Source organism: Pipistrellus kuhlii, unplaced genomic scaffold, assembly GCF_014108245.1.
Source record: "Pipistrellus kuhlii isolate mPipKuh1 unplaced genomic scaffold, mPipKuh1.p scaffold_m20_p_2, whole genome shotgun sequence".
NCBI classification, from domain to species: domain Eukaryota; kingdom Metazoa; phylum Chordata; class Mammalia; order Chiroptera; family Vespertilionidae; genus Pipistrellus; species Pipistrellus kuhlii.
In genome coordinates this window covers 176,960,741-177,030,007 of record NW_023425515.1, presented here as the reverse complement: position 1 = coordinate 177,030,007, position 69,267 = coordinate 176,960,741, and the positions used below count along the sequence as shown (strand labels likewise).

The 69,267-nt window shown below is 60.5% G+C and overlaps 1 protein-coding gene across 11 annotated transcripts; it reads right to left on the bottom strand.

The window, feature by feature from the left end:
- Positions 1-9,316: 9,316 nt before the first annotated feature.
- Positions 9,317-46,694, bottom strand: ADGRB2 (adhesion G protein-coupled receptor B2). 11 transcript variants are annotated; one of them, XM_045584928.1, is made up of 30 exons: positions 46,330-46,694; positions 38,926-39,754; positions 27,661-27,744; positions 27,298-27,462; positions 25,741-25,905; positions 24,910-25,074; positions 24,641-24,808; positions 24,464-24,565; positions 23,969-24,075; positions 22,904-23,098; positions 22,664-22,732; positions 22,479-22,587; positions 21,057-21,387; positions 20,586-20,691; positions 20,352-20,395; positions 20,031-20,157; positions 19,491-19,594; positions 19,291-19,393; positions 18,409-18,559; positions 18,166-18,235; positions 17,726-17,792; positions 17,496-17,581; positions 17,086-17,184; positions 14,944-15,115; positions 14,584-14,679; positions 14,197-14,236; positions 12,974-13,593; positions 10,677-10,712; positions 10,286-10,384; positions 9,317-9,810 (listed from the first exon to the last, which is right to left on the bottom strand). In XM_045584928.1, the coding sequence occupies exons 2-30, from the start codon at positions 39,737-39,739 to the stop codon at positions 9,625-9,627; spliced, it is 4,680 nt and encodes a 1,559-aa protein (XP_045440884.1). In that variant the 5' UTR covers positions 39,740-39,754; positions 46,330-46,694; the 3' UTR covers positions 9,317-9,624. The 11 variants fall into 11 exon arrangements, with proteins under 11 accessions (XP_045440884.1, XP_036302124.1, XP_045440887.1 ...); XM_036446231.2 differs by having other exon boundaries at positions 10,286-10,381; XM_045584931.1 differs by lacking the exon at positions 46,330-46,694 and adding an exon at positions 10,133-10,189.
- Between the last annotated feature and the right edge of the window lie 22,573 nt (positions 46,695-69,267).

Genomic DNA, 69,267 nt, shown 5'->3' with positions numbered 1-69,267 from the left:
AGCACAGTGCCAGGCACACATTTGGTTCTCCATACATGCTCACGGCCCATGAAGCATTAGCCCTGACCCTCTAAGGGCTCCTCCTCCCCCCGTTGGGTTTAGAAGTGACGGCATGGGAACCAGAAGTCACCTAGTGCGCTGCAGGCCAGTAAAAGGCCCAGCACACTCAGACATGCAGCTGCACGTGTAGCGTCCATGCACGGCCACCGAGGAGCAAGTCCTCCCTAAATGGCTGCGAATGATACGGACACAAACGTGTCTATGGCCTTCCTTCTGAACGTGGATGCTCTGTCCTCCCAACCCCCAGCCCCAAGCAACCACTTGCCCTGATACTGAAAAATTCAGCAGCGGTGGGAGCTGCCAGTCCAGCAGCAAGTTAATATGCAGGGAATGAGCCTCCTGCAATATGCATGCCCTGAGGCTGGAATCCTATGGGGTTCTCCCCTTCCCAGGCCGACCCAGGCAACACCATCCCCCCTACTTATGCCCCAGGACTGGAGACAGACACAGGCGGCCTGTGGCCGGGCACTGACGGCCAGAGCTCTGGCTCTGCTTCCAGGATGCCCACCCTCATGATGTCCTGGAACCTTAAGCACTACGTTCATTCATCATTCATTCAACAATGTCTTTTAAGTTCCAGTCATGTACCAGGCAATGATGTGTGTGTGTGTGTGTGTGTGTGTGTGTGTGTGTGTGTGTGTGTGAATCTCACTCTGTTCTGCCCTCAGGTTCACAGTCTAGTGAGGGAGACAGACAATAAATAGAAAACAGGTGCTATAATTTCAGATTGGGAGAAGCAGTACTATGGATGAGGGTGATGTGATCAGAAATGACTCAGAGGGACAAGGGGTATGCAAGGAAGGCCTTCCTGAGGAGGTGACACTAGAGCTTCAATCAAACGATGAAGCTCCAAAGGAGACTTTTAAGTGGCTGGTACAACACATGCAAAGGCCCTGGGGTGGGGGAAACCATGAGATGTGTCGGAGGAGCCAAAAGAAGGCCACAAGACTAAAGCTCCGTCAGTGAGGAGAGTGGTACGAGACTAGGCCAGTGCCGTGGGAGGGGCCAGACCAGGACACACCTCTTGGGCTATAGTGTGGAGCACATGTGTCAAACACATGGCCCGCGGGCCAAATCCGTCCCGCCAGGCCTTGCAATGTGGCCCGCACCGCGCTGTCATCACTGCACTCCGCTGCGTTTCCATCACAATGACAGTTTATGACTGTTCAGTAAACCATTCGGCCCGCGATTTAGGCTGGATTTTAGATTTTGGCCCCTTCTCTGATTGAGTTCGACACCCCTAGTGTGGAGCCTTCACTTTATTCTAAGAGCAGTGGGAGGTTTGGGGCAGAGAAAACAAAACCCATCCCTTCCCCCTGCTTCCCTCCTCCTTGGTATCCTTCCTAGAGACCATGCCTTCCTCATCTTTCCTTTGTCAGTACCCAGCTCAGAGCCTGGCAGGACGGCTTGGCCTCAGACAATGTTCACTGAGTAGACGAATGACTAAGTCAGGCTCTTCTGGTTCAAGGCTAGACAGAGTGGCTCAGAGAAGGTCAGCCGGGTAGTCCTAGGGCAGCTCAGGACAGGAGTCATCTGGGTCAGATTAAGGCATTCAGACGCCCTACCCATTGAAGAGTCTGGTGTCCCCCATACCTAATTCATAACAGAAATGGTATTAGTCCGTGAAGCACAATGCATACACGTGTGCTGAAATGAAAGCAACTTCTGTTTGGGTTTTCAATTGCACAATTCTGGATATGATCACCAAAGCAGAATCTCTTCCGCTCACACGTGTGTGTGCACATGTGTTGCTCCCACCTTGCTGGTGTCCACCCATTCGGTCAGTCACCACCCAGCGCTCGATGGCAGGCCTGGCCCAACTGTCCCCTCGGTGGCCTGGTCAGGGCTTTTGAGCCCCTGGAGCCCAAGGTTCCCTCCTCCCAGATCTGAGGTTTTGTGGAGCTCCCACCTCATCACCTCTCCCCCACCTTCAGGAACATGGCTGGCCTGCAGCCCCCAAAATTAGCAGAATCAAGGGTCCCCTGGTGGCTGGGACAGACCGTGGACAGCCCCGCAGGATTGTTGGCAGCTTCTCAAGGCCACACCGGATTTGGCAGCTACTCGGTGTCAGGACCCTGGGGAACATCCCTCTGGCCCATGAAGGCTTGTCCCTGCCCATCTCTGACCCTCTGGACTGTACAACATGGCAAAGGTCCTAAGACATCTCCGAAGAGGAATCAAAGGTTCGGGGAGGTTACTTAACTTGCCCAACGTCACTCAACATGGAGGGGATACAGTTGCTACTTGAGTATAAGCCTGGCCCCCAAAGCAGAGGCCATTCCCTTCCTGAGGGCGAATGGGCGGGGCTGGAGAAGAATGCCAGGGGTCCCAGCCCTCCTGTTCACATCCAGACCCACAGAACTGACAAGAACAAACAGTGGAGCTGGACGCAGCAGCCCAGCGTTGGCACGGGTCCTGCCCCTCCCCCAGCCTCTTTCACTGCCCAGGTAGGCTCGAGGTCTCTAAGCTCAATGCACACAAAGGTACTGCCTGGGACCCAGAGGGGGACCTATGACTCAGGGTCCCCATGTGGGTTCCACAGCATCCCACAGGCTCAGCACTGGGCACCCAGGAGAGGTTCCAGGAGCCTGAGCCAGCACAGCCCGTGGCCTCTCACCTGGCTTGCATGGTGGCGGCATACTCCACGGGTTCCATCCTTCCCTCCGTCATCCAACGCCCCACCACACCTGCTCTGGTTCCGGACCCTGCAGGGAATTAGTCTCGGCCTAGCTGGGAGGAAAGAAAGCCTCCCCCCCAACACTCCACCACACACCACTGCCACGCCTTCCCTGTCACCTCCCTCCCGGAGACCAGGCTCGGGAGACAAAGACAAAGCAGATCAGTGATTCTTACGGAGAAAGAAAGCTGGGTAGCAGAACCCTCACATGCAGGCCAGTCTCCCCAAGCCAAGCCCAGGCTGAGTTCTGCCTCTGCTGAGTCCAGGCACTGCCCCTATGCCCAGTGGGAAGTGACAGATGAGCCTGAGGAAGTGGAGGGGGGAGTCAGTAATCGATGGCATTAACATGGTGCCCAAATTAAATATTGACTTTCTTGGTGGACTGCAGGGACTCCTGGATTGATGGCTGGGGCTGAGCCATACCACTACAGGGGATGGTGACATACCCGCCCGGAGCAGGCCCGTGGCAGCTGAGGGTTGGGGGAGGGCTTCCCTCTGCCCCTGTCTGGTCAGGGGGAGCAGGGGCAAGGGCTGCAGAGAGCCAGGGCACCTTGTCTAGGTCTCCACTTGTGCCATGGGTGCACCCCATGGAGCCCAAGGTTCCCTCCTCCCAGATCTGAGATTTTGTGGCGTGCCCACCGCATCACCCCTCCCCCACCTTCAGGAATATGGCTGGCCTGCAGCCCAAAAAATGAGCAGAACCAATCTCTGTGATGATTTCTGTTATCAGGTCTCAGGACCATAGGGCTGGTTATTTTTGGTCTGTCCTTATGTAGGATCTTGGGGAGGGGTTAAGGGCCTCTCTGTTCCTGGAAACATTCCATCATCCTTTCCAGCTAATTCACCTTCAGAGCCTATAGAGGGCCCTGAGCTTTATCTCCCCCCTTTTTTTTTTTTTTATAATATATTTTATTGATTTTGTACAGAGAGGAAGGGAGAGAGACAGAGAGTTAGAAACATCGATGAGAGAGAGTCATCGATCAGCTGCCTTTTGCACACCCCCCACCAGGGATATGCCCGCAACCAAGGCACATGCCCTTGACCGGAATCAAACCCAGGACCCTTCAGTTCCCAAGCCGATGCTCTATCCATTGAGCCAAACCGGTTTCGGCCTATCTCCCTCTTTTCATAACTTCACTTCAAGAACTGTCCACACCATCTTCATTTCCTCCCACTCACTCTGTGGCCAGCTCCAATCCAGCTTCCTGCCATGCCAGTGATTCCAGCTCAGCCCTTCTGAGTTCCAGTCCTGTCCTAACACCCACTTCACACTCAAAACTCCCCCTTGACCATCTCTAAGGTATTTCAAGGTTAACATGCCCAAGGCCAAAGTCATGATTGTCTCCCCCAAATCTGGTCCTCTTCCTGTACCCCAAATCCAATGGCAAGGTCATCCATCCTGGTGTGTAAGACACAAGCCGACAGGTCATCCTTGGCTCCTCCCCTATCATCCACACCAGGGCTGACAATTCTACCTACTACATATATGTAGATCCCATGCCTCCTGTATGGCACCCCCACTAGTTAAGTTTCCTTCATAGGAATGGTGTCCTCACTGGTCTCTCCACATCCTCTCTCACTCTTCAGTAACCCCCCACCCAGTCCATTTCCCATCCACCCAGAGCAATCCAGTTAATATCTAAATCTGATCATGCCAGTCCCCTGCTCAACACTCTTTTTTACATCCCACTAGTCTGAAGTCCCTGATTAGAGTCTCCGTTGGACACTTAGCACACCTTAGGACCTGAGAGGGTAGGGGTCTTCCTGGGACTGGTAGCCTTGAAGGAAGACAGTGGAAATAATAGGGATACTGGGGGATGGCCCTAAAAAACCCCAACTGTGGACCCCATGAGCTGCTGCAGTGGGCAAAAGAAATCCTCAAGGGGAATGAGTCCAGAGAAGCAGGAGTTGGCAGCATGCCACAACCAAGCTTTTCCCCAGGCCACCTAGGCCATTTAAGTTCCTTTTATTTGGTGTCTAATGGAAGGAAATTAAATCTAACTGCATTTTAATGTGTCTGTTCAAGTGCCAGTCCCACCTGCCCCTGTTCCCCCAGGGTCTGGGGCAACAGGTGGAAAGAGGGAAGGCAGGCTCCAGGGATGCTTGTTGGGGGAGGATGTAGTATAGCCTCCCCCAGCTCTGCTAAGGTAGGCCTGATACCAGTCCACAGGTTTCAAGACCTCCTTCTGCTTCCCCTCCCTGCCCACCTGTAGATTCCAGGAATGCTGGCTGAGGGCCAGGAACCTTCCCTACCTCGCCTCACCATGATCCAGGGATGCAAGGTAGGACTCACAGTTCCTCTTCACAGAGGACACAGCATTGACTTGTCCAAGGTCATTGCCTTTTCTCTGTCTGGAGCTTGTGCTGTCCAATATGGTAGCCACTAGCCACATGTGGTTATGGAGCACTCAAAACATGTCCAGATTGAATTGAGATGTGCTGCACATGTAAGGCACACTAGATTTCCAAAATGTAGTAAAAGAGAGGAACCAAGATGGCAGCATAGGCAAATGCCTATACTCACAACCTCCCCTAAAATACAGAACAACCATCATCCAGAACCGCCGGAAAGCAGGCTGAATAGAAGTCCTACAACTAGAGAAGTAAAGAAGAAAGCACACTGAGACTGGTAGAAGGCACAGAGGCATGGAATGGGCTGGTCCTGCACCCACATGGGCCACTTTTTTAATAGGGAGGGAGATTGTCTCTTTGGAGGCAATCTGGGGAGCAAGAGGTCCCAGCCCCACACCAGACCCCCATCCTAGAGTCCCAGAGCTGGGAAGAGAAGTCCCTATAACTGTGGAATGTAAAAACCAGTGTAGATTAGAGCTCATTGACACTGAGTCTGCTGGAGGCCCAGCTTAAAAGGCCAGCAACATGAGCTGAACTTACAAGATCCTGCTTCCTCTGAGCTCCAGCACCAGGACGAGGCTCTGGGGGACACAATTGTCTGGCATTAGGGTAGGAACTTGGGGGTGGCTTTCTCCAATACAGAGGCACTCACAGGGATCATTGATCCTATGCTGGGTCCTCCCTGGTCACAGGACTGACTGGCAGCCATTTCTGTTTGCTCCACCCTGGTGATTCCCTAAGACCCCTGACTCATCCAATTTACCACCTCACTCCAGCTGCCTGCAGCAGCTTTTGCATATGAATGGCCTGTCCTTGAAAATAGCAAACAAGCTGCAGCTGGGTCAGGGAACCCCAAACCTATCAATAAAAGGCCCAAGACCTGGTGTAGCACCAGCCTGCCTTGCTTCACAGATGGACCTCATATGGGCATTTCAAGCCCAATAAAAGAGGAGGAATCTGCAGTTCTCTCTGTAGCTCCTGCTGGGTGACCCCAGGCAGTGGCTGACTTTGCACCTCCCTGGAGACCCAAGAGCCAGTGTACCCAGTGGTCAGTGTCAGGCCATACCAGAGTATAAATCTACACATCCATAAGCAACACACTTAAGGAGCAGACTCAGTGAGCACCTGCAAGACCTGCTCCATAGGGGTCTCCTGCACAGCAGCTCTCCCATTGTAGTAGCAGCTGGTCCCCACAGCCAACTGGCCTAGAGGTCCATTCCTCCCAGTGACACCAACAGCAATCAAGACTCAACTACAACAAGACTGTGCACACAGCCCACATAGGGGTGCACCTAGAGTGTCCACCTCAGGTGACTGGGGAGGCTGACCCATGGACCCTATGGGACACCTACTACACAAGGCCACTCTATCAACTCAAGGAGACCTAGCTAATCTACCCAATACATAGAAACAAACACAAGGAAGCAACCAAAATGTGGAGAGAAAGAAACATGACACAAATGAAAGGTATGGAAGAAAGCAAACTACTGGATATAGAGGTCAAGACCACAGTTCTAAGGTTACTCAAGAATCTTCTAGAAACATCTAAGGGACATAGTGATACTTTCAAGGATTTTAGTGAGGACAAACACATGGAAATGACCAGTCAGACATTAAGCATACACTGACTGAAATAAAGAATAATATACATGGATTCAATAGTAGACTAGAGGATTCTGATAATTAAAGCAATTATATGAAATATGAGGAAGTAAAAAACATCCAACCAGAAGAGCAAAAAGAAAGAAGAACCCAAAAATATGAAGATAGTGTAAGAAGCCTCAAGTGTACAAACATTCATATTATGGAGGTGACAGAAGAAGAGAGAGAGCAAGTATTGAAAACATATTTGAAGAAATAATGCCAAAAATCTTTCCCTATGTGGTGAAATAAATAGACTTACAAGTCCAGGAAGCACAGAGAATCCCAAACAAGAGAAACCCAAAGAGAACCACACCAAGACACATCTTAATTATAATGCCAAGGGCTAAAGACAAAGAATCTTAAAAGCAGCAAGAGAAAAGCAGTTTGTTACCTACAATTGAATGCCCATACGACTGTCAGCTAATTTATCAACAGAAACTATGTTGGCCAGAGGGAGTGGCAAAAAATATTCAAAGTGATATATAGCAAGGACCTACAACCAAGATTACTCTACCCAGCAAAGCTATCATTTAGAATTGAAGGTCAGATAAAGAGCTTCACAGACAAGAAAAAGCTAAAGGAGTTCATCACCACCAAACCAGTATTATAGAAAATGTTGAAGAATATTCTTTAAGAAGAGGAAGAAAAAAAAGATGAAGATAAAAAATATGAACAACAAAATGGCAACAAATACATACCTATCAACAATTGAACCTAAAAATCAAAAGAAACAAATAAGAAATCTAATGAACAGAATAAACTGGTGAACAAAATAGGATCAGAGGCATGGAAATGGAACAGATTGACAATTCTCAGAGAGAAGGGAGGTGGGGTGCAGGAAGAGATTAAACAAAGATCATATATGCATATATGCACTACTTATGGACACATACACTAGGGTAACAAAGGCCTGGGGCGGGGCTGGAACCAGGTGGAGGGAGGCAATGGGGGGCACATCTGTAATAATCTCAACAATAAAGATTTAAAATATATATAAAATAAAAGATGTAGTACAAAAAAAGAATGTTGAGCCCTAGCCAGTTTGCAGTTTGGCTCAGTGGATAGAGTGTTGGCCTGCGGAATGAAGGTTCCCAGATTCAATTCTGGTCAAGGGCATAAGCCCAGGTTGTGGGCTCAGTCCCCAATGTGGGGCGTGCACAAGGTAGCCAATCAATGATTCTCTTTCTCCCTCTTCCTTCCTCTCTGAAATATATATATATATATATATATATATGTGTGTGTATATATATGTATGTGTATATATATATATATATATTTAAAAGTATCTTGCTGATGATTTATTAGTTGAAATGTTTTTTAATATGTTGCATTAAATATTTTAAAATGAATTCCACCTTTTAAAAACTTTTAAAAAATAACTACTAGAAGATGTAAAGTTACAGATGTAGCTTGTATTTTTTTTTTTATTATTATTGAACATTCCCTGGGGTCTGGTCTTATGGAAGTCAGGCTGTCTGCTCACCCATGACCCTGCCACAGGCTGGAAGGCAAGGAGAGGCTGCAGCTGAGCTTGGGTGAGCCTCTCAGGCCGTCTCCTTATCTCTTGGGAGGGCAGCAGGTCGCTTTCAGAACCCTGGACAGCGCCCGGGACTGGCTTCCCACTTGGGGTCCTAGAGTAGCGTCCAGGCACAGGAAGGAATGGCCAGGGGAGGGGTAGATACCACTTGCAACCTGCTCCCCAGGAGTAAGTTCACATCGATTTCTGGGTGCGCAGTGAGGAAGGCTGGGCTCACTCAGGCACGTGGAGAACATGCCCCAGCAGGAGCCTCACGTCCTTGTCCTCTGACACCAAGCCAGCCTGTCCCTTCCACCCCACACCCACCCTGAGCCCTGGAACCGGAGGCTCCGCCACACCCAGCTCCCTGCAGCTGTGAAGATCAGGTGCCGAGAAGCTGAGCTCCAGCTCCCTGTATCACCAGGGGAGGTTAATAAAGGTGAGGTCCCAGCCCTGCCTCTGACTGCAGCCTTGAGCAAGTCACGCCCTCCCCTGGCCTTATTTTCCCACCCACAAAATGGGCAACCTAAAACCTCCCAGCGAGGTTGTGGTGAGGGGTCAGGGGTTGTGTGTGTGAAGATCCTGTCACAGAGCACAGCTCGAGACCAAGTGCCAAGGACTGACAGCTGACACTCACAGAGCTGGGTCTGTGCCAGGCACTCACTACGCTTTTTACGTAACGTGTTGTATCCTCATAGCAACCCGAAGAGGTAAGGATTAGCACCGTCGCCATTTCGCTGATGGGGAAACTGAGGTCACTAAAGTCTGGTCTTTGGGAAAGGCAGCCATGACCATCAGAGCCGCTGGGGGAGGCTACTGCAAGGGGCCCCACCCCACATTCCCAACCTGCTTACCCCAGGTCCCCACATGGAAAGGGGTGTGCCCAAGGTCAAGGGCAAAGACAAGGGTCAGAGCCCAGGCGCCCCTCACTCCAGGTCAGGGCTGGACTAACCCATCACACACTTGGATGAGACGAAGCGAAGGGAGCCAGGGAGATGAACAAAGCCGCTGGGATCCCGGGGCAGGGCCCTCCCCGGAGAGAAGCAAACAGCTCTGTCGCCGCAAAATCCACAGAGTGAAGTTTATTCCCAACAAAGTTCCCCTCCCCCTCCCCAGCCCAGGACAGGGACAGACAGGCTGGGGCAAAGATGGGGCTCCAGTGCCTGAGGGGCCTCTAAGAAACAGGGAAGGGCCCTGGCCCCCCCCAGCTGTGACACCGAGTCTGGCTCCCCCAGACCAGCTGAGTCCACCGCACCGTCCTGCCCAGCCCTCGGGAGAGGGGAGGGGGCGCTGGCTCCTGGGTTGTTCCAAAGTGGAGTGTGAAAATAGAGAGATATATATATTTGTGTCCGCAGAGGGCAGTCTGGCGTGGCACTCACACCTCCGTCTGGAAGTCGCCATCCGGTGGTTCCGTGGGCTCCCAGGCTGCCGCCCGGTGCAGGGCCAGCCGCTCTCTGGGCTTGGGGGGCAGGGAGCCCAGCGTCATGGACTTGAAGGTGCTCCAGCTCTGGTGTCGCCGCTGTTGGGACAAGCTGGGACGCTCCCCCGGGCTGGGCTTCTCCTGTGGAGGGAGCAGGAGGGGCCCGTGGAGATGTGACCACACTTTCTCACCCACCGCACAGAAGAGCAAACGGAAGCGGCCCAGAGAGAGCCCGTGATGCACAGTCACTGAGCAAGCAGGTGCCAAAGCGGGGTTCCAATCTGTGCTCTGCCCGCCGCCCTCCTAAGACCCCGGAGGAGCCCCCATCAAGGCTCTCTGTCCCCATGCCACCCCAGAACTGTTGCTTCTGGCATGGGTAGGCCCTTGGCGAGGCAGGCTGCGTCTGTCCAGGCAGGGGAGGTGGACAGAGCCCACGCACCCCCAGCCGGCCCGGGGGACTTACGCTGGACAGAATCTGTGCGGCCGCCCCACCCGAGGACACGCCCCAGCGCTTCTCCCTCTGTGACGGGGCCACGGGTCAGGGTCCGACCCCCGGGGCCCCGCACCAGCTCGGGCCCTGAGCTTCGGGCAGGGCAGCCACAGGAAGGAGCTTCACCTTGGCCGTGGACTGGCTGCGGTAGCGGTCGAAGGTGTGGAACTTCTGGTTCAGCTCGTGGTAGAGCTCCGAGTGCCGCTTCCGGGTGTGCATCACCTTCTGGGAGCCACAGGGCGTCAGAGGCAGGCGGGGCCCCCTCGGGCAGCACCAGGGCCCTCAGCTCCCTGGGTCCCCGCCTCCCCGCCTCCTGCTGGCCCCTCTGGGACAAGGCCTGGCTCTCTCTTCACCCAGAGCTACAGGACCGGGCAGGGAGGGGGCATTGGGAGGACCCCCCAGGCCAGGCTCTGCAGTGGGGCTTGCGCTAATTCCCGGAATGGACTCTCCGGGGACAACCCTCTCCCCCTCACCCACCACTCACACACTCACACACACACACACACACAGCACTTACCTCAAAGTCCAGGTCCGAATACCGCAGCTTCTTTCTCTGGAAGGAGCAAGGAGGCCGTGAAGGAGAGGAAAGTGTATTACCACACGCAGGGGCTTTACCGACCGGAAACCTGGTGCCCCAGAGGCTGGCCCCTGCCTGGCCTAGGACCTCAGGATCCTCAAAAGGCAGCCCCTGGGGCTGTGGGAAGAGGGGCTGAGGCCTGAGGAGATGAGGAGCCGAGGCACTGGGCTGCGGCTCTGCCCCCGCAGGCCACCCTGCAGTGCACACATGCAGGCAGACGCTCGCAGGAGGCACACACTGGCACCCTCGCAGACACGCAACCGCACCTGGGCCAGTGTCCCAGGACAGACTTCCAAGGTGGCGGGGACACGATCCCCACACGGGACCATAGAGCAGACACTCCTGCCTCTGTGCCCTGGATTCTACCCCTCTGCCCATCTTGCCCCTTTCTCGTTGCCAGCCCCGGGCTCCCCTCTGCCAAGTACCCTCCATTTGTCCAGCAAACACAGGTCGAGAGTTTTTAGACCTTCTTTTAACCCTGCCTTACCCCTTTTCCTCAAGAAACCAGGCCCTGCCTCCTTGCCCTCTCCACCCTCTCACCGGCCTCTCTGGCCCTCATTTGCCCAAGATCCACCTCCAGGGCCCTGACAGCCACTCAGTGTCCAGTGCCACCCAAGGAGGGGGCCTCAGAGTCTTAGAATGTTGGCATGGGGCACTCAGGAAACAAGGCCAACTTTCCCCGGTTACACTGGGGAAACTGAGGTCCAGAGAGGAGAAGGGACTTGCCCCAAGGCCCTCAAGGATGCCGCGAAAGCACCATCTAGATCTCCCAAGTCCCAGGCCCGCAGACATGTGCCCCACCACCCGCCTTCAACTCCCTGGTTGCCTGCTTTCCTCCACCAGCCACCATGGCTTCCCCAACACCAAGCCCTGCACATCTGCCTGGATCTTCTCCTGCCCTTCACCCCACACCTGTGTCCCCCGTTCCCAGCCATGCCTCTGCTTCTGGAGGCAACACAGCCCTCCCTTCTCAATACCCACAGCTGTGCCCAACGGAATGGATTCGGAATCCCCCACTGCAAATTCACTCCCGACCTCTCCCCACTGCACACCAGAATTCGGGAAGTCATCCTTGACCCCCTAAGGATGCCGCCGCATTTACTGCCGCCTCCCACACCAGGAGCCCAAGGCCGGGCCCTCCTGTGCGGTCCGACCGCAGGCAGGTGTCCACAGACCGAAGCCATGAGGCGGAGCTCATGCCATCCCCAAGGCCGGCCTTGGGCTTTGTCTCTGTTACGCCTTCCTGTTTTGCCATCTGTAACAGGAGCAGGCACCAAATGTTCAAGAAACATTTTTTTTTTGGGGGGGGGAGGGACCTAAACTCGTGAAGCTCCTCGATGCTAACTTCATTTCCTCCGTGCGGAGGATGGGGAGCAGGATTCTGAGGCCGAGCATGAGCAGCCACCGGTGTCTGAGCCCTGCCTCCTGCCCCCTTCCTTACCCACAGCCCCCTCATCCCTCCAACTAGAGTTCTAGAATGTTCCAGAGTTCTACGTCACCACTGCCTGCCTGTTCCCAGTGATGCTGTGCAGGGAGCAGGTCTGAGGAGGCCAGAGGGGAAGTGGGGCCTCCACAGAAACCACCAGGGGAGCAGAGAGTGGGAGACATGTTTTCTCAGAAAGGGGAGGGTCAATTGCCACAGGCCTACGGCCAGGCGGAGGCTGATTTCAGGGATGATGTCGGCAGCAATCCCCAATCATCTAGCACTTTCTACCCGCCCCGCAGAGATAAATGTTTTATATCCATCAACGAGTCCTCACCACAACTCCGTCCACAGAGACACTGCTCTGTTATCTCCACTTTACAAATGAGGAAACCGAGGCTCAGAGATATGAATGCTGAGAGAGATCTGCTGAGGCTCAGAGAGAGATTTTGCTCAAGATCTCACTGCTGACCAGAGCGCTCTGATCTGAACCCAGATCTGTGTGGCCAGGAGGCCCAGGCTCTCAGCGACTGGCCTGAGCAAGCAAGACTCATTCGAACCGTTCACCCCAGGGCAGGCACTAAAGCAAGCGAGAAGCGGCACCCTCAGAGCGTGAAGTCCAAGCCCCCTTGGGGGGTCCCGAGGGGCAGGACTCGCTGGGTCTGCCGTGGGCACTGACAGAGGAAGAGACGCACTGCGACGTGGTACAAAGATGCCGCTCCGAGGAGGCTGCTGGCTGCCCCCTCCCGGCCGCTGCCTGGGCCTTCGTCTCAGGCACCTGGTGGCAGGCCTCCCGTGCCCTACAGACCCTCACCTCCAAGGAGCCCAGCTTCATGGTGGAGCCGGGCACTGTGCGGGGCATGGTCCGGCTGCGCTCTCCCGGCTCGGGCACTTGGCGGGCGCTGGGCGTCGGTGGCGGCGGCTGGAAGGTCATCCCGTAGGGGTTCTGTAGGGACCCGTAGGCAGGGCCCAGCCCCAGGCCCGAATGGTCCACGGACAAGAAGCTGGGGTAGCCTTCGGCATGGGCCAGCGCCTTGGCAGAGCGCCGGGGGGTGCCCTCGGGCCGGGTCCTTGGGGGGTCCTCACCACCTCCACCCCCACCGCCCGGCTGCAGGCTCAGAGTCCTCCGGGGCAGCACCATGTAGTCCCCCTCGGAGCCCGGGTCGCCCGGCCGCAGCCACGTGAGGTCCAGCTGCCGCAGGCTGCCCTCCCCGCACATGTACACGGGGTTGGGCTCCTGGGGGGGCGGCGGCTCCCCCAGCCCTGGCGAGGCTGCCATGGGCATCAGGATGTTCCCGGGCAGCGTGGAGAAGCTGAGGCCACCCTCCGGACCCATAAGGCAGGACTTGGGCTCCTCGTCCTCGTCCAGGGACAGGCGGGACAGGGTGCCCGTGATGGTGGACGGGTTGCAAGTGTTCACCTCCTTGAATAGAACTGGGGGCGGGAGTGGGAGGGAGGTCAGTTCTGGGGAGGAGGAACCCCGAGATGGCCCTGCCCAGACCGGTCAGGTACTAAGCCCCTGAGCTCAAATAGAGAAGCAAACGGTCCTGGCGAGATGGCTGGGTGACTGGTACCCTCTCCCAAACCAGCTGGCCCACAGACCCACAGCCGGGCAGGGCGAGGAACAGAGCCACGGCCCAACGCCTACAGGCCGGCTCCTGACCTCTGACCCCACGGCCCCGAGGCTGTCCCAGGGCCTTCTCCTCCCCCTCCCCGGGCAGCTCCTCTCCAGCAGACAGAACTGGGAAGGGAACCTTGTAGGAATCCTGGAAATAAGACTACGCTGGAACAGCTGCTATGTGCCAAGCCCCTTACTGGGCACTCGATGTCTCCCAACCCGTTTGAGGCTCAGAGAGGAAAACGGCCCAAAGTTACACAGTAAGTGTGTTCACAGCATTGAACCCGCTAAGGGCTGCCTGATCCTAACCCTAACCTCTACAGTCAGACCCCTCTCGGGCCTCCCACAGTTGGGCTAGGGGCCCTCCCTCCTTTGGCCTTCCCCTGGGATCATGCCCAGCGCTGTGCCCGCAGACTCACCTGTCTGACAAGCCAGATCCACATCCTTTTCAAAGTCTGACTATAGGCAGAGAGGGACAGAGCAGGTGGGCAGAGAGAGAATCAATGTATCAGGGTGGGAGGTGAGGAGGGCTCAGTCCCCTCCCTACCCACCCAGAGGTGCCACCCAGGGCACACCCAACAGAGCCCCCGGGAGCCCAGACATGTCTGCTGCAAACCCACTTAACAGGTTTAAGAACTGAGCGAGAGGAAGACTTGCCCAATGCCACCCAGTGGTCAGCGGCTGAGTGTGAACCAAACCTGGCCCCTGGCCCCTCCCTGCCATGGATGGGGAAGGGAGTGGCCTGGAGCAGGGGAACGGGGGTGCGGGCGTGCTCAGACCCGACCCCGCCAGGCCCCGTCACTCACCAGGATCTGCAGCTGCCCGTTCTTACAGGAGTCGGGGGAGTCCTCGCTCTCATCGGTCCGGCACACGCCCATCTGGCACTTCACCACGTCCTGGACCTGGGGGCAGTGGGTGCCGGCTGGCCTGAGGCCACCACAGGGCCACTGGCCACAGCCGGCTGTGCTCCCACCCAGGCCCCCCGGCGGTTTGGAAGGACAGAAGCACCTCCAGCCTGGGGAAAGGCTGGGGGAGCAGGAGGCCAGGGACCAGGCTGCCCCAGGCTCTCGCTTCCACGCTGGGGCCTCCATCCCCTCTGCCTGCCCATGGGGAGAAGCCAGCGCCGGCCTGGCGAGAGGGCGCACAGGACGGAGCGGCCCGCCCACCTCTCGGCGCAGGAAGCAGTGCACGGCCGTGATGACGAAGCCCTGTGCGGAGTTGAAGACGGCGAAGAGGGCCTGGAAGAGGACGGAGCGGCGGTCCGTCATGGCCAGGACGGCGGACATCCAGGTGAGCGCCAGCAGGGGCAGCACCACGCAGGAGCTCCAGAGGGAGGCCCTGGAGACACAGCGGAGGGTCCGTCAGGGTGACGCCGGCGAACGGGGTGAGCTGAGCCGGGCCTGCACCGAGCCCGGGGCCCTCACGCTGCCCGGGACTGACGGGGCCCCACACCCCAAGGCCTGGGGAATGTCCCACAGCAGAGACGGGCTGAGGAGCTGGGGCCTGATAAACAGAACAGAGACAGAAAGTAAGAACTATGGGGCCGGGGCAGGGACCCGGAGAGGTGGGAGGGACAGACACACAGACACGATGGGACTGAGCCACGGCCAGAGGCAGCATCAGGGGACAGAGGCGGAGAAGGCGGAACAGGACGGTGGGAGAGGAGGAGACGGGAGACATCGCTGTGATGTTCAGCTCCAATTTGTACAAAACCACAGCCTGGGCCACATCCCCAGAGATTCTGGGGGAGGAAGAAGCGAACGGGGACAGAGAGAGAGATGGCGGACGCAGTGAGAGACCGAGGCAGGCAGAGACACACAGTCAGAAAGACTAAACAGGCACAGCCACAGAGGATGTCACAGGACACCGATCTTTGGGGAGAAGACGGGGGCCAGGGCCGCTGCAACAGAGGCCCCTCTCCCTTTCAGTTCCCCAAGGAGGGGCCCCTGGCCCCCAGTGCCTGCTCCGAGGCCTGGGGATCAGCGCCAAACCCACACATGCCTCGCCTCCTTCACAGGGGAGGGCAGAGGGGAAAGGCGGATGGGCCCTGCATCCAGCCACCAGTGCCAACCGCCCTACTGGGTGCAGGGGGGCAGTGCTGCCCTACTGGGCCAGGTGCCATGCCATACCCAGCCCCTCTGCCTCAAGAGCACCCCAGGTGGGAGAGTCAGGCAAGGGGGAGGGGAGTGGAGACACAGCTCTGGACAAGGCAGAGAGAGGGGCAGGGAGCCAAGATCTGTCCTTGGAAGAGCGGTGGGGGGCTGCTCAGCCTGGTGTGGGGGCAGGCACCGCGGTCTCCACAGCCCCCGGGGGCAGAGCCAAGAAGACCGGGAGGGGGCCTAATCGCAGGCCTAAGAGCTCCATTGATTAGCCACCTATTCTCTGCCAGGCCCTCACGGAACACTTTACATACATTAGTTCACACTGTAATCAAAACAACTCCAACCAAACAGCCACGGGGATTATTATCCCAATTTACAGATGAAGAGAGGGGAGTGTGCCCAGCTGGGCAGACACCACGCTGGGATGCAGACCCAGTTTGGCTGCCTCGCAAGCCCAGGCTTTTCACTGCGAGCTCTGGCAGCCTGGGTCAGAGCGGCAGCTGGCCGCCCACGGGACAGCGAGCTCCCTGCCCCACGGAGCTTCCCGGAAAGGGTGCCAACCGCCTCCGGGGCAGTGAGCTCCCGACCCTGGAAGCGGGCAAGATACAGCTGGACCACACCGGTCAGGGAGGCGGAGATGGCTTCCTGGCCCCGGGTGGCGGGCTGGCCCTGAGGCGCTTGTGGGTTTGTGCCTGGTTGAAATGTTAAGATTCTCAGCTACCAGGGACAGGGGTATCTCGGGGACATAAATCTCTACCTCCAAGATGCTCTACCTCCCAACTGGTTGAGATTCCATACCGCTAACATCCTACCTTTCAGGTTCCATGACAGACACGATAAGGCTGTGGTTCACATGCTAACATTCTTAGCTTCCGACTGTCTTACTCTAAGATTCTATCATTCTAATTCTAAGGTTCTATGGCCTCCAAAATTCAAAGGACTATAAGCTCCTGCAGGTGGAGGTGTAAGGGAGCGGGGGTGTCTTCAGCTGGGCCTGGGTAAAGCCCAGGCTGGCAGTGAGCACAGGGGTGGGAGGAAAGGGTGGGCACAGGAACCCAGCATTTTCCAAGGAAGCACAGACATTCACTCCCGATACCCTCTGCCATCTGGACACCAAGCTTTCCAGGATACCGGGCTGACATCCCTCCTCCCCCCACCAAGGTCACTGCCCGCCCCCCGCCCCGCCCCCCGTGGGGCACAACTAACATGGCATTCCTGGCAGAGGCTGAGCTGAGCAGGGGGCTGGGGACCGCTCCGCACGCTGAGCAGGGGAGGAGCAGGCTGGCCCAGGGGCACCGCTCCGACCTCGGGGGCAGCACAGACACGGGAGAAGGGGGGGTGGGGAGAGACACATGGGAAGTGGGAGGAGAGGGGCAGCGTGAGCCCCAGAGCGGGGAGGGAGGGGAGGGCAGGTGAGAGAGAGAGAGTGGGTTAGGGTGGGCGAGGGGCTGCAGCTGAGCACTCCGAGTGCCCACCGTGCCTGCACCCTTGGCGCACCGAGCTGAGGGAGCCCCGGTCAGTGGCACGGTCAGGCCCTGACTCCGGGAGTGGCCGGAGCGAGCCCTCCCTCCCGACACCATTGCCCACGAGGCCGAGTCACAGAGACGCCCCCTTACCCGGCCCTCTGCTTCTTGGACTTGTCTGAGATGCCGTCCCGAGCCATGAGCTTGTTGAAGACGATGATTCCGATGAGCATGTTCACCTGGGCGCCCCGCGGAGTGGGGTGGGGGAGACAGGGTCACCAGGTGCCCTCCTGGCAGGGGGAGCCCCAGGGGGGAGCTGGAGCGCAGACAGGAGCCGACCTTCGGGACCACACCCCTCCCGGGCCGCCGAGGGGGGCACCTACCAGGACAATGACGGCTGCAGGGCCCACAAAGGCATAGAGCAGGCCCCCCTCGAGGGAGAGCCAGCAGCTGGGGGGAGAGAGAGCATCAGACACCCACGCAGGCTCCTCCCCACCCTAAAACGCCATCCCTCAGAGCCCACGGAGGGGGCCAGAGGAGCCACTGGCTCCAGCCAAGCCTCGGTTTCCCTCTAACAAAAGCAAAGACCACCAAGCCCAGCCCCCGGGGGTCAAACAAGGCAGACCCCTGAGCGAAACAGTTGTTAGAGATTACAACCCCAGCACACCCGTCTACACCCAGGGAAACTGAGGCTCTGAGACGGGGAAGGATTTGCCCAAACCCCCACGGCAGGTGTGTGCCAGAGAAGACGGGGCCGGAAGCCCAGTCCGGGGCACTAACCGGCTCAGTAACCCCCACCGCCCGCTGCGGGAGGCCCACGTACTAGCTGGATGTGCCGTATCCTTTGGTGCGGGTGAAGCCGACAGACACGGCCACCACCAGGGCGGGCAGACCTGGGGGGAGAAGAGGGGCCCGACTGAGGCGGCCAGTCCTCAGGAACCCGTTCCTCCTCCCAGACCCTGGCCCGGGTGACTCCTATGCCCGGGGGCCGCGGCCGAAGCTGAACCGATCCTGCTGCCCCTGCCCCCGACGCCCGTCGGCGGAGTCCAGCACAGGCCCTGCTCACCCCAGCCCAGGCAGAGAAAGCGCTTGCGAACAAGGCGGGTGCGCATCCGTCCAATGACAGCCAAGTAGGACTGCCAAGCCTCAGTGAGCACCCAGCAAAAGGAGGAGAGGAAGAAGAAGTGCAGGAAGGCGGCTGTCATGGTGCACACACCCTACAAGGAGAGGGAAGAGGAGGGAGGGGCCCTGAGCAGCAGCCAGGGTGGGAGGCGCCAGGCTTCCCACGCCCTGCGCTGGGCTGCCATAGCTGCCCACCCGAGCTCCGCCCCCCCCGTTCCCCCCACAGAGCCCTGCCAGGCACCCCCGTCTTCCTGCACCCACACGGCACGACACAGGCCCGGGGACACGCACACAGCACTCAGCCCCCGAGAGGCGGGCGGGCAGGCTGCCCACACGCAGATGGGGCTGGCAGGGAGGGGGGCAGACAGGAGCGCCTGCCACGTCACAGCCGGGTGGCCCCACACCTGGCACTCCCAGGGCTGGCACTGTGCAGAGAAGGCCGAGGGGGGCACGAGGGACAGCCAGCACGGCTCACCCACAGGCAGAGGGCACCAAAGGCCGTGTGAGGCCCTTCCGTGTCCAGACATGACAGATCCGCAAATGCCACCCGCCCACACGTGTGCACGCAGGCGTCTGACTCACGTAGACACTCACAGATGCACGCAGGCATCACCCGAGTACACACACCCCCTCCTTTCCGACGCCTGCACGTATGCTCACACACCATTTCCCACAGCCTCACCCAACACACAGCTGGAGTGTACAGAAACATCCGTCACGAGGTGCATACACACAGACAGACGCACGCCGCCACCTGCAAGCACGCCCTCCCCTCGCCCCCTTCGCCCCACGCGCCCTCCCTGGTACCCCGAGAGCCTGCACCTGCCTTGCTCAGCACCCGCGACTGGCCCACCAGGATCAGGATGTTGGACGCCAGGATGGACAGGCAGAAATTGAGCAAGATGATGGAGCGTTCGGATTTTATAAACCTGAGGGGACGGCGGCAGAGACCGAGGAGCTGGCTGTCCCAGCCCAGCCCGGGAGGACTGGTCACCTCCCAGCCCATCCTCCCAGCCTCCCACCTACCTCCAGAAGGCAGCGTAGATGGCCAGCAGGGTGAGCAGCGCCATGCAGGACACGGCACAGCCGATCACGAGGGGGACCGAGGGGGAGCCCGCCAGCTCCAGGGTCTGGGGAAGATGGTCAGAGGTTCAGAGGGGTCAGCGCAGTGGCGGGGTGCCTCCAACCCCCCACCCCCATTCCCTGCCTGGTAGAGACTGGCGCCTGTGCCACTGTCACAGCCACACACAGAAGGGGACTCGCCACTGTCCTCACAGGTACACAGAGCAGACCCAGTGTACCTGTGGAGGGAGGTTTATGCTTAGTCACCCACACTCTTGTGCGTGCAACCAGACAGGCACACGTGTGTACACACTCACACATGCCCACCGCCACACATCCCCAGGCACATGTCATCACTGTGAGCACCGTCTCAAGGGCACAGACTTCCATGTGCACCTGCTCAGACACACATGGGGGGTCACCAGGTCCCTTCCGACACGGTCACAGGTGGCCACTGGCAGCCCAGCACCTCCTCCCGGCCCAGCCCAGGCGCCCCCGACTCACCAGGTCCTTGGGCGGCTGGGCCAGCACGGCAAAGGTGGACAGGCGCTGGCACTGGCAGCGGGTGAGGGCTGCCTGGGTCTCCAGGGTCTGGCAGCTCTCGGTGTCCCAGTCCCCTGAGCTGGCATCTCTTAGGTGTGGGGAGACGGGGAATGAGCCCCAGCCCAGCTTCATGGCCCCACCCCCAGCCCTGGCCTCTGCCCAAAGAGGTGGATCCGGGCAAGGCACACCCCAAAGGCAGGCCGCAGAGTCCTTCCTCCCTTAGGCCAAGGAGGGCACCAAGGAGCCCTCTGGCCTTGCACACGGAGCCCCTGCCCAACTCACGCTCTGGAGTAGTCCCAGCTGGCGCAGTGGGGATCTGTGGTGCCCTGGGGAGCAGAAGACAGGAGTGCAGTGAGGGCTGGGGCTCCCCACCCTGACCACCACCCACCGCCCCTGCCACGCAGGCCGCGCAGAGCAGAGGGTCAGCCTGCCATGGTGCACGCCGCCTCCCCATCAGACAGGCCTCTGGCAGCCCATGTTGGAGAATTCCCGGGGTCCTGCCCAGCCCCCACTCACATTGATGATGTAGGAGAGCTCCACCGTGATGAGGGGCTCAGCTGGGGGCTGCGTCGGGGGCCGCACAGTCACTGTCATCACCCGAGATGTGACAGCCAGTGGGGGCCTGGGGACAGGTTCTGGGCTCAGCTCCTGCCCGCGGGTGCCCACACCCGGCCAGGAACCCCGAAGGTGCTTTGGATGGGGGGAGGCGGCTCCCAGGGGTCAAGTCCAGGGAGAGGCCTAGAGCTCAGGGGGGCCCAGGATTTCGGGTGAGGTCTGGAGCTCAGTCCAGCACCCTGGACCCCAGTGAAGCCTCCGGGAGCCTCACAGACACCGTTGAGAAGCACCTGTATCCAGAGCCAGGCCAGGGGCCCCTGAGGCTGCAGGAGGGGGCAGCTGCGTCTCCCTGGGGCCCGCACAGGCCCACCTCCTCCCGCCTGGACCTCCCTAGTCCCTCGGAAGCCCCGTCCACCCTCCCCAGGGACTCACCGGGGGGGCGGCAGAATGAGGCCCAGGGTGCGGTAGAGCACAGCACCAATCACAAAGTAGGAGGCGGCGTCCTCGGGGTCTGCCGGGAGGAGGCGCTGGTGGGAGTAGCCGGGGCCAGGGGGCACCGTGCCTGGGCCCCTCCCCCTGGCGGGGCTGCTGGACGCCGCAGAGGCAGCCGGCTTCCCCGGGGAGGAGAGGCTGAGCACCTCCTTGGGCAGGAAGAGGCGGTCCTCCGAGTGCCGCACCCAGTCCTTCATGCCCCTGCGGCCCCGCATGGGGAACGTGATGTCGCTGGACACGGCCGAGACCGGCTCTCGCTGAATGCTGATCACTGCGGGGGACGGGGCGGGGACAGCAGAGACAGACGGACACACGGGGACAGCAGAGACAGACGGACACAGGGGGGACAGCAGAGACAGACGGACACACGGGGACAGCAGAGACAGACGGACACACGGGGGACAGCAGAGACAGACAGACACGGGGACAGCAGAGACAGACGGACACACGGGGGACAGCAGAGACAGACGGACACAGGGGGGACAGCAGAGACAGACGGACACACGGGGGACAGCAGAGACAGACAGACACGGGGGGACAGCAGAGACAGACGGACACACGGGGGACAGCAGAGACAGACGGACACACGGGGGACAGCAGAGACAGACGGACACACGGGGACAGCAGAGACAGACGGACACACGGGGGACAGCAGAGACAGACGGACACAGGGGGGACAGCAGAGACAGACAGACACATGGGGGACAGCAGAGACAGAAAGACACAGGTGGGACAGCAGAGACAGACAGACACAGGGGGGACAGCAGAGACAGACGGACACAGGGGGGACAGCAGAGACAGACGGACACAGGTGGGACAGCAGAGACAGACGGACACAGGTGGGACAGCAGAGACAGATGGACACAGAGGGGACAACAGAGACAGACGGACACATGGGGGACAGCAGAGACAGACGGACACATGGGGGACAGCAGAGACAGATGGACACATGGGGGACAGCAGAGATAGACGGACACAGGGGGGACAGCAGAGACAGACGGACACAGGGGGGACAGCAGAGACAGACGGACACACGGGGGACAGCAGAGACAGACGGACACAGGGGGACAGCAGAGACAGACGGACACATGGAAGACAGACACGAAGGAGAGAGACATGGGGGGACACACACCAGGAAAGCAGACGCAGACACCATGATATGATCGGTACCCACCCAGCGGTGCAGAGACCCACACACAGCGACGAAGGAGGGGAAGGAGCGTGGAGAGAAGGATACACAATTGCGTTAACGGTGGAGAAGACAGGGCCCCAAGAGGGGGGACGGGAGCAGCCTCAGAGACCATCCCTCCTCCCCGGGGCCCGGGCTCCGCAGCCGGCACCCTCCCCACCGGCCTGCCGTACCCAGGTTGTCCGTGACGATCAAGGAGCTCTGAAAGGCCTTGAGCGCGTCGCCCACCAGGTGGATGAAGTCCTCCACCACCCGGAGCAGGTGCACGGAGCCGGGGGACACCTGGGGGCGGGAGGCACGTCAGGGTCCAGGACGGAGGTGGCCCGCGGGGGAGGAAACCAGGAGCCCAGCCCCTCACCTGCTGCGCATCATCCCACTTGTCCTTGTTCTCCGCGTCCACCATGAAGCTCACCACCTGGAAGAAGCGCTGGGGAGCGCGCGGTGACTGTCAGGAAGCCCCGGCCCCAGGGACCAGGGCGTCGCCATCACAGCCACAATCCCACCCCCGGCAGACCCCGCGGCCACAGGGGCCCAGACTCGCTGCGTCTGGCGCCTCCGCACCCTCAGTCCCCCTTCCCTCCGGCGAGCGGGGTGGTACCTGCACGTCATCCGCGGAGGGCACGTAGGTGGCCCTCTTGAAGGTGTCGGTGACGTTCCTCAGGATGTCCACGGAGAAGAGCAGGTCCCCGCTGTAGTAGGTGCGCCGGGCCAGCAGCTCCTGCAGGCTGCGCACCACCTGCGACATGCCCTCCCCCGCCAGCATGCGCTGCCCCTTGGCCAGGTGCTCCCGGAGCTGCAGGGGCAGGTGGGCGGCTGTCATCCGCGTGCTGGGAGCCGGGCCGCCCCTGGCCCATCCCACTCCAGTCCGCCCACCGCTTGTCGCTTGTATCCTTGTATCGGGAGGAGAGAGGAGGGAGGTGGGGAGTGGCGGGCCTGGGGGCGTGGGAGGGGGAGGCAGAGATGCTCAAAAGAACTCATGGAGAGACAGAGTTGGAGAAAGAAAACCCTAGAGGGAATCTCTAAAGATCCCTTTGAAAGGCTAGTGAAGGAAGGTGCTCAGATGTGCATGTAAAGATGAAAAGCATGATACAGGAATAGGGTGTCCCGCGTCCCAAAAGGGTCAGGAGCACATGGAGTGTAGCTCATTCATGTTCTCTCCCTCTCTCTCTCTCTGTCTCTGTCTCTGTCTCTGTCTCAAATACCAATTTCAAATGCAGACAAACAACTAATACCCATTACAGTCAGACAAATCAGCACACACAGGCCACCTTCACTGACAACATTCTTACCCCAGGACAGGCCCTGAGCCGGGCACTGGGGACACAAAAATAGATAAATTCCACTCTGTCCCTTGGCCACCAAGGAGCTCCCAGCCTCACAGGACAGCACTCATCCCACTTAATGACAGAAAGCATTCGTTTCTCCTAATGGCTGAAGAGCTGCAGGAACGGAGGCAGGCCCGCGGGTAAGGGAATAATACTCTGGAGAGCTCGGCCTTGAGATGTGCGTAGGAGTTTGCCAGACAAGGAGAGGCACAGCCCGGCAGAAGCGAGCACGGCACACATCATGCCAAGACACGCGGGCATGTGTGGGAATGAAACCCCCTCCCCCCCCTTTCGGCGGCTGGATCTCTTGTGGCCCCGGCCCAGCAGGGAACACTCACGGACAGATACAGGTAGCGGTACTCGTGGGAGATGCAGCGGGCAAAGCTGGGCAGGCCCCAGTAGGCCACGCCCTGGGCGCTGAGGAGACAGCGGCGGCTGGCAGACCCTGCGGGCGACAGGACGGAGGGCTGGGTGTGGGAGCCGAGCTCTCCCTCACTTCGTCCTGCACCTCGGGGTGATCAAAGAAGCTGGAAACCTAGAGGGGGGGCAGTAAGAGTGACAGGGGCCGAAACCGGTTTGGCTCAATGGATAGAGCATCGGCTTGGGGACTGAGAGGTCCCAGGTTCGATTCCGGTGAAGGGCATGTGCCTTGGTTGCGGGCACATCCCTGGTAGGGGGTGTGCAGGAGGCAGCTGGTCGATGTTTCTCTCTCATCGATGTTTCTAGCTCTCTCTCCCTCTCTCCCTTCCTCTCTGTGAAAAATTAATAAATTATATACTTTTTTAAAGAGTGACGGGGGCGGGGGGCCCTGCGGGGGAGCCACAGCCCCTCACCGGAGGCGTTGGGCGGGCACTTGTTGTAGATGATCTCGCCGGCAGCCGCCTTCTTCCAGGTCATCAGCATCACGTACTCGTCCCTGCACATCTCGTGGAAAGCTGCGGGGGCAGGGACGGGGCTCAGCCAGGCCCACGCGCCTGCGTCCCGAGCCCGGGGGTCCCCCCGAGCAATACCTGGACACCTCTTCTCGCTGCAGGGCTTCACCTCCTCCCCTTGGCCCTCGCAGGCATAGCCCTGCGCGCCCGGGGCCTGGCACATGCGGAAGCGGCGCTGCCAGCCTGTGTCGCACGTCTTGGAGCACAGGCTCCACGAGTTCCACGGTCCCCACTTGCCACCTCCGGCTGCAGGAGAGCGAGGGGTGCCCTGAGCGGCCTCCGGTGCTTCTCCCCCCGCCCCCCCCGGGCCAGCATGGCCGCCTGCCCCCCCCCGTGCGAGCACCCACCGGGACACTCGAGGCTGCCGCACTCGCGGGTGTCGGTGAGGGCCCCCGGGCACGTGGCCCAGGCCGGACCCGCCACGCTGCACTTCCGGCTGCGCTGCTGGGTCCCATTGGCGCAGGACGTGGAGCAGGGGCTCCAGGGGCCCCATTCTAGCCACTGGCCTTCCACTGCACGGGGAGACACAAGCAGGGCGGCCGTGGAGCGAGCGGTGTGGGAGCCGGGGGGGGGGGGGGGGCGCAGAGCACCGCAGGGAGGGGGCAGGGCCTGCTAAGCACTGGTCCCTGCTCAGGCCAAACCCACCGGAGAGCGGGGGAGGGAGAGGGGGAGCAGAAGGGGAGAGGGGGCTGGAGGGAGCAGGTGGTGCCTGGCCAGGGACTGCCTGCTCGTCACCCGCTCCGGGGACCAGGGCACCTCTCCACTCAGCATGAGGCACACGTTCTCACGTGGCCGGGGAAAGGGGTCACCTTCCGATGGACCTTTCTCTAACGCAGGCCCAGCTGGGTGTCCTTTCACAGCCCGGGAGGCTGTGAGCACCAAAGTGCCATGAACAGCAAGGGTCGCCCAGGGCTTGGGGCAAGGGCACTGACTGGCAAGCAGATCCCCCCCCCCCCCTTGGATGGGGTCACCACGTGCCAATTCCAACTGGGTTGGGCCAGGTCACCTCCCACGCTGACCGTCTCCCCATGCTTGGTCATGGGGCCCCCAGAGGCAGGGCACGGGGCATGTCTGCCTCCTCTGAGTCTCCCGACCCCGACCGCGACCCCGACCGCGACCCCGACCCCCACCCGGCTGGGCAGCGCCCGCCTGGAAGCCCCTGGGCGCTAGCTACTGACCCGGGCAGGCAGCCATGCTGCAGAGCTTAGTCTGCAGCTCGGGACCCTCGCAGGCCTTGCCGCCGTGCTGGGGGGGCACGCAGGTCCGCATCCGGCTCCGGGACCCCCGCCCGCAGCTGCGGGAGCACAGGCTCCAGGACCCCCACTCCTCCCACACGCCGTGCACTGCAAGGAAGCACGTGGCTGCGGGCTGGGCTGCACCGTGGCCCCGCCCACTGCCCATCCACCCACCAATCAGGAGCTCCGGCAGTTCTGCGACCGCTCCTCATTGGCTCTGTCCTGGGGGGGGGGGGGTACGGGGAGGAGTGGATGACAACAGTTTACAGTCCCAACTCACACAGGACAGACACCCAGACAGGAGCCTAGGATCAGCCCAGAAGGGGAGGAGGGGGTCCTCTCTTGGGAGCACGGAGAAGACCAGGAAAAGACTCAAGATCTACACGTACCCTTCCCCACCTTATCCCTCCCCATCCCTCTTACCCCCAGACCCAGAGCGAGAAGCCAACACAGCGGGCCTGGAGCAGAAGTGCCCCTCTGGCCCCACGAGCGTGGACACACAGACAGACGTGAACCTCTACGTGGACACTGACACAGAGCTCACTCCAGAACACAGCTTTGCCCCAGCCCTTCACAAGCTCCTGCCACACCCCCAGGTGCCAAGACCCCTTCCTCCCAGGCAGCCCTGCTTCAGTGCCACAGCCCGGAGCTGGCCAGGCCGACGCACCCCCGCACCCCCTCGGGGGGGAGGGGGGGGGAGGAGCAGGACTGCAGAAGGTGCCCCAGCCCGGGACTCCTCCCCTCCCCCCCTGCGCAGGCACATGCACACTCAGCTCCATGCCTAACGGAAGGCTGGGGAGGGGGGAGCGCCCCACAGGAGGCCCCCCGGAAGTGGGGTGGGGAGTCAGAGGAGGGGAGGGAAGGTCAGGGACGGTTTCTTTTTCTTTTTCTTTAAGGGGCATTTGTCTTAGGTCTTGAAGGACAGACTGGATTTTGAGAGTCCAGGTGGGGAGGGTGGGGAAGAGGACGAGAAAAAGGAAACACAGGGCCGTGGGGGAAGCGCAGGGGTGCTGGTGTGGTCGGAGCACAGGGAACAGGGAAGGCAAGGAGGGTAAAAAGAGAAGCTGGTCACCAGGCCCAGGCATCTGGGGAGGGATGTGCCCAGAACCCAGCCCACCGGTGAGGGCTGGGGTCTGCTCCATCTGTGTCCCCAGTGCCCCCTGGGTGGGGCTGGGCATGGTGGGGGACGATCAAATTTGCTGAATGAGAGGAAGGTCAGCCTGCCCGGGTCCCTGGCAGGCCCTCCCCCTGCAGGCAGGGCGGGCGGGGCTGGCGGGCAGAGCGGGCGGGGAGGATGGGCAGAGCGGGCGGGTGGGGCAGGCGGGCAGAGCGGGCGGGGCGGGCGGGCAGAGCGGGCGGGGAGGATGGGCAGAGCGGGCGGGCGGGGCGGGCGGGCAGAGCGGGCGGGGAGGATGGGCAGAGCGGGCGGGCGGGGCGGGCGGGCAGAGCGGGCGGGGAGGATGGGCAGAGCGGGCGGGCGGGGCGGGCGGGCGGGCATACCTGGGCAAGTGGCGGAGTTGTTGCAGGGCCGGGTCTCCCGCAGAGGCCCGCTGCACAGGGTGCCATAGGGGGAGGACACGCAGGAGCGGGTCCGCACCTGCAGACCCTGCCCGCACGTCAGGGAGCACACGCTCCACGGGGACCACTCCTCGGCCGCGGGGTCACCTGCGAGAGAGGGGCAGCGTCGGCGGCAGCGGGCACCGTCCCAGCAGTCAGTGTCGTGGGAATCCTCCTACGCTGACCCCGAGGGACCAGCCCTTCGGGAGGCCACCCAGCCCTGCCACGGGCATCACAGGACAGAAAGGTGCCACCGCGCTCCGGACACAGACACACGCCGCAGAGGGAGGGAGGCGGCCGCGTTACCTGTCTGTGCCAGGTACACCCCAGGCTCGTCTGCAGACCTCGGCCACTGGGTTTTCACCTTGGGCTCCTCTTCCGGCTCCTCACCTGGAACATGGAGGTGGCGGCAGGGGCTTAGCCGAGGCCGGCTCTGTCCTGCCGGGGTGCGGCCCAGAGAGGGCAGCCTTGCTCGCCCTCAGCCCGAGGGTCTGGCACCAATCGCAGACGACGCTGAGAGCATCCAGTCCTGCCCCTGCCCCCCCTCCCCACCACCACCACCATTTACAGATAAGGAAACGGAGCCTCCGAAGGCCACCCAGGACTCGCCCACCACCTCACAACTTCCTCTTCCTCCTCTTGCCTCAGGCAGACCCGGGAGCATCGACGAGGGAAGAGGCCACTCCTTGGCGATTCCGGGAGAGTTCTGTGCCCAGTGCTGTCCGCGCCCACCTTGTTAACCCTCCCCGGGGAAGGAGGGACCCCTCTCTGTTTAGAGGTGAGGGAACTGAGAGGAGAAGTGACTTGTCAAGACCACACAACGTGGTGAGCCTGAAGCCCAAGCTCTTTCCCCTCCCACGGCTGACGCCACGGGCTGACAAACACCCAGCATGGCGGCTGTGACCACCCCCCGCCTGCCTCTGGGGCAGGGCTCACCCACCCCGGGCTGGGTCTTGGGCCTGGAGCAGCACTGGACTGTGTCCTGAAGGCCCAGGTCAGAAGGCAGCTCCCCTGAGACTGGGGGGCTGAGGGCAGGTGCCCACCTCCAGGAGGACCCTCCTTCCCACGGCCCCTCCGGCCAGGAGAGCAGCAGGCCCACCGGAGGCCATGCTGCCCCGGCCCCCGCCTCACAGGGCTCCGGGCGCTGGAGGAGGGGCTGGGGCTCCATTCCCCAGAGCCGGCTCCTCCTGCTCAGGCAGGCTGGGTGGCAGGATGGGCAGACCCAGTGCAAAGCGGGGGAGACCCAGCTCGTGGAGAGGCTGCTGGGCAAGTGGAACTGGAACAGCCTCTGGGGTCAGGGCTCAGCCCACACTGCCCCCGGGCCAGAAGGCACTCCTCCCCCCAACCCCAGGCCCCCTCCTGCCTCTAAAAGCCTCGTCAGCACGCGCACACGGCAGGCGCTGTGTTTAAGGGAACCTCAGCGGGCTGTGCTCCTCCCGGCCCCTGGCGCCCCGTCCGGGCACTGCCTCAGAGAGAAGCTCTAGCGGGCAGGGCGTGAGGAGTGGCCGCCCGGAGGAGACGGCCGTCCAGGGCGCCTTCGATGCCTCTCAGCCCAGCTTCCAGTCTCACCAGCGCCAGGCCCTTCGCTCCACTCCAGCCGCCGGTCCTAAGGCCTGCTCTGCGTCATCCCCGAACCTCACCATCTCTGCCTCCCAGCCCACAAACATCTCCGGAGTCAGGCAGGCCTGGGTCCCGCCTGGGGTGCAGACGCGGCCCCGCTGTGTGACCTTGGGCAGGTGCCGCGGCCTCTCTGATCTCGTTTTTTACACCGTATGACACAATATTCGAACGCTCTCGGACGGCAGGCCGCAAAGCCTCAGCACACTGCCTGGCACATGGCGAACGCTCAGGAAGGGTTTATTTTTATCATCTCCCCTCCCCTCCCCACTCCCCGCCTCCTTCACCCACACACGCCACCCTTCAGCCCCTGGGCCTCCTCCTCTGAACAGCATCTGAGGGGCCTCCTGGCCTCACTCTGGGCCCTAGCTCCATCGGGACACTGAGGTGTTGGTGCCATGCCTGCAGCTTCTGAATCTGCTCACCCAGCCCTCCCACCACACCTGCTCAGCCAGTCTCCCCCCAACCCCCACCCCGAGCCGTGTGACAAGCCGCCTTCTCCACCCCCACCCCCAGGCTGCTGAAGAAACCCACAGCTGTGCCAACTGGCACCACGACAGACTCAGGCTGCACATCCGCTGGGCACCCAGGCTCCTCAGCAGCCTTCCTCAGCTCCCTGCCTACCCCGCTCCCCCCCCATCGCTGGCTGCCTCAGGCCTTCACCTCTCTCCTCAAGCCCATATCCACCCATTCCCTCGGTGACGAGCTCAGCTTGTTACAGACAAAGCAGAAGCTAGAATACAGGAGAACCCCCTCACACACATTGTCCTGTCCCACTGTCCCTCCCCTCCACCCCCAGCTCTTCCCCTCACAGAGGCCAGCCCCTCTCTTCCACTCTGCCCAGGAGGGCTCCGTCCATCTCCCCTCTCCCATCAGCATTCCGTCAGCATCTTCTCCTCCTCACCGCAGCCCAGGACGTGCCCAGGCCTCCTCCCTCCTGCCGGGAGCCCTCCTTTGACCCTCCATCCTCCTCCGGCCACTGCCCTCTGGCTCCTCTCTGCCATCAAGGAGTGGGTCGCAGCTGGCACTCCGGTTTCTCACCTGCCACTCACGCCCTGGCCCAGATGCCACCTCGCCTGCTAATCCACTGCAGTCTGGCTTCTGACCGCATCTTTCTGCTGAAACCACTCCTGACAAAGTCACCCACGCCTCCTTGCGACTAAATCCTACGGACACGTTGCAGGCCTCATCTCACTTGACCCCCGGGCAGCATTTGTCCCCGTGGAGTCTGCCTGCCTTGAGACACGCCCCCTCCCCTGACCCTCCCGCTCTCCTCCTGCCTCTGGCTCCTCGGGCCCAGTCTGCCTACGGGTCCATCTCCCTGCTGCTTCAGGCATCCACGCTGTCCTGTCTTCACTGCACACTCTGCGTCCCTGCTCCAGGCTTCATTAACCCCTTTGAATGGCTGCTGCCAAGCCATTATCCCAGACAGCTCCCTCCCTCCCCCTCCCCTTCACTCCTGTCTAGTCTGCTGCCTCCTGAACAGGTCTCCCAACGGCGTGGGGGAGGGCTCACACTCAGCATGTTCAAAACGGGATCATCATCTCCTCTCAAACCTCCACTGCTTGTTCCCGGCCTTCTTTGCCTGGAAAACTCCTATTTGACCTTCAAAATCCACCTCAAATGATCCCTCCTCCGTGAAGTCTTCTTTGTCCCCCACTCCCCTGGCAGAATTGGCTGCCCCCTCTCCGGTGTGCCCTCTCCTCCCAGATGATCCCATCTTCTGACTGTCTGAACTTCCTCCCACCCACAAGCCGCTGGAAGGAAAGCTGTGAGTGAGCCATCTCCCCGGCCACAGTGAACGCCCGCACAGAATCCGGTCCAGGGGAAATATCAATAAACACGCTGCTCCTGAGCTCCCTCCCCCTGCCTCATGGCAGGGTCACCGGAAACAGTTATTTATCATCTTGAATATCAGCCTTGCCCAGCAGCCATCCACCTATTTATTAATGAGCCTGACACCCGTTTATGAATAAGCATTCTAGAGAAGCCTTCAATCTGTGGCAAACGGACCCAAGCATCCCCTGATCCAGCTCCTGATTTGGTGTCTTGACCATCATTGTGACAAAACAAAACAAAAACAAAAAACCCACCAGCCTGGCATCCAGGAAGACCATCAAGCAGGGAAAGGTAACAGAGCAGCCTGACCTGCCTGTCCTGGACTCACTGCTTCCTGAGGTCTCCGGTCCTCTGCTCGGCACTCACAGGCCAGCCCCACAATCTAACCAGACAGGATGGTGTGTTCATTGGAAGTCAGAACACAGCCCAGGTCCAGCTCCAGTCCCTCTCCTCGCCTCCTGGGCTGGCCAGAGAGGAGACGGAGCTCGCCCAAGGCCACACAGCGGGGCCCACACCGACCGCCCTCCCTCCACCCCGTCCCACCTTCCTCGGAGGAGCAGCCCCCACATGTGAGAGCCGGTCCAGGGGGAAGAAGACAGAGCGGGCGGAGGTGCCACCTCCCGAAACAAACGTTTATTCAGCATCCACACGTGCAGGCCCCCGCCCGCCTGGCTCTGGGTCCGGAACAGGGGAGTCTGCGGGCAAGCTGAGCCAAGAGGACAAGGAAGGACCCGGAAAGGGTGCGAGCACCCCTAAGACTCCCGTGTCCCACCCAGTGAGCGTGAGGCCTTGCTGGGTCAGGGACCTCAATGCTCACAGCCCTGCCCTCCATCCGTGTCCCCACCTGGCCGCCCCACGTGGCACAGACAGACCTGCTGCTGGGGCAGGCTTCCGGGTCAGCTCCTAACCGGTTCCGCTTCGCTTTGAAGAAGGTATAAACCTTACAACACAACGGCTGCGGGCCAGTCGCCGTGCCCTCTTCATCAGCTCATTTCCTCCTCGTTACGCCGGCTTCTCCCGTCCCCTAGTCAGGGATGAGCCACCAGAGCCTCCCACTGGAGAGAGGCTGATGGGGATTCGAACCCAGGCCTCTCTGACGCTGGAGGCCGCGCTCCTCCCACTGAACTGTGCTGCCTCTGACAAAATGCAACTCCACTTGGACCTCCTCCGAGACCCCTTTCCTAATCCCCAGGAGGCCCCACGTCACTCCCTCGCCCCGCCAAAGTCCCTCCCCTCAGGCCTGCCTCTGTGATCCTGCTTCTCACCACTCTCTGACGCTCCCTTTGCACATCTACCCCCTCCCCCACCCCCCAAGGTGAGCCTGATTCCCCCCTGCAGGCTCTCCACGATTGCCTAGGAATCTGGCTCCAGACACACTGCCCTGCTGAGGAACCTTCAGCGGCTCCCACGGCTACAGCCACCGGGTCAGCCTCCGAGCCCGCCATGTCCGGCCCCTCCTGGCCTGCCCGGTCCTATTCTCCCCTCCCCACGAGGCAGCCAAGCACACGGGCGGGCCACGTGGAGAGTGGGAAGAACACAGATGCAGGAGTGCGGCCAATGTAGGTCTGATTCCCAGCTCTGTCACCGTCTTGCTGTGCGCCCTCGGGCAAGTCGCCTCACCTCTCTGAGCTTACAAATCCTCAACTGGAAATAAAGATGACGCTTTCCATCACAGGTGCACTGTGAGGATAAAAGGCAACGAGAGACAGGGCCCACGTGGAGTATGACAGCCTCTCAATGAAAAGGAGCTGCCGCCGAAGCCGGTTTGGCTCAGTGGTAGAGCGTCGGTCTGCGGACTGAACGGTCCCAAGTTCGATTCCGGTCAAGGGCATGTACATTGGTTGCGGGCACATCCCCGGTAGGGGGTGTGCAAGAGGCAGCTGGTCGATGTTTCTCTCTCATCGACGTTTCTAGCTCTCTATCCCTCTCCCTTCCTCTCTGTAAAAAATCAATAAAATATATTTAAAAATAAGAAAGAAAGGAGCTGCCACCCGCTCTTGTTTTCCCTTGAATACACAAATGCTCCCCTCCCTTCTTCCACGTCCGTCTGCCAACGTTTGCTACCTGTCAAGTGCCTCCTCCTCCAGGAAGCCTTCCTAGACTGACCACACAGGGTTTTGGGGATGCTGGTCCCTCCTCTGTGGCTTAGACCCCAGGCTGCCTCCTGCTGCAGCTGAGTATCCGGGACGGATTCCCCTCGGGAGCCCTGAGGGAGGGTCTCCATCGCCCTTGCCCATCTTATACAGGGGACCTCGCTCTGAGCAGCCAGACGCATGACAGGCACTCGGCAAACACGGGCCAGACATCTCTGAGGGCTCCTCCGCCCATCCCTCCGGGAGCCGTTCTGGCCTCGCCTCTGGGACTGGCCGGCAGGAGCAGGACGGCAGCCTCTGTCCCCCCAAACTCCACACAGTCCGGCCTCCTCGGCTTCTTTTGTCCGGAACTTGTTAAAAATAACCACGATAACCATCGCTTCCACAGAGGGGGCGGGGCGGGGCGGGGCGGGCGGTCTGCGAGGCGGTCCCCGGGCTCTCGGCACCCTCCCCGAGGCTGACCCCGCAGCCCCGAGGCGGCGCCCGCTGACCCGCCCGACAGGCGGCTCCCCAGCCCCAGCAGTGCCTCTCGTACCCCACAGCGCGTCCGAATCCCAGGGGGGCGGGGGCAGAGGGAGGTGGCTTCTGGAACCTCTAGCTGTGCCTCCACCGCTTAGGCTGGGTGTCCCTCTGAGACCAGAAACCCAGCCACAGTGCCAGCCCCCCTCCCGGGACTTCCTCCCCACGCTGCTGGCCGATCTGCCCAGCCTCCCAGCAGAGCGAGCTGGGTCCCTGCCACGGGCCCCACGTGGCCAGCAGCTCCTCGAGAGCAGAGACCACATCTGACTCACGCCGCCTCCCTCTGACACCAGCTCCTCGCGGCCTTACTCAAAGCCTGGGCCAGCAGGGCGAGGTCCCGGGTTTGCAGACTGCAGTCAGGGCGCTGGCCCCGTTCCCCACCGCAGTGGGGGGGGGGGGGGGGGTAGTGCTGTCCGGGAACATCAGTCTGTCTCCCCATACCTGGCACGCCCACCCCGCAGCACCCTCACTCGGGCTGTTTCCTCTGCCTCGAAAGCCCTTGCTCCTACGGGGTTTCGCAAAGCACTCAACAGGAAATGGCTCGGGGTGGCTCCCAGAAGTGCCGTGAAATAGCGCCGGGTCATGGACAGAGGGATGCATCCCCTTTCCGGGTCTCTTTTAATTGGGGCGACTTTCGCCCATCTGCCTGGGGTAGTCCAGGCTGCACCTGTTGCCCTGATGTAATTATAGCACCTCTTCCCCCTCCATAACCTCCACACGGTCCCGGTGTGGATGATGAATTATGTGGCCGCCTTCCTTTTCGGCCTTCCTGGTGCATGAAGGATGAAGATTTGAACACCTCCCCCGCACACGCTGATTTCTCTGATAACCTGGGAGGAGGGACAAGCACCTCGCTAGAATTTGATTATGTCGTGGTTCACACGGTGGTTGTTTTTGGCTATTTTCTATTTCAAAGGAGTGGTGCACTTTTTCCATTTATGAAGTGACATTTCTTTTTAATAAAAAAGAATTTTAGTCAAAACCGGTTTGGCCCAGTGGATAGAGCATCGGCCTGTAGACTGAAAGGTCCCAGGTTCGATTCCGGGCAAGGGCGTGTACCTTGGTTGCGGGCACATCCCCAGTAGGGAGTGTGCAGGGGGACAGCTGATCGATGATTCTCTCTCATCGATGCTTCTAACTCTCTATCCCTCTACCTTCCTCTCTGTAAAAAGATATCAATAAAAATATATTGATATTAATATATTGATATATTAAAAAATAATAATTTTTAAAGCCTGTCAATTGAAGGGAAAATGTCACAAGCTAGCGCATTCCTAATCACTCCTCAAAACCCAACTCAGACTCACCTTCCTGAAGCTGCCTTCTCATCCCTTTGTGGTTTGATCCCTTCCTCTTCCTCTCCCCTGACATCAGCACACGTACATCATACCCACGACACTAAATGACAAGTCAGCTATGCAGTAAGGACAGACCATGTGCCAGGCCCTGTGCTAAGCGCGTACCCGCCTTCTCCTGCTTAACCCTGTCATTCTGTGGAACCGCTCTACCACCCCACCCCCGCCCACCCCCGCCCCCGTCCCGGGGGTGAAGAGACTTGCCCGCGGTCACACAGCTAATACGTGGTGGGGTCAGGAGTTGAAGCTGGGCTGGACGACTTCAGCCTGTGGCCTTGACCACAGGGTACACTAGTGGTCACTCTCCCCCCACCCAAGGGCAGAAGGGGTGTCCGGTCTACCTCGGACCTCATTCGGTCTGAGGCAGCCCGAGGCCCGGCACAGAGTGCATTCTGATAAAGACATGAAGACGTGTGTGATGCGCGGGCTGGGGCTCAGCCCCTGCTGAGATGTGCAGGGGGGATGGGATTGGGGGGGGGGGGTCTGTGCCCCACTCTCCATCCCTCCACAGAGCGCACAGAGCTCCAGCAGCACCGGTGGGGCTGGAGGGATCTCCCAGGAAGCGCCCTGCATGTGCGAGGTCTCCTCCACCCGCCCAGAGAGAGGCTCTGCCTCCCCCACGTCTGAGCCCAAAACAGGCAGGTCGGGCCCCACTTCCTGCCACCGGACCAGGCTGGCCAAGGGCAGGGCCTGAGTGTTGAGAGGAGAAAGGCCCATCCAGGACTGGGCAAGCCAGGTCAGAGGGGGCAGGGCTTGAGCTGTGCTGAGAAGGGTTCTGGACAAACAAGGGCAAAGGGCATTCCAGGTGAGGGAGACAGCCCGAGAAAAGGCAGGGAGGCCACAAAGCAGGACCCTGGTTGAAAGAGGAGAGAATTAGAGGGCAGGCTGGAAAGCAGGTGGCAGCAGGGTCTGGGGCGGGGCTAGAAGGCCAGGCTGAGGACAGTCCAAAGGACAGTCACTGGGGGCTGGGTCAGCGAAGTAACACACAGCAGCAGTGGCAGAAAGGGGATTTGAACCCGATCTTGCCTCCCTGGCAGGATGCTCAGGAGACCCCAGACCCACCCTGTGGCCATGACTTAGGAATGGAACCCAGACAATGGGGAGACCAGGGCGGGCGGGACAGGGCTCCTGGGGGAGGCGGGGAGTGTGGCAGAGGAGGGAGAGGGGTGGTAAGAGTAAAAGACACTCTCTTTCAGGGGTCACTCTGCACAGCTATCCATTGGCTGATGCCTCCTTAGCACAGGAGGGTGGGCGGGCAGGAGCTGCAGGCTGGTGGCCAGCCCCCCACCTCTCCCCGGAGCTGGGCTCGGCAGCTGGCACCACCTCTAAAACCCGCCTTCCTGCCCCGGCCTCTCCCAGCCTCCATGCCAATCCTCTCCCAAGCTCCTTCCTGCCTGCCTTCCCTTTCTTCCTCTCCCCCCACTTAACAGATTGCAGCAGCAAGATGGCACAAATTTATGGCTCAACTCACCAAAAATAACAAGAGATCTATCAAAGGCAGTTTGCGTGAAATTAACAGGCGCCTGTACCCTCTCGTCAAACGCACTCAGCTCTGAGGCAAGCCCTGGCACTCCGCTCCGCCACCCCTGCCAGTCCCGGGCCTCCCCGCTCTGCCAGGACCAACAGCCCCACCCCTCCTGGCCTTGCCACGGACCCTCTCGGGGTGTCCCAGAGGGGGGGAGCACAGCTCCTGGCCCCAGCCCCCGGCGAAGGAGCCCGGAGGAGGGTCCTGGCCTTCACCACCATCCCCACCAGTCTTGTTCTCAATCTGGCAGCTCCGTGTGCCAGCCGGTCCCCCTACAGTGGGTACACGTGTCCCGCTGGCCGGTGGGGAGGAGGTGAAGTGTGCAGACGGGGCCATGGGCTTGGCAAAGGCTGTGCTGCCACCAGCCCCTGAGTGCCCTGGGCCCTGATGACGTCACCGGCCCTCGGACACTCCCTGCCACGTGGACTAAACGGAGTCTTGCCCCAGAGTGGCAAAAGGGAGGGGCTGGCAGAGAGGAAGAGCCTCCTGTTTACCAGGGGGAGAGAGGGAGAGGCTGTGCCGCCCAGCTGTGAGCCCCCGCATGCTGTGTGAGCCCGCTCACGATGGCGGATGCCCATCCGTCCCTGCACCTCCCCGAAGGGCCTTCCTGCAGGCGAGCCCGCGGAGCAGCCTGGACACGTGCCAAGCAGGACAAGGGGCATAAACAGAGTCGGGCTTGGGGACAGCTGGGAGCCCCGGGCTCCCTGCTCGGAAAGGGTGCCAGGCCTCGTGTCCAAGGATGACCAGCATCCCACCTCCACCCATCCTCAGTCCCAGAGGCTGCGGCAGAGGCCGGGAGGATGGGGCCCTTCCTAGAACCAGTCCCCCCGCCCCCCGATCCCCAAAGACACCCTAGCTACCCACCAACCCCTGCTTCCGGCTCCGGCCAAGCCCAGCTGGCGGCTCCTGGCTCCCTGCTTCGCATGGCAGCCTGCCCAGATGGTGCCTGCCCAGGAGGGCAGAGCCGTGGTGCTCCCTCCACTACAGACCACTGGGCCGATGGGCCGCGGGGAGAGCCAGACAAAGGAACTCACCCTCCGCTGAGCAGGACGGAGGCCCCCGCAGAGTGACAGGCAGTGGACGCCAGGCAGGAGGAGCCATAAACCTCCTGATATATGCCTGGCACTCTCCACAGATGTTCGACAAAGAGGGGAAATTCAATTTCTTCCTGCAGGCACTAAATCCCAGGCCAGCCTCCAGGGCCTGCAACCTGCCCACGGCCTCGCTGTCACTGGGACAGCTTCATTGACCGCTGCGAAGAGACCACGCTGGCCCAGGATGGAGGCCGGAGCAAGGCCGGGGACACCTGCCACGGTTGGGCAGGATGCCAGATGTCTCCTGGGGGAGGCTGAGGAGCCCCTCCCCAAAAGGATTGTTGAGATAAACACACCCTGTTATTAATTCAGGGATATCTCCCCATGTCACGCACAAGAAATTGGTGCCAAAGAGGGGGTGTCTGCTCCAGGTAACAAAGGCGGTGCCCAATTCCATGACTCTGGCCTCCACAGCGGGGATGGGGATGGGGCCAGATCCGACTCCTCCAATACTCCAGGCAGCCCTCCCTCCAGCCTCCCTGCCTCCCTGCGGTCCTCTCTCCGTCCGATCCAAATGCCCCTTCTGACCTACATCCCTGTGTGACATCCTCACGATCGTCGGCCAACACCTATTGTCCCAAACGGGGAAACTGAGGCCCAGAGAGGGGAGGGAGCTTCCGTTAGTACCCGAGCTAAGCATCAAATCCCAGATCTGCCTCCCTCCCACCCAACTCCCTGCCAGGCCCCCGGCCAGGCCCCGGCCAGGACCGGTCAGCAGGCACGCAGGGGCCAGCTGAGGAGTTGGGAGCCTTGAAGCGGCGGGAAGAAGGACTGGCAGAGGGGAGCCGGAGTGGAAGCAGGAGCAGGCAGCACTCAAGGGCTCGGAGAGCTTCTGCCCAGTCAGCAGGAAGCTCGAGCAGCTGGAGGCCTCAGTCCCAGAAGACCTGGGCCCGGAGCGGGGGAGACAGCGGATGCGGGAGCTGAGCCAGCCCAGCCCTCCGAGGCGGCCTAGAAGCTCGGGCCCCTGCACCCAGGCAAATTCTTCTGCAGCTCCCTCTGCTCCGACCCCAGGGCCGCCACCGACCATCAGGGACCCCTGTGGGCAGGAACACAGCCCCGCTCCCTGCTACTCCGGCCTCCGGGCACACTTGTCAACTCGCCGTGCCAGCGCCTTCCACAGCCACTCCCGGCTCTGGGCCTTTGGACACGCTGCCCGCTCGGCCTGGAATGCCCTCACCACTCCTTCCTCTGGCTTGGCTCGCTTCCACCTGACCTTCAGATCACTGCTCCTGTTCGCCTCCTCCAGGAAGCCTTCCCTGACTGCCCTTTTGGGCAGTCCCCTTCCTGGGTTTATAACAATCACTGTCTGATCTGTGCCCCACCCCTTCCTCTACCAGACTGCAAACTCGCGAAGGGGGGCAGTGTAACCCTAAACCATTTTGATGACCCCAGCATCTAGACGAGGCTGGGCACAGAGGGGCCGTGGGTGAACAGCTATATGGACCTGCCAGGATGGGCACCAGCAGGCGGCACCATCCGTCCCCTGGACCCTGGCACCCCTCCCCCCGCAAGGCCCTGCTCAGACTCACCATATCTCATCTCAGTTGTGAACAGGTCATTGCTGCTCCCCGACGGCAAATCGGTCTCCGCAGAGGGGGGTGGGCCCCCGGGCACCAGGGCATTGGACAGGGTGTGGGTAGCAGGGGGGCCTACAGGGGTGGAGGTGGCAGGGCTGGCCCCGGCCTCCCCAGGGCAGCTGCAGCCCGGCTGGGCAAAGCCGCAGGCCCTGCCGGCAGCTCGGCCACACTCCTCACTCCAGCGGCAGAGCACCCCGCAGGTGAACTGGCTGGAGTTGTTGTTGTTGATGAGCAAGACCTCGACGAAACGGAAGGCCAGGGCTGTGGGTGCCAGCAGGCGCCGGGCCTCGGAGGGCTCCGCCGACAGGCACAGCTGCACGAAGTTCTTGTCGAAGTGCAGGAAGGTGAAGGGGCCGGAGCCCCCGCACAGCTCCAGCCCGGCCGCCTCCTCCGCCTCCTCCGGCCGCCCGGCCTCCAGCAGCTGCGCCGGCCGCCCCGCCGGGGCCGCGGCCCCCTCCTCCGAGCGCGGCCGCAGGCAGGTGAAGTTGACCAGGTAGTGGTCCAGGGGCAGCAGGCGGGGTGCAAAGTGGGTGCACACCTCCTCCTGGCGGTTGAAGCGCAGGTAGAGGGAGTACTTGGTGGGGTCGGGGTTCTCCAGCGTCCAGGAGCAGCCCGAGGCGATGGTCGGAAAGAGGTCCTGCAGCGAGAAGGCCCCGTAGAGCACGCCGGAGGCCAGGGCGGAGCAGGCGCTGGGGTCGGGGTCCAAGGCGGCGGCCAGGCGCAGGGACAGAATCACAGATAGTAAGAGGGGACAGGCTGGGGTCATCCTATGTCCCTCGCCCTGTGGAGAGAGACAGTGTCAGTGGCTCGAGGCACAGCCAGCGTGCGCTCTGAGTCTCCTGTGGCTAAGCTGCAGGCGGTGGGGCCTCGTGGGTAAGACCACCTGTGTGATCTCAGACAAGGGGCTTGGCCTCTCTGAGCCTCCGTTTCCCACCTACAGAATGAAGATGGGGAGACTGCCTGGAATCGCGTGTGCACGTGGGTATTCGTTGTTATTGTTCCTGTTATCCTGTGGGCCTCGGTCAGTCCCATCCACCACAAGCATCGCAGTTTGACAGTAGGATCCAGCCCCAGCCCCACCACCCAACTGGTATTCTCCAGAACCGCTGCTCCCAGGCACAGTGTGTCACGGGTAATCCAGCAGTAATTGTCAAAGTAGCAATGTTTGATGACTTGCTTTTTTATAAATCAAAGCGATTCAAGGTTATTCCCGGAACAAGGTCATTCTCACTGGCTCTACTGAGTGGGAGGAAAAAAGGGGGTGTGACCACCAGTGTGCCAGAGACAGCACACAACCTGAGCCATGCCCAGGGGAGGACAGCACACGTATGCACATCAACAGTATTGCTGCTGTGGGTTTCCTGGTGGAAACGAGCAGGAGTGGCATCTGCAAAATGGGTGCAATCATTCCCCACAAACCAATCTTCCCCTCCCATCGTGGGTTATCCCCCGACGCCTGGCTCAGGGCCTACTCCCCTCCCCCCACCCCCGTGAGGCCACCGTGCCACCTCCCTGCTCTTGGCTCCCACGACCCTGGCCTGAAAGTCCACACCACCCCATCCTGACCTCTGACCCTTGCCATTTCCCCAAGGCTGGCTCACATCTCATGAGTCTTCAGGGTCCTAGGAATGGAAACCAGAGTTTATGGATATCCATATTCACCCCTCCTGCCGGCCCACAATGCTGCCCTGAGGTGAGCTCCCAGCAAGTGTGAACATCCTCTCGGTGTAGGAGAGCCACAGGACCCAAGTCCAACCCGGACAGACACGCCAGGCAGCCCGGCCAGCGGGGACAAGCGCTGGTGACGGGACCCCTGCCGGGGCCCCGCCCACTGGCCAGGACACAGTCCCTGCCCACAGCCTGCTAGGCCCACTTCCAGCCCTGCCCCCGAGTCGATCCACACGCCTCCTCCTCCGTGTCCACAGCATAGCTCACCGCGCCGGATGGGCCCCTGGAGCCTGCTTGTTCCACATTAGAGGAAAAAGGATGAGGCTCTGAGAGGGGAGGCAGCCTGCTCCGGAGCACACGAGAGTGGCCGAGCTGGCGCTGGAGTTCAGGACCCACGGGCCCGGCGTGGGCTTCTCTCTCTCATCCACCCATAGCCTCCTGCCCGCTCCCCTTCCTCGCTCGGGCCTCAGGCCTGATGGACAAGCCGTGATCTCCGGGAGCTGGATCACAAACAGGAATATGCACTGGTATGGCTGGATTTGCCTAAGACAGAGCTGCTCCCCAGGGAGAGATTTCCCCTCAGCTGTTCAGGAGTTGTGGCTGGAGGTTGGGGGAGGGGGCAGGAATCAGAACCTCAGAATTCCCTTCCCCGTGGAGAAGGGAGCTCCTCGCTGCGCCAGATGCCACATGCTACCGTTCTGAGCCAGGCCCAAGCCCCGTCACACATTAGAGGGGTGGGGGCAGGCAAGCACCGGGCAGCCCCATTTCCTGGGGGGGGAGCCACCCCTCCTTCCTCTAGCAGGAGCCAGACAAGGCTGTGTCTCCACTGTCCCCCCAGAAAAAGGGACCAGACTCCTGGTCTTCCCCGCCCGGCATCATCCCTGTCCCAACTGTTCGGCCGCCCCCTGCAGCACCAGCAAAGCCAGCAGCCGATAATGATTGGCATCCGATCCCCCCCCCACTGCCCCCAATTATTTTTAAGCAGGCTGCAAAATTCAGGCCGTCGCTGGGGCTCAGCGGAGGGGAGGTGGGAACTCATTATAACTGGCCTCGCCTCCCCCACTTAGAGCAGGCGGGAAATCTTCCCACGCAGACACCAACACGCATGAGCGTGAACATCCCTGGACCCGACTGGCGTACACACAAAAGCAGGGATGCATATTCAGACAGGTGACCACAGGTGTTCTGCGTGTACAAAGATCCACATGCATGCACATAGCTGAGTGTAGGCCACTGATGTGGGGACTCACATGCACACGGGACTGTGCACCTTCACATGTATGAGGGTATAAAGAGCCAAACGTCTGTTCACAGAGGCAGAGATGCAACGTACTCTCCAGTGGGCACACACACACAGGTACTGGGTTCTCTGAGGCTCCGGAGAGGACAGCTACGTGTCAGGCAGGAGCTGACCTGCTGCCTCTTCCTGTTCCTTGAAGCCTCTTGGGTCCCCGCTGCTACCTACCCCATCGTCCCAGCTCCCCCACCTCCAGGGCCGCGGCTGCGCCCTCCTCCACAGTCCCGACCCCCAAGAGGCACCAGGCCCACATCCTTCAGAGCCACAGTGTGGCTTCTCCGGGACTGAGGCACCTCTTAACCCGCCCCAACCCCTCCCCGACGCAGTCTCCTTCAGACACCCCTTCACACCATTTCCAGAATTTCACCTCGCTGTTCCTGGTGGGCATATGACTTCTTAGGGGCCCCTCTTCATATCCCTCTCCACACACAAAATAGTGCAAGGACCCCAATTCCAGGCGAGGTCAGAGAGAGCCCCCCTGGGCCGGGACCTGGCCTCACAGGCGCCTACGTCGTTATTAGCCATGACTGGCCGCCCTGAGCATGGATCCCTGCCCTCCGGGTGGCACGCACCTTCTCCTTCAGCCTCAGAGGCCAGCACAGGGAGAGGGCTCACAGTTCCCGCCCCTCCCGCCCTCCTCCTCCTCAGAACCTCACAAACTCTCCCCTCCTTCCTGCTGAGGTCAACTGCTGCCTCTGGGAAGAAGGTTCTCTGGGTGGAACCACCATTTGCCACCTGTGAGCCCACAGCCCTCCATGCACAGGAACTAACTCAACAGGGAAAGGCAATGAGGTCAGCTCTGAGGGAGCACTTCGTGGAGAGAATAACCAAAGGCCTCCCTCTCCCTCAGGACCTCCATGGGCTGAGGTGGGTGAGTGGCTGGAGGGAGTGAGCTCAGCCTCTGGGACCCCCACCCCCTAGCCCCACCCTCCTCGGGCTAACTTCACGGCAGACAGGCCGCCTCCCAGCAAACCTAGGATTCCCATCCTCTGCCCAAGCACACCCAGGCCCCCAGCCAGGCTCCGGGACCCTACAGGCCTGCCCAGCCTCGGGCTTCCCTTCTGCACCAAAGAGGGAGTCAGTGGCAGGAAGGACCAAGACAGGAGTCGGGGTGGGTGGGCAGCAGAGCGGCGGGGTGGGGCACCTCAAGTCAAGGATTGGGTCTCTAGAGACCCCCAGGATCGACCCTTTTCCGCCCGGCCCGCTAGGAACAGGGGAAGCTGGCTGGCCGGATCCCGGAGCCTTGCCCGCGGTGGGAGGAGGGGCGCGGCGGGGCGTTAGACTGTGGGATATACCCATCCGGCAGCTCCGATCCGCCCGCATGTCCCTCACCCTCCACCTCCCCGGTGCTCGCCGCGCGGGCAGAGACCCCCCCAGTCCGGCCGCTGAGTCCCCTGCCCACGCACCTGGGGGCGGGGAACCTGGAGAGGGAGACCGGGAGGGGCGGGACCTCAAGGGCCCCCTCTCCTTGAGCTCTGGCAATGCAGGAGGGAGTACACCCTCCATCAGGCCTCGGAGCTGATGGGCAAAGCTGGAGGGAGCGGGCGAATCGCCCCCCAGGCAGCCCCTCCCTCCAAACCCGCAGGGAGTCGCCCCATCTCTCTCGCGAGGGTCTCTCTGTCCCCGAGGGGGGCTCCTGGGGGCCCCAGCCCGTCGCAAGGAGGGGGTGCGGGCCGGCCCCGGTCCCCCAGGGCGGAGCCGCGTGGGCGGCGGGGGAGGGGGCGGTGACTCAGCCGCCCTCCGCCCGCCCGCCTCCCCGGAACTTTGCAGCAGCTGGAGCCGCCGTTGCTACAGGAACCGAGAGCTTTTGTTCCCCAATGTCAGGGCTGCCGGGCAGGAGGGAGGCCGCCCCTCTCAGGGGGGACCCAGGCCCGGCCACGCCGCCCGCAGGACGGCCAGCCAAACAGCACATCGGAGCCCTGCGCTCACGCCAAAGCCCGGCTTCTTGCAAGTCTTGGGGCCCTCGGGTCAGGGGGCCCCCTAACTCTGATCCGGAGTGCTAACTGCCCTGGAAAGTTACCGATGCCCCTGACCTGTGCTCCGTGTGCTGCTCTGTGGCTGATTTCCCCCGCCCCCCCCCCGCCCCCACAACAGGCAGCCTGTCTTTGGGGACCTTGACTTGGGTTTCTTTGTATTTGTCTCACCTCCCAGCCTCCGCACCTGAACAAGGACCCCAGCAACCCTGAGCAGCGCTGAGCCCTGAGCAGCGCTGAGCCCTGAGCGGCCCAGGCGGTGCTAAAGGACGGATGAGAAAGTGGGGACACCAGTCCGGGCTCCCTGGACCCATTTGGGGGGGCTGAGGTGTTTGCTGGCTTCCTTAGCCCGGGGGCTGTAGTGAAGTCACTAGGACCTATTTATTCTGCATTTCTCCTCTGGGATTAGGAGCGGGGCAGAGAGGGGCCTGACCTTGGCCTTGAAGAGAAACAGCCCAGCACACCTCTTATCGTGGAGCATTATCAGGTGCCAGACCCTCCAGACAAACAGTCTAACTCCATTCTCTCAGCAACTACACGAGGCAGTTACCATGGACTGGCCCGTTTTATAGAAGGCCAGCTGAGGCTCAGAGAGGTTGTGCAGCTTGCCTAGGTCACACACCTTTGGGACACGGGTCCTCCGGCCAAGAGCTGAGCTCCTAACTACGTCCTCGCTGCATTACCTGGGGGTGGAAGGGAGGGAAGAGGGCAGAGTCCAGTCAGGACCTCACTTTGTTGTCTACCCGGACCTTGTCCTTCCTAAAGAGTGTGGGAGGAGGGAGCGGGCGGGGGGAGTGGGTTGTGCAGACAAGGGGAAGAGGAACAGAGAAGGAAGAAGAGGGGGAAATCTCTGTCTATCTTGGTCCAGGGGAGACCTTTCTCATGATTCCACCACCACCCTGTGGAGTCCACACGAACCCCCACCGCTGTGGCAGCGTGGGGGACACTCCCCAGGCGGCTGCTGGTCCAGGGGACCAGGTGGATGCCCCCACTGCCTACCCCATGCCCAAACAAGACAGAGTCCACCTGTGCCCGCACCTCCCGCCTGGTGGGGACTGCCCTCGGGTAGACAGATAGAGGCTCCCTGGGGACAACTGCCCCAGCCCAGCCCAGCCCATCTCGCATCCAGGGGCCAGTCCTGCTGCAGGTCTGTGCTCAAGGGACCCCTGAATTGCTACTGGGACGAGCCTTCTCCTCCACCCCACCCACCCCACCCCCCAAAGTGCACGGCCTAAAGGACCAGGGGAGCACAAGGGAGCACCCAGCCTCGCCCAGCCGCCTCCCCACAGGGACTCCCCAGCGCTCCTCCCGCAGCCGCCGCCGCCGCTGCTGCTGCTCAGGCTGCGGAAATTTGGGGTTGCCGGCGGCTCACGGGAAAGGGGGTGGTGGGTCCAGGGCGGCGGGCAGGGGGCGCCAGAGGACGTCCCGGGGCCCTGGTCGGCAGCTGGCAAGACAGGCTGGCAGGCGGGCAGTATCTCCGGGCCCGGGAGCCCCTCCCCCCGGGTCCCCCAGCGCCAGACCCTTCGCCCGGCTCTCCACCCGCCGGGGGAGGACTTCGCTGGGACCCGGCCGACTGCGGGAGCGGCCGCAACTTCAAACCTGCAGCCCCTCCCGCGCCACCGTGCCGCCCCCGGGGCTGCGGGAGGGGGCGTTTGGTCCCTGGCTCTGTGCCCCGGGGTGGGAGGAGAGGCACGGAGGGTGGACGGACAGACAGACTCCAGCCAAAGATGGACCCAGGAGCCAGGGACGCAGGGCCCGTGGAGATCCCGGCTGGAGAGGAGGGGGCTCCGAGCAGACGCGGGGGACGCGGCCCCGGGTCAGGCTGGGGGGGAGGGGGCCTGCAGCAGAGACGGGCGAGGGGCGGCGGGACACCGGACAGATGGGGGGGGGGGGGTGAGGGACAATTGGACAGAATAAGAGGGGAAGCATGGCCGGTACGGATGCGGTGCAGATGGGGACAGAGACGAAATGGAGGAGAGGAGCGGGGTCCGGCGTCCAGACGGGGAGGGGGGACTAACGGGGTGACATAACCGAGCTGTAGGATGGACAGGGGTTTCCAATGAAGGTGGGGGGTTGTAATGAAGATGCGGGCGCACCGCCCGGATCCCCGCAGAGATGGGGAGAGACTGGAGACAGCGATGGGGTACGGTCTGGTCAGGATGGGGGGGGCGCTTTAGCAAAGATGGGCCAGGGGGAGGGGACGGGAAAGGGGCTCGGCAGAGATCCAGGGACCTCGGGCTCAGGCTGTAAGTTCTCAGAGAGAGGGGAGCGGTGGGTGGGCGCCGGATGGAGTCCGTTCGGGCAGGGGCGAAGCCGGCAGAGCTGGGGAGGGGGGCGCCCCGCGTCCGGCCGGTGCGGGAACTCCGGACCCCCGCGGGGAGGGTGGCCTCGGGGTCAGGGCCGGGGCCGAGCACTCACCTGGGCGCCGTCAGCAGCGGGAGCGGGGGCCGGCGCGGGCGGGGGCGGCCCAGGGGCACAAGTTTGCCATCCCTACGGCGGGGCCGGGCCGGGCGCGGGCGGCTCGCGGCGCCGCGCGGAGGCCGAGGCTCCCGGTCCGCGGAGCGGCGGGTGCAGAACAGGCGCCGCGGAGCCGCGCGGGGCGGGCGGGCGCCGGGCCAGGCGCGGGCTCCCGCCGCCGCCCCCACCCCCGGCCCCGCTCCCCGCCCGGATCGCCGGCCGCGTCTCGCGCCGCCTCCTAGGTGCGGGCGGCGGCCGCAGCCCCGGACGCTGGAAGCCGGTGCCGCATCCTCCTCGGTCCCCGGGAGCCGCCGCCGCTGTCTCCGCCGCCACCGCCTCCGCCTCCGCCGCCGCCGCCGCCGCCGCCGAACCGGGCCGGCTCCTCCGGCTCCTCCGGCTGCTCCGGCCGCTGCCCGCAGCGCGCGCCAGGCCGAGTGACGGCCGAGGCGGGACGCGGCGCCTGCGCGGCCGGACCCGGGAGGGGGCGCCGGGAGCCGCGGGGGAAGGGGCGGGGGGCGGGGGGCGGGGGCGACGTACGCCGCCTCCTGTTCCGGGGGGAGCAGCGCCAGCCGAGCCGAGCCGAGCCGAGCGCGCCCTCCCCTCCCCTCCCCGCCCCGAGCCCCAGGCGCCGGCGCGGGAGAAGCCCCGGGTAAGCCCCCGCCCCGCCCAGGGCCTCCCCAGCCGGCGGAATGAGGCGATCCGCGGCGCCCCTCCAGCGACACCCCTCTAGGCTCCAGGCATCGGCATCGCAGGCAGCCCGGGTCTCAGGGGCCCTGGGGACTGGAGCGTTTGCTCCCCCTCCGTCCCCGCCCCCGTGTGCATTGCAAATTGCATGTCCGGGTGCATGCAGGTGCCACTCGTGTGCGCTGAACTTTGCATATGCTTATGCATACAGGTGCCTTACGTGTGCACTGCCATGTTCCCCGGCTCTGTGCATGCAGCTGCTACACGCATGCACGGTGTGTTTACATAGGCTCAGGTCCTAGATTCATGTTGCCTGTCATTGTATGTAGAGATGCTATTTGTGTGCACGCTCACAAGGGCCACACGTGTGCTGAGTGCTTTCTGTGAGTCAGTTGTATGGAGGAGCCACATAGGTACACACTGCAGTGTGGTATGCTCGGTGCATACTGGGGTGTAAACTCTGCAATGTTGCATGTCCCTAGGCGTGGGGATGCTACACGTCTGCAGTGTGTTACATGTTTTCCAGACTGCCTTGTCTATTCCCATGAGCACCTTTCCCTGTGCCAGGGGCGCTCCCCATCTTGCCTGTTTGTGTAAAAACAGCTAGAAATGTGCAGACCCGCCCCCTCCCCAGCCTGGCACGGTGCCCAGGGACAGTTGGGTTGGGCCGGAGGCCGCATGGTACAGGCAGCACCCAGGAAAATGCCTGTGGCTCCGGGCCTTGGTCGGGTGGTTTGTGGCCTGGGCGTGTTGCCACCAGGAAGATGGGCAGACCAGGGACACACCACGTTGACCAAAGACATACTAATCGGATGTCTCTGGTCAGAGGATGAGCCAGCGGGGAGGCCACTCTGCAGTGAGGGTGAGCTGGGACCTGCTTTGTAAAGGTTCTCTGGCCGGGAAAGGACCAAAGAAGTCTCGATCCGCCCAATCCCAACCCCACTTCTCCGCGGAAGCCCCTTGCGCTGTCTCCCTGGAGACGGGGGCTGGAGGAGAAGACTCCCCCTCTCCCAGGGCAGGACCAGGAAGAGGCAGAAAGAAAAGCCCCTTGTTTCCTCCCCGAGGCCCTCCCCCCCACCCAGCAGCCTCAGGGACATTTGTTGTGAATGATTGTGAGAGATTATCGACTTTAATGGAAGGAGGTAATAAGGGGCGATGAAGGAATATCACCCGTCACCTTAAGGGGATTTATGAGGCTGTGTGAGGCAGGGAGGAGGGCCGGCACCTTCCCTTTCCGGGCGTGAGCCCAGGGAGGCCCGGGCGTGAGCCCAGGGAGGCCCGGGCCCAGCGCCGGCAGGCAGGGCGCCTGCGTCCTTCAGGGACCCTCAAACACGCCCCGGGTCTCTGGGTTCGAGGCTCAGCCCCTGTTGTGAAAGCCAAGCTGGGCAGCTTGCTATCTGCTTGGCATGTTGAGAGCCACCCCTCGGGCAGGGAAGATGCCAGGCCTCCTTGCTTGGGCACTGTGAGGGGCAATGCGGTTGCTGGGGTCAAGGCCTTGATGTGGTGGGCAAAGGTGGGGAGAATGGCCGAGACAGGGGGTACCCACAAGGATGTAGGAGCAGGCCCTCTGCAGCCTCCAGAACGCTATCCTACAGAGCTCTGGCCCCTTCCACTCCTAGGGAGCTGCCTCCCTCTTCATGAATATTCATGACAGCATACTAGAGATCCAGAGCCCAGACAAACTCGGCTGGTCGCTGGCAGATGTGCTGCAGCTGGATCCCTGAGGCCCTCCCCCTTCCCCCTAGCATGCAGCTGGGTGTGAGGTAATCAGAGGGGCTGAGTCCAGAGAGATAGCAGCATTGTGTCTGTTTCTCTGTTCCTTGCTAGACCTTTGATTTCTTGACCCCATTCTTTCAGCCACAAAAAAAAAAAAAAAAAAAAAAAAAGTATGCCCTAGGAAAGACAGGTGGTCAGACGGAGGGAAGGACTGACAGATAGCACCTCCTACCAGGGGCTCGCGGTGGCAGAGTGAGATCGGCAGGGCAGGAGGGCCATGGGAGCTGGGTGGAGAGAGCAGGGCCTCCTAGGGATTGTGCAGAAGCAGGCTAGACTAGGGCAGCCCTCTGGAACCCCTCCCAACCAACCGTGCACCCCACATCGGAACTTCCCCACCTCCTTTCCCAGGAGCCCCTGCCCTTCCAGACTCACTCTGGTGAGGGTGCCACCCAGGAGGACTCAGAGTAATTACAAATTGTTTCCGTATTCAAATCCGGCTGGTTGAAGAAAAATTACTTTTCCAACAGCCTGGACCGGGGGATGGGGGTGTGTGAAAAGAGCAAGTCTTAGCCCCCGGAGGGGCCTCCGGGAGCCTGGAGCAGAGCCTGGGCGCGGGAAAGGGCACCAGCCTGAGCTGAGCACAAAGGGCTGGGCAGGTGGTGGGACATCCCTCCACCTGCCCCCTCCCGCACAGACTGGGCAAAGGACAATGACCCCAGCCTGTCCCCGCATTGGGACCCCTGGGACGCCTCTGGCGGGTGGGAGGGGCCTAACCCCACAGGGCAAGTGGAAGTCAGGCTCTCTCCTGTGCCCTGGCACGGCCATGCGAGCTGATCCTGAGCAAGTCCCTTTAGCTTCCTGAGCCTCTGTTTCCCTCTGTGACATGGTACAAATGATCTCACCCGGGTTTTACCGCTGGCTTCAGTGAGATAAAAGAGATGGATTAGCAACAGTTACACCTCTGAAAGAGGTCTTTTTAAATTGTTATTATTACTAGAGGCCCAGTGCACAAAATTCGTGCACGGGAGGGGGGTTCCCTCAGCCCAGCCTGTGCCCTCTCAGGTAGGGTCTCTAGGCCTGGCCAGTGATCAGGGCCTATCAGGGTTTTCCTTCCCCCGGCTGCCAGCAAATGGCCCCGCCGCCGCCGCCACTGCTTGCCATCTGTACAGCACTGCCCCCCCCCCGCCCCCCCTTCGAACCCGCAGCCACCAGGTCACCTCCCTCTGCAGGCAACAGGCATGGAGTGCCATCGCTTGTCTGCAGGGTGATGTGGGTTGATGTGTGTGTGGCCCCTCCCCCCCCCCCCCCCCCCCCCCCCCCGCCAATCCATCACATCACACTCGCTTGGCTGGCCTGGCGCCAGTGCATGTCTTAGTGTGGTCGTCCAGAAGGTCGTCCAGACAGGACGGTCATTCTGCCGTTCAGTCATTCAGTCGCTTTGCATATTATGCTTTTATTATTATAGAAGATTGTTAAATCCTCATCCAAGGACATCTCTCCCATTGATTTTTAGAGAGAAGGGAAGGGAGAAAGAGGCAGAGAGAAACATCGATTGGTTGCCTCCTGCACGCACCCTGACAGGGGCCAAAACTCCAACCCGCCACCGGGGTGTGTGCCCTGTTGGGGATCAAACGCACGACCCTTCTTCCGTGTGCGGGACGGCGCTCCCATGGCCTGAGCCACACCAGCCAGGGCTGAAATTATTTTTTATTAGCAATGAATTCGTGTTTTTGTTAGCAGTAACAGCCACCAGGGGCCCAGTCTGGAGGCAGCACAGATGTCAGTGGGACAGCTCAGGGGAGGACGGGAGGTCAGAGAGGGGAGCAACCCCAGCCTTCCCCGCCTGACCTCGGCTCTGCCTCCCACCGGGCCAGCCGCCGCCATGCTTCATTGCCCTTTAAACAGATGAGAAAATGTTCTTTTCTGCCCAGTGATTTATTTTGCCCAAAGCCTGAGGTTTTCTTCTGGCTGGTGGGACATAAGAGCGCCCCTCCCTCAATCCCTGCCCTCCACTGCCGCTCAGCCAGGCACCCACCCACCCAGAATTCTGTGCTCAAAGATCTCCTTCCGGCCCCCCACTCCCACCGCAGGCACCTCTCAGGAGCTCCCAACCTGTCTCCAAAGACACCCAATGTGTGTAACGGTCTTCTTCCAGGGTCTGTCACAGAGCTCAGATGACAGACCCTCACTGCTCTGATGTCATGGATGCGGGGGGGTGGGAGGGACTTTCTGGAAAAGGCGGGCTGTCCTTCTGTGCCCGGGGAAGTCCTACCTGTCTAGCTCCCCTCCTTCCTGCTGCAGACGCCGGGAAGGGCAGCCCAGGCCAGGTGTCTGTCACTTCCTGGTGATGTGGATCAGGGAGAGAAGCGAGGCTTCTCGCTGCCCGCCTGGATCTTCCCCGAAGGTCAGTCCCTGCGTTCTCTGTCCCGGTCCCTAGGGCGAAGGATGGAGAAGACCCTTAAGGTCCGGAGTGATCTTAACATACACGGCCTTGTACTGGAGGGTGGGCAGAAGAGCCTGGCACTGAAAAGGTGTCTTTAGTCATTCAATTTAAAAAAATATTGAGATATGTACACATATAATACCTTAATAAAAACATTGAGTGTTTACTATTGTTCTAAGCACTGGGATCGAGGCCATCAGCAAATCCCGCGCTTCTATCTCCTCAAGCATCCCAGATTGATGCCCTCTTCACGTCCTCCCAGCCACTGTCCTCTGGTGCCTAAGCTCTCCCTTACTTAATCTCTGGGCTCCCGCCTCTTCCTCAGCACCCAATCCATTCTCCGGGAGCCCACGGAGCTATCCTTTTAACATGCGAATCTGGCACAGAGCACTATGCCAGGTACAAGGTAGGTACTAATAAGTATGGCTGCATGCATGGTGAAAGGCAAACAGTGGCCCTGAGCTCCCAGGGAGCCCAGTGTGTGATCCCTGGTGAAGGTCTGTCCAGTAAAGCAGTGTTTCACAGTTTCTCCTGTGACGATGCATCAAGAGTTCAGGCCCTGGCCGGTTTGGCTCAGTGGATAGAGTGTTGGCTTGAGGACTGAAGGGTCCTAGGTTCGATTCCAGTCAAGGGATGCAGGCACATCCCCAGCAGGGAGTGTGAGGGAGGCAGCTGATCGATGTTTCTCTCTCAATGATATTTCTAACTCTATCCCTCTCCCTTCCTCTCGGTAAAAAATCAATAAAATATATATATTTTAAAAAAGAGTTCAGGCCCTGTAATCACACAGACCCAGGTGTCGGCCTGTGTCTCTCACTGGTTGTGTGACGTTGGACAAGTCACGTTTGCTCTCAAAGCCTTGGTTTTCCCATCTGTGGAATGGAAGTTAAGATCCCAACCTAGCAGAGCTGACTGAGCCCCATGAGATGACAAAGACTCAGTGCTTCTCCCAGTGCCGGACCCAGGAGGGTGTCCCCTGCACGGCTGTGGGCCCTTCAGGCTTCCTCAGGGCTGCAGGCTGTTCGAGACTCTCCCGTCATGGCGCTGACTCAGAATGGGTCCCTGACCTTCAGGCCTTCCCAGGGTTCCCTCGCCACTCCCTCCTTCCTCTTCCCCTCTCCCCACCCCAGCCCAGGAGAGAGACACCAGCAAGAGTTATCTGCTGAGATCATGCAGCAAAGGCAGCAGCAGGAGCCACAGTGTGACCCGGACAGTGTGTGTGTGTGTGTGTGTGTGTGTGTGTGTGTGTGTGCGTGTGCGCGCGTGCCCTGCAGAGACAAGAATCTGGGCCCACTTCTCTGCAGCACCCCTTCTCCTGCGTGGAAACCCTCTTCCTTTCCTGCCTTCCTTGTCTGTGTAAACACGCTCTTACACGGATGCGTGTACAAACCCACTGCCACACACTCACACAGTCGCGGGCCCACAGGCGTGTACGCTTCGCTGGGATACACAGGTATATAAATAACCACATGCACATTCAACCCCAGGACACGACCACCTCCATTTTTCTTTTCTTTTCTTTTTTTGTTGTTTTGCACCCTCCGTCTTCCTGGTCCAGTGAGATAGTGGCCCAGCCCCCTCCCCCAGCAGTGAAGCGATTATGCTGGCGAGGGGCTGGGCCTCTATCACACCGCCAACCCGGCTGGCTTATCTATCAGCCCTGTCACCTCCTGCTCCAGGCGGAGGTCAGACACAGCCCCTCCATGTTGACAGGAGGCAGCCAGGCATTCCCCTTGGCAAATCTTCCCGGAGATCTAACCCACTCCCCGCCGCCCGGCTGTGACACCCAGAAATGACAGCACCGCACCCCGTCCCCACACCCCCAGAACAGTGGCTCCCCGCTCCCTGCCTGGCGGAGGGGGCACAGTCTTTGTCAGCTCAGCTCCCTGCTGGTGGAGGGGCCCGGGACGCTTGGCAGGCCCGGGCACACTGGCAGGGGGCCCAGTGTGTGCCCACTCTTTGGGATGCCCGGGTTCTCTCCCCTGGGCTCCGTGCCACTGGATCCCGCCGGGCTGGGCTGCGCCAGGCAGGACACAATGGGCATGGCAGGCGGGGGTGGCCTCGAGGTCTGGAGGGACCGGCTCCTCCTCCTGAGCCTCTCTGTGAGACTGACCCGGTGCCAGCTGCTCCTCACGTGTGGTCACCCTTAGCCCCCGGGACCACCACTTACAGGAATCCGGTCACCCTTCCCATTTCACAGATGGGAAAACCGTGGCAGAGCCAGACCTGTGCCCCCATCCCCACTCCCATTCAGTGGCACCCTGCTGTGTCCTGGCTCCTCCCGTCCTCCTTGCCACCCCCAGAGGACAGACCAGATGCCAATCCTGGAAAACAACGTATTCCAGAGGAGACCGGCTCCCTCAGGGGGAGAGACGTAAGGGAGTCTGACTCCCAGGGCCTGGCTCCTGCGAGGAGAGGCTGGGGCTGGACACCCAGACCCGGGGAGGCACCCGGAACCGCTGAGGGTGCTGGGAAGGGCCTCACACTGGGATCACTAACACCCACACGCCTCCTGCAGGCACGGCCACACTCCTCGGGGACGCCACTGCACACGCCCCGGGAGTTCACCCCTCTCCCCCGGACCCACTCGACCGCTCGCTGGCAGTGAAGCAATCACGCCTCTAGCTCACTGCCAAGCCTGGCACCACTCTGGCCTCTGAGGGGCCCTGGCTTGGGGCGAGGCCTGTGGACGGGACAGGGTGGGAGAGAAGGCTCCGGAGCGTTGTGGTTGGAAGGGAGAGGCCCGGGTGCGTGGCCAAGCCAGCACTCTGTGTGTCAGAGTGGGAGTGAGTGGGGCTGGGCTCGGGTACAGGTGTGGGCGGCCGTGTGCGTCAGTGTGCGGGGGAGGTCTGTGGTGTGTCTGTGTGCGGGTTCTGTGTGGATCTGCCTAGGCCTCGCACAGAAGCCTGGGCCTTGCTCTGGGGATCTCTGCTCTGAGAGTGTGTGTGTGTGTGTGTGTGTGTGTGTGTTTGTATGTACATTGTGTGCCTTTTGCATGTGTTTGCCTGTTGTTGGAGTCTGGCTACAACCAGAGCATGTGGTGTTCCTTTGTGTCCAGTGTGCTCTTGAGCCTGAATGTGATGTGTGCGTGTATGTGTGCGTGTGTGTATGTGTGTGTGCGCGCATGTGTGCATATGTGTTGGGGGGGAGTGTGTTCATGCCTGTGTGTGTCTGTGCCTCTGGGCAGGGTGTGAGTCAGGGTAGCCGGCATTCACAGGGCTGTGTGTGCCAGTCTGTGTGTCAGTGTTCGATAGGCATCTGTGCCAGCCTCTGGTGTGTGCCCCTGGGTGTGCACGGGGATGTGGGCAGCCTTCATGTTTGCGGTGTGTGTGATACCCCTTGGTGTGTGTCTGTGGGTAGCTGTGAGCCTGGGTGTCCTCTACATACATGGCTCAGACGAGGGGTGTGGATTATGACGTTGTGATTCTAGTCTTTGGGGACTTTCTGAACTAATGCTTTCCAGGCAGCCCCGCCCCTTCCCCAGGCTGAGACCTTGGCCATGATCTCCACTCCCAGCCAGCTCGGTCAGCTCGGCCCCTGCCTTGACCTGGAGAGCAAGAGGCGCCTGGCCACCGGGCACAGCGGGAAGCACAGGGCCCCCTTCCCACAGGGCCGCTCCGGCTCCCATCTCACAGAGGCCTGCCCTCTGAGGCTGCGCGCCCCGCGTCCCGCCCAGGTCTGCCCTGGAAAGTCTTTCTCCAGAGTCTGGTGACCCCAATGAGTCCCCTGGGCCAGGAGAGGTAGTGAGGGTGCTGGGCCCATGGGCCTCAGGGAGTGGGGGCTGCAGAGCCGCTGGAGGGATTGCAGATTTGAATTTCAAAGGCAGCTGTGGCCCAAGCGTGTCTGCCCTGCGCACCTGCGTGTGTGGTGTGTCTGGGTGACTGTTCTGTGACTGTGCCTCCGGGAGGCCCTTGGGCGGGCTGGGCGGGTGTCAGGGAACCTGGCATGCAGGGTGTCCGTCACTAAGTGCAGTGTTTTTCAACCTTTTTTGGGCAAAGGCACACTTGTTTCATGAAAAAAATCACGAGGCACACCACCATTAGAAAATGTTAAAAAATTTAACTCTGTGCCTATATTGACTATATATAAAGTAATTCTCTTGAATAGGAATCAAATAAACACAAAGAAAGTATTTTATAATTACTTTATTATGAAATATTAAGTAAACAAAATAGTGAAAAATTATAAAATTTTTGTCTTGTCTGCCCCTACGGCACAGTGTGCCGCGGAACAGCGGTTGAAAAACGCTGACTAAGTGAATGTCCACAGGAGTGTGCGGGCGTGTCCGTGCACATGTGGCCACGCGTTTGCTTCTGACAGTGTGTGTTTTTAGGGTGAGTCTGCATGAGCTTGCCTGTGTCCGTGTGTTGTGTTCCAGGCCCTGCTTGCGTCTGCAGGTGCCCACGTGTTTGGATGCTCGCTGTCTGTGTCACTGAGGGGACATGCACGGAGGTGTGAGGGTGTGTTCTGTGTCCTGTGTCTGTGCATACATGTGGACGGGCGTCGGCATCTGTGATTCTGCATGGGCATGTTTCTGTAGAAATGAGTCAGTCTTTGTGGGTCTGGGGCTGGTGGGTGTGTGTGCCTGGATGTCTATGTGGCTGCACAAGAGACGCGAGTTAGAGCACAGGAAGGACCGCCTGGTCCCCAGGCAGTGCCGACTCCTAACTTGCACAAACATACATGATCCCTCACTCAGACACACCTGGGCACATCCCCAAACACATGTAACACACACAGGAGTGGGGGACAGGCCCCTGACCCTTGGCTCTGGGGACAAGCCTACTGGTGCATACCTAGGACTGCAGGTACACGCACATACACACACACACACACACTAATCCAGAGATGGAGGCAAGTTCATGTGCACGTCTCACACTCACTTGAACACCCTCCCCCTCCCTGAGATTTGGACCCTGTGGTGTGAAGTGGGCTGAGGCCCAGAAGTCTCAGTGAGAAGGGCAGCCTGAGTTACTGAAGTCCCTTCTCTGCTGTCAGGCCCCGCTGGGCCCTGGGGGGCTGGGAGAGGTCACCCTGCATCCCCTGTCCCAGAAGCCCTGGAGCAATGGGTGGGAGGGGAAAGCCCCCAAATCTGGTTGTTCCCCATCATTCCCATAGCGTGACATCCCACAGCCAGAGGCGGGCAAGAGCCGGAGCCGCCTCCTCGTGGGAACATACAGAGGGAGAAACAGCATGTCCAGGCTCTGTGCATGATCCTGTGCTCGTGTGCACGTGTGTGCGTGTGTATGTGTGTGTGTTGTGTGTGTGTGTGAATTTGTGTGAGAATGTGTGTGTGTGTGTGTGTATGTGGGGGGTATGTGTGTGAGTGTGCGTGCGTGCGTGCATGTGTATGTGTGAGTGTGTGTGAGTGTGTGTGAGTGTGTGTGTGTGTGTGTGGTGATATTTGGAGAGGACATGTGAAGCCAGAGGTTAGGCTGGAAGTACATCACTGAGAGCCTTGTAAGCTAAAGCGGAGATAGATTTTTTTCGGAAAGCACAGAGATAAGGGTTTTGGACAGGAAAAAAAAAATCATGGTCAAGTTTGTTTAAGGAAAGAGAACTGGAGCAACTAGAAGGTGGATTTGAGGAGTCAGGACTGGAGAAAGGGCCTGGTTAGAGGCTCATTCATTCATTCATTCATTCAACAAACATTTACTAATCTGGGCCCTCCAGGAACTCCTGGAACCTGACCACTAGCTGCTTCCAGTGGAGGAGGGGAGGCACATACACACATATGTGTATGACATGTTAGTATGCCTGAGTACAGAGAAGGACAATGGTGTCGGGGGAGGGGGAGGGGGGCGATGTTAGGTAAGGGGGTGAGGGCCGATGTCTCTGAGCAGGTGGCCTCTCAGCAGAGACCCAGAGGGGGTGCGGGTGTTTAGAGGCAGCGCTGTCCAAACAGGGAGGCTGCAGGTGCAAAGGCCCTGAGGGGCAGCGTGCCATTTACTCAGGCGGGACCGGCTGGTGGGAAGTCGATGATTTCTATTTTGGACACGCTGCATCGAGGTGCCTTCAGGACATCCAGGGACGGTGACCAGAAAGCAGGAGAGATCCGGATAAAGATAGGGCTCCGAGAGAACGGAACCCTGGGAACGGACACAGCAGATGGAGAGGAGGGGGTGGGGCCACGGGACTCACTCAGGATCCCCAGATCGCCCCGGTTCTAGCTGCCTCTCCTCCCCATCCTGCCCGGGCCCACCGCCCCTCCCCACCTGCCAAACTGCTCTGCCGCCTGAGAGAGAGCCAGGGAGGCAGGCGAGGCGGCTGGCAGGAGCCCTTTCTGCCTGACTTCCCACGGTCCCCGGGGCTCCCTCTGCCCCCAGCCTGGCCACCGGGGCCAGCCCGTCCACCGTTAGTGCTTCCCTCCTCTAGCGTGAGGCGGAATCCTCCAGTCACTCTGCGACCCACCCCCCCATCTGCTGTTCTCAGTCCTGGGGAGCGGGGGGCCTGGACGGAGAGTCTGGAGGGCCACAGACTTCCTAGGTGGCCGCTGAGCCCCGGTTTTCCCCTGGTGTTGGGATTTGGAGAGGCAACCTCTGAACAGGACTTTGCAGCCCTCGCAGATTTCATCGCAGCTCAGAGGGTCTCTGGGCACCGGGAACTGCTCAGCAGGTGGCTTCCGTGGGCGCGGGGAGCCGTGGCCTTGTTTGTGGCGTGTGCCCATTTCCAGGGTGTAAATCCTCCCACGATGGCCGGTTTACACTGCCCAGGAGGAGTCAACTGGCTGATGACATTCCTGGACGTTAACCGTCAGCTCTCACAGGCCGGGATGAGCCGGCACCAGACCCTTCCCAGAGAGACAGCCGCCTAACGCACGGGGGCGGGCGTGTGGGTGTCGATCTGCCTGTGGATGAGGAGGGAGAAGAGCTGGGCTTCTCGTCCCCCATCTTCCCTCTCCACACCCACGTCATTCCCCAGGGAGGGGCTCAGCGCCTCTTGTCTGGCCCATGGCACCTCCAACGCAATCCCTTTGACACGCTCCAAGGCCCTCTGCCCACTGTGCTTCCCGCTCAAAGGTGGGCTGGTCCCCACGGCTGCCCCACGTCACCTGCCTCCCCCCACCCCCAAAGGAGCTCTTATATTTGGAAACAGAGGACAGACAGCCACAGGCCATGCCATCCTGACCCACGGCCAGACCACAGCTGGGATCTCTGTAGACAGATGACTTGGATATCTGGCCCAGGAGCTTCCTCCCTCTCCCTGTCCTCGGCTCCCCCTTCTCCAGATGGAAGGCGGGGGCTGGCCTTCAGCGGGGCGGGCCTGCCAGTTCCATCACACCTGGTTCCAGCGCCTCCTCTCAGACACAGCCCCGAGCCTCTGCGGCCATCCCTGCTCCCCGGCCCCCTACCACCTCTGGCTCCCCAGGCTCTCCCATAAGGGGCCCAACTAATTGCATTAGGATTTCAGGTCAATTAGCAAACAATTACACGGGCACACTGGTGCCTGACGTGGAGCAGTAACTACGGCTCCTTTAGCCAAAGCGAGGTGGCTGCAGACGCAGCTCGTCCGCCAGGCCGGGTCCCCTCAGAGCTCCCGAAGGACGGGAGCCGCTTCCAGCCTGGCCTGGGCCGAAGCCTGCAGGTCTCCTTTAAGGATCTCTAAGCCACTGTTCATGCTGAGGGCAAGGTCTGCCCAGGCCTGTGCTCGGGAAGGGCAGAGAGGAAAGGGAGGGAAGGCCGGTTGAGGGGACAAGGAAGAGCTAAGGGAGAAGGTACAGAGACTTGGGGAGGCAGGAGGAGGGAAGACATAGGGGTCAGTAATGGATGTTGGAATGGGTCAAGTGAGCTCCCCACTAATGGAGAAAACCAGTTGGGCCAGAGCACAGGATTGGGGGAACACAGGATGGTGGGGGAGCACAGGATGGGGGTGGGCACAGGATGGGGGGAGCACAGGATTGGAGGAGCACAAAATTTGGGGGGCACAGGATGGAGGTGGGAGCACAAAATGGGGAGAGCACAGGATGGAGGGGAGCACAGGATGGTGGGGGGCACAGGATGGAGGGCACAGGATGGTGGGGGGCACAGGGTGGTGGGGGAGCACAGGATTGGGGAGCACAGGATGAGGGGGGCACAGGATTAGGGGGGAGCACAGGATGGGGGAGCACAGGATGGTGGGGGGCACAGGATTGGGGAGGAGCACAGGATAGTGGGGGAGCACAGAATGGTGGGGGGCACAGGATTGGGAGGGGCACAGAATGGGGGGGCTGCACAGGATGGGGGGAGCACAGAATGGGGGGCTGCACAGGATGGGGGGGAGCACAGGATGGTGGGGGGCTGCACAGGATGAGGGGGAGCACAGGATGGTGAGGGGAGCACAGGATTGGGGGGAGCACAAAATGGGGGGGACACAGGATGGAGGGGGAGCACAGGATCGGGGGGGGCACAGGATTGGGGGAGCTGAGGCAGCAGAGGTCGGTAGGACCAGACTGGGATTGTCATTCTAGGCCCGTGGTCGGCAAACTGTGGCTCGCGAGCCACATGCGGCTCTTTGGCCCCTTGAATGTGGCTCTTCCACAAAATACCACGGCCTGGGCGAGTCTATTTTGAAGAAGTGGCATTAGAAGAAGTTGAAGTTTAAAAATTGTGGCTCTCCAAAGAAATTTCAATCATTGTTCTGTTGGTATTTGGCTCTGTTGACTGATGAGTTTGCCGACCCCTGTCCTAGGGGATGTAAACGTTCTCCTGGAGGCCTCAGGGGCGCTGGGCATTCGGGGTGAGGGGAAGAGACGAGGCAGAGACTCATCCTGGGCTCCCGGCCGTGGACCACCAGAACCACCTATCCCGCCTGCGGCTCTGCCTCGGGGTCCCCCTGGTCTCCCCTCCGGGCACCTCTGGAACCCACTGTCCCATTCAGGACCTAGAGGCCATACAGTAGCTGCCAGTCCTACCGCACCCCTGTCCATACTTCCCCCAGTGAGCACCCTAAAGAGCAGACCCAGCGTAAACCCTGAGGGCTCCCCAGCACTTGGGGCTCCCTGCCTCGGCGTTCCCTGTCTGACGCCGCCTCCTTGTGCCAGGCCCTGTCTCCTCGCAGCCTTCCCCATGCTGTTCCGGCTGCCTCGATGGCTCTCCGAACTCCCCTTCTGTGTTACCAAATGCAGCCTTCCAGGCCCCCCTCCGCCTCCCATCCTCCTCCCCTCGGGCTCCCGGTGTAAGCCCTCCCTCTGCAGGACCGTGCACTTCGCCTGCCCTCCTGTCCGCAGAGCTGCTCCTGGGCAGGGCCTGGCGCTGGCCACGCTGTCTCCCCATCCGGCACCGAAAGCGGACGCAGAGAGAAGGAAAAAGGGGGTGGAATGAAAAACAGTTCCCCCTGAGGAGGGTGGGGAAACTGAGGCAGGGGCCCAGAGAAAGAGTCCTAAGTCTGGGGAATGCTTCGCTCGGAAAGGAAGCCGGGCTGGCCTGCAGCTCTCCGCCCACGGGAGCCACGCCTCACCCCGTCCTCCAGGGTTTTTCCTGAACGCCCTCACAGCGCCTGCGGGGTCTCACGTCAACCCACTCTCACCCAGGTGTTCCCATCCCTCCTTTCAAAAAAAGGAGATGTTCCAAAACCCCTACTACGCTCGGGATCCCCTAAAAGCGAAGGCAGGTCTCCTGAGGGCAACGGGCACAGCAAATTGAGCTGCAACAGGAAGGACTGTGGACAGACTCCAGGGGGAACCTCCCAACCACCAGGGCTCAGCCCCTGACATGTTCCCCGAAGGAACAACCGATGGGCAGGGCCGTGGGCTCGGCCTGTCCAGGGGAGACCAAGCCGCGGCCAGCGAGGGGACCCACACCTCCCCAAAGGCACGGGGGTGACCCGGCTGACTTTCCCGGGGGGTTTGCTTCTCACCGAGGCGGCTGCCACTCCATCTGAAGGCCCATCACTCACGTTAATTACCAAGAAAAGCCGATTTCTCCTCATTTCCAGACTCCAAATGACAATATCATTAGGCTGGTAATGTGCGGAGAAATTGCGCGTGTCTGTCTTGGAACATGTCCTGGGCCAGGATGGGAGAGGGCACCCGCGGCGGAGGGCCAGCCTCCGGGGGAGGCGCTGTGCCACCTGGCGGGGGCGCTTCCTCTCTGGTCGGCGGGCACTACGGAGGGTGGCAAAGCCACGCCAGACGAGGACGCAGGTAACCGCCCACCACACACACAGACGCTGGCAGATGCAAGGGCGGCCAGCAGCTCCGTTCTCAGCCTTACACAAGGATGCAAACCCCCTTGTCCAAGCTGAACTTGAACTCAGGCCTGTCCGGCTGGCACAGCCCTTGTCCATACCCTTTACTCCGAGCTCCCTGCCCGCCTCCAGGCCAGGAGGCACCGGGCACCATCTTGGCCCTGGGAGGGGATCGGCCATTCCCGCGCATCCTTTCCCACCCCGGCAAAGCCAGCTCCCTGCACGGGAGCAGCTCCCAGCGCCTCACACCCCTCTCCGCCCCCTTCATTGTGCTTAGTCCTCAAACACGCTCCCTGTGCGAGGACACCGAGGCCCTGAGAGGTGGAGTGCTTTTCACAAGTTGAGTCTCGGAGCTCAGTGTGACCCCACGCCCGCCCAAGGTCAGCGCTCAGGCTGAGAGCAGAGTCTTCCCTTCCATCCACACTGTCCTCGGGGACAGGCCCTCCGTCACTGCTGCTGACACGGAGAGCGGGACCCAAGCAGGCGCTGCCTCCGGGGCCGAGGTCGGGAGAGCGGCAGGACGTGAAAATATAATTACAGCTCAGCGTGGCCCGCACGTGGCACCGACGAGGAGATACAAAAGGGAGATCCTGACCAGCCATCAGAGACGTGCAATTAAAGCAGCCATCTGATGCGGGTTTGCCCGCTGAGCGAAAACAGCTTTTTCTGTAAAAGGGGGCACCCGTGCTGGGGAGGGCTGGGACCTGGGGCTCTCTCCGGCTCCGCTGATGGACGGGGACATTAAAACCGCTTTTCCGGAAGGCCACGGGGCCACGGTGTCCAGAGCTTCGGAAAACAGATTGACCCCTTGGTTCTGTTCATCTACTCTTAGGAGTTCAATCCGAGAAATAACCAAAGATGCGGAAAAAAGAACCCCGCATAAGGATGTTTATCGCCATTATTTATGGCTGTGGGAAAATCACAACCAACATAAATGTCCAGCAATGCAGGGCTGGTTAAATAAATTATGATATCTCCATATATAAGAATATTATGCAGCCATTACAAGTCGTGTCCTTGAAGGAATTTTTACAATGTGGGAAAACGCTCGCTGTGTGCTGATAAGTGAAACAAGGCGAGAGACAAACGTATACATAGCGGATGTTCTTAATTGTGTAAAGAAAACATTTCATCAATTCACTTAAAGTCTAGAAGGAAATAAACTGCAAGTTAATCTGAGGGGATTGTGGGTGATCTTTTTGTTTCAGATGATACTTTTCTGTTTCTTCTAAATTTTCTACAAATTTCGGGGAGTGAAGTCATTAGAAATGCATGCAGTGTGTGTGTGTGTGTGTGTGTGTGTGTGTGTGTGTGTGTTGGTCGGGGTGGGGAGGGATCCCAGGACGTCTTGAGAATAGAGGCTCCTAACCCAGCCTGGGGGCAGTCAGGGAAGGCTTCCTGGTGGAGGCGATACCCGGGCTGAGCCTCAGAATGAGGAAGCTTTTGCCCAAAGGAGGGTGGGAGACAGGCTCGGAACCAGTATGTGTAAAGGCACCGAGGAAGGAGGGCGCTGAGCCCTTCTGGAAACTCCTAGCAGCTTGTGTGACTGGATGAAAGGGCCACAGGCAAATCCAGGTGGTGGCAGAGCCGACAGGAAGGCCAGGCTGAGGAGCTGGTGCTCTGCCCTGAGCACAAAGTTCAGCATCAGTGGGGATGGAACAAGATCCAGGTTACACGTGTCAGAAAGCTCATTGTGGCCACAGAATGGAGAGGGGAGAGGGGCGGAGGGGGGAACGTGAGGCAAGGAGTGGAGCCCAGAATGCGGGGGAGAGCAGGTAGGGGCCGATGCATCTTCCGGGTGAGAGAGGGGTTGGCCCGGGCTGGGCGGACGGGCAGAGGAGCAGAGGGAGCCGCTGCAGCAGTGACTGTCAGCTGTGACAGCACTGGGTGATTGATGGGAGAGGGAGGCGGGTGCGGAGGGAAGGCCCTCTGACAGCACAGGCACGCACATGCTCAGACTGAGGCTCAGATTGCACAGCCTCAGGAGTGCACCCCTCTCCCCCATTTCCTCCAAAGAGGCACATTCGGGCTTCGGTGACATTGGCTGCAGACCGTGGAAGAAGCTGACCTTGGCCCAGCCAGAAGCTGACCTCTGGCTCACCCTGGGTTCCCCTATCCTCCCAGCCTGCAGCTCTGGGAAGTGGGAGTGGGCAGGGTTAGGGGAAAGCCCACTGCGGGGGGGGGGGGGGGGGGCAGCATGAGCAGGGGCAGACATAGAACGGCCACAGCTAGGTCTTCCCTCAGGACACAGATACACACTCACACACGGACCTGGATCCACAGAGAGCGAGCAGGTCACCCCTGGAGCTGCTGAGCGTCAGGCACGGGCAGAGATGTACACAGACAGCCTGGTGTAGGCCATCAGACACAGGCCCTGCGACACACACACACACACACACACACACACACACACACACAGGCCTCCAGCACAGTCAGCCCCACACGGGCCTCACACTCAGGCCATTGTGCTCAGCTGGGTCCCCCCAGGCCCGCCCAGCTGCTCCACCCCCAGCCCCACCCCCAGGAGGACAGGGCCGAGGCTGGCAGAGGGGCCAGCCTAAGGAACTGGCACAGGGACCAGCAGCCAAATGGGGCAGCCGGGAGGGAGGCCTCTGAGAAGGGGTTGCCAAGGCAACAGGCTTCTGCAGAATCAACGAGGGGCTTAGATTCTCTTCTCTCATCTTTAGAAGTTGGGCCTGGGCGGGATGGGTGGGCCAGACGCCCCCAGGCAGTCTCTGAGGGCACAGGCACCAGCTTTCCCCCCCTGCACCGGGGGTTCCAGTGGGCACTGTCCATGTCCAGGCTTCTTCCAAGGCTCCAGCCTTTTTCCTCAGAGTCATGTCCTGGGCAGGATTTTCTTCTTCTTCTAAATTTTCTACAATTTTGGAGGGGGAAAGTCATTAGAAATCCATGCAGTGTGTGTGCACGTGTGTGTGTGTGTGTGTGTGTGTGTGTGTGTGTGTGTGTTGGTGGGGGTTGGGAGGGATCCCAGGATGTCTTGAGAATACAGAAGCTCCTAACCCAGCCTGGGGCAGTCAGGGAAGGCTTCCTGGTGGAGGTGATGCCTGTGCTGAGACTCAGAATGAGGAAGCTTTCCCCAAAGGAGTCCTGTTAGCAGTACCTTCCACTCTTCAGGCCCCAGAATAAGGACACAGCCTGCCTTCCCCATAGAGCCTGTGGGCGTCTGGGGCTTAATTGATGATGTATTGGGGGGGAACGGGGGCTGGGCTTTTCCAGATTTGTGTGGTGGTGTGTGTGAGGCTTGTGTCTGAATGAGTGTATGTGTGTGTGCATCTTAGGGGAGACTCTCTCCAGCACAATTCTTTTTTAAATATATTTTATTGATTTTTTTACAGAGAGGAAGAGAGATGGATAGAGAATTAGAAACTCCAATCAGCTGCCTCTTGCACACCCCCCACTGGGAATGTGCCCGCAACCAAGGTACATGCCCTTGAGCAGAATCGAACCCTTCAGTCTGCAGGCCAATGCTCTATCCGCTGAGCCAAACCCGTCAGGGATCCCCATCACAATTGTTGTGCCTGGGAGTACATGTGTGCTTGTGTGAATTCCCTTTCCACATGGATAAACAGAGTTTTCCCTCTCTCCCGGCCCCACTCCTCACCCCACCTGGGACCTCCACTCTTGTCTGGATCTCTCAAAAGTGAGGGTGAGGGCAGAAATCTCAAGCTAGAAGGTTGGAGGAGGGTCTGGGCCTTGGTGTTCCCCCTTGTCCAGACAGACCCTCACGTCTGAGCAGATAGCTCCGCTGGGCGAACGGGAGTGGAGGGGAGGGGGGCGAGCAGGAGAGTGGTGGGAAGGACAGGGAAGGACTAGACAGATCCCAGCGGACAGAGGCTGCATGAGAAGGTTCCGGGAAGCTCCAATGAGCTGACTCTGGTGACTCCTCCAGCTGCTGGGGATTTCTCTGTTAATCTGGGACTGCTCTGTTTGCATCTCATTTGCCTATATTTGCATAAGAAGGGCCTGACTGGCACCAGAGATCAAAATTCCTAGCCTGGGTAATTGTGTGAAAAAGCCTCTGGAGACCAACCAGCAGGAAGCCTGGGGGAAGGGAAACAGAGGCAGGAGCTGGGTGTGTCGGCAGTTGTGGTCCCTGTTCAACCCAAGGAGCCTCCACGCCCCCTGAACCCTGGTGCAGCAGGGGTGGCTTGGCGGCGGGAATGGGTAGGAGGGGTGACAAGACTGAGAATCGGGTCACCCCGGAGAGCCCCCGGCACCCTGCTGGAGCTGGGGAGAGAGCAGCGCCCCGGATGGGGGTGTGAAAGGCAGAGTTGGGAGTGGGGGTGGGGAAGTAAAACCTAGCCACCCCCTGGTCTGGTTAAGAGCCGACTCCAGCCAGAGTGCTGGGGTCATAGCCTGGATCTGCCACTTACTAGCTCCAATACTCTCGGACCTGGGCAACCCAGGAACCTGCCACGCACCCCCCACTTTAGATGACACCACGTCAGCTCTCTTCTGCCCGGGGTGAACGTGGAGGTCCACAGGCTCCCGCCCGTTCCTGGACCACACCCAGCCCAGGCCCTGGAATCCCCTGAGCCTGGTGGCCTCTTTCCCAGGTCCCCTGTCCTGAAGCTCTAAGAGTGGTAGAAGGGCGGCTCTATGCCAGGCGTGGACCAAGCAGGAACCCGAGTGTTGGGGCATCCACAGGCCTGCATACAGGCCCCTCAGCAGCCCCTGGAGCCCAGGGATGGAGGAAGGGAAGGGGTGGGGGTGGGGGAGGGGGTGGGGGTGGCTGTGGAGGGCCAGGAGCTCCTTTTGCATTCCCGCCCTGGGCTCTTTAAACATCGGGGTTGTTCTGACAAGCTGTGACCTTGGGCAAGTTCCTCACCCTCCCTGTGCCCCCAAGTAGGGTAATAATAGTCGCTGCCTCAGAGCTGCATGGGGATGAACCAAGTTGGTTCATGTTAAGCACAGAGTAAGAGCTGCTATTCTTATCCATTATTCTGGCCTTCGGCTCTCTCCCTCCTGCTGCCCAGGAAGCACCTTGCCTTTGGCATTAGAGGCCGAGGAAAAGGTAGGGAAAGGGGACCTGCCCTCCTCCGCTCCTTCCCTCGCCCCCCTCAGAGCCCAGGCTCCCCTCTCTCCTTCCCCATCCACCGCGCCCCAGGCCAGGGGGCCAGGGTGGCGGGAGGGCAGCCAGGCTGTTGGACTGAATGTGATGATTTGTTTAGTGTTCTTATTGTTGGTTGAATGAATGAATGATGAATGACAAAGAGTAAACGAATAGAAGTCACACAGAGAGAAGGCCGACCAGCAGATGTTTGGGCTCTGGGGCTCCTGGGATCTGTTTGCTCTCAATAGATCACGGAGGCGGAGAGTGAGTGAGGGGCCTGGCCACGCTCTCGCTCTCCGAAAGGTCGGCTCTGGTTTTGGTGAGCGGCTCAGGCCTGGGGAAGGCGCCTGTGCCTGTGAGTGTGAGAGCCGGGTCCCTGCCTGAATCTGGGCCCTTTTGAGTCAGTGTGGGTGGGTGTCTCCATGTGAATCCCAGTGTCTGTCTGTGTCCCCGCTCAGAAGCTCCTTCCTGCCCAATATGAGGCCCTGGGGCACGCCCCACGAGGGGTGAGGTGGGGTGGGGAGTGATGGGGAGCCTCAGTACCTCTTTATCAACACCCCTGCCCCCTCTGCAGAGCCAGAGCTCAGCGTGCAGGCCTGTCTGCTGGCGAGTTGGCTGGTGATGGAGAGCTCTCACGGGGCCTGGTGACCTCCGCCATCTGGCTAGGCTGGTGACCTCCGCCATCTGGCTAGGCTAGTGCTGGGGAAGGTGGTACTAGGCTCATCTCAAGAGTGATGAGAGTATGGGCTTGTGAGAGCACAGGTGAGTGTGTGTTGCAGTACATGTGCTGGTGTGTGTGTGTGTGTGTGTGTGTGTGTGTGTATCTGTGTGAGAGAGAGAGATTTTATGGAGGCAAAAGAGATTGTGTGTGAAAGAGAGATTTTGTGTGTGTGGTGACTAGGTCTGGGTATGACTGAGTAGGATTTCATGTGTTTGTATTCACGACGGTCCATGTGTGCCTGCATGACTGTCTCTTGCTGGTCTGGGGTTTTTGCATGACGGTATGTCCCAGACGTGGGGGTTTTCCGTGGAAGGTCTGCGGCGAAGGCAGGAGTGGGGAGGACCCAGGCCTTCTGAGGGGCACGGGGGGAGGCTGGAGCTGTGGCCTCGAGAGGAAGTGCCATCCTCCGTGAGTTTCTGGCCCAGCTTTCAACCAGGAGAAACTCACCTCCAGGGCCATTCTTTAGAGACTGTTTTCATGTCTCCCGGGAGGCCCCATCGCACTGAGGCCCACTGGAGGGGCAGGAAGTCTCTGTGCGGGAAACTGAGGCAGCCCAGTGAGGCCCAGAGGCCCTGACTGTGCCCGGCCTGCGCCAGGAGGTAGACCCCAGCCTCAGGCCCCGCAGAACGCGGCTCCCGGAGCACCCTGTGGCTCTCCCTTGCCCACCCCACACAGATCGGGCACATGGAGAGCCTCTCTGAGGAACAGTCACACCGTCACCCACATGTGCGCACTGACACAGCATCGCACAGGAACCACAGATCTTGTGGCCCCAAGCACATGAATGTGCACACATCAGGACACACACACATTCACCCAGGGACACAGGTGTACGGGCACCTGCCTCTTTACACTCCAGAGCATGCCTGTACCTCGGTAAAATACACTCTTGCAAGGACACATGTGCTTAGAGTGACATGCCTGCAGGCATGCTTCAATGTGTGTTCACACACGTTCTGCCCCTCCCACCCTGGCTCTAGTTCTCAGTCCCACAGACTGCCGCAGCTCTCACAGGGGGATGGCCCTGTGAGTCCCAGGTGGGCATCACAGGAGGGCAGACGCCATATGCATAGGAGACCCTTAGGAGCAGGTAGCTGTGTGTGTCCACACGTCCAGATGCGTCTGTGAGGCTGTCACTGTGTCTGGTAGTCCATGTGGCTCTAACTCTGTGTCAAACAAGGAAGTGTCTCTCTGTGACACCGGCTATTTCCCTGTGCGTGTCTGTGTGTATTCGGGGCAGGACCTGTGTGTAGCTGTGTGTACTCATTTGTGTGACTGTGAGGAGTGTGGATGAGAGTGGGTAATGTATTTATTTGTGCGGCTGCATCGTGCGGACTGTCTGAGCATGCCAGACTGTCTGAGCATGCCTGTCTATGTATGTCTCTGTGCATGTGTGCACGTGTGCGCGGTTCTCTCGTGTTCCTGGCTCTGTGGCCTGGAAGTCATCTGGCTGGGCAGGCTCCGCTCCCGGCAGAGGCTGTGGCCTGGGGCGAGGCCAGGTGGGACAGCGCCGAATCCCTCAGCCACTGTCAGTCGTATTTACAGAGCTCCGAGTAGGACGTAATTGCTTCTATTAATCTTTCTCCGGTTGTTAATTGCTCACTTATCGGGTTGTGTATTATGCCGACTGTTGCTCTTAATTCGCCTCTATAGCTGCAGGTGTTCGCCGCCTTATTAACTGTTAATCGGCGCCACGAGGAACGGAGACTTAATTGGCCCCCAGAGTGGGACACAAGCAGGCCAGCCCCGGGCACTGCCGGGCTCTCAGCCTGCCCCTGGAACCCTTACCTAGGAGCACAGGTTGCTAGCAGGGAGGGAGCTGGCCCAGCGCCATCCACTGGCAGGTGGACAGCGTAGGACAATGAGTGACATCTGCAGGCGATGATGGCCCCCTCCTCCAGAAAGCCAACCAACCAATCAGCATCCGGCTCCCACACTCCCTCTCATCACCAGCAACCTTCTTCTTCCTGGGACAGGAGCCAACCTCATTTCTTTTAATTATCTGAACATAACTGAGAACTAAGAGACCAGCACTTCTCCTGCCTCCTCTCTGATCCCGGCAGTCAAGGCTGTCAGGGCAACAGAGGCGCCGGGAGA

Excerpts from the sequence above, each read along its gene's own strand:
- ADGRB2 (XM_045584925.1), bottom strand. The coding sequence starts at position 39,739 with ATGACCCCAGCCTGTCCCCTCTTACTATCTGTGATTCTGTCCCTGCGC. Across the intron at positions 24,076-24,463 it reads GTGCCCGCCCAACGCCTCCG|GGTCTGCCAGCCGCCGCTGT; the intron begins GTGAGGGGCTGT and ends TGTCGCCCGCAG. Across the intron at positions 17,185-17,495 it reads TCCAAGAAGCAGAGGGCCGG|GTCGGAGCGGTGCCCCTGGG; the intron begins GTAAGGGGGCGT and ends GCTGCCCCCGAG.